Raw genomic sequence first — 61837 nt, 5'->3', positions numbered from 1 at the left:
ACCCACCGGGCTGACGTAAAAAGCACAACCATTGTCTCCCGTTGTCACAACACGAGCGCTGCTTTCCCCCACGCAGTGAATTAGACAGCTGCAAATTTTCTGCGGGTTCATCGTCGTAGACTCTGATTCAACGAGTAGTCCAGCGGCTCACGGCACACCTTTAATTTCCACGGTGGCTTTACGAGAGTATTGCTCACATTCCCTTACTTGGTGCCCGGTACCTCTTAACTGAGCGGTGAGAACTTCACACTTAGACTTAAGGGGTTTGTTCTTGTTCCGCAACTTTTTATTTTTTGCTTTTACAGCGCCGAGTGCAGCTCTGTTTTTGTCAAACTGATCACTAATGTATCTCACACAGTTTAGGAAATCTTCAATTTGTGCCTCAAAGTCCTTCCAACAATTTTTATCTCATCTTCCAGATCCCGTTTTATATCGGCAGTGTTTGTTTTCGGCATCGTCTGGGTCTGGTTAGGCCAGCACCGCAGTGAACGGCTACAATCAGGTAGCTACACCCACAAGAAAGGATAAAAGGCAACATCGACAGAAGCAGCTCACAAAGCAACTACAGAGGCCATTTGCAGGAATTCGTTACTCACCTGCGACACACGAACTGAGCGGGTCAGCTTTGATGAACTGCTGCCATGGCCGCTACTGAAGTGATGGTCCCTTCTTGGTGCGCATTCTTTTAACCGTGCTTGGAATGTCGCTGACCGCCCGGTCCAAAGAACGATCTGTATGACTTGCAGTGGCGCCGCTAAGTGTTGAACAGGAACTGCCGTTTCTTCAACAGTGGAACGCGTTCACGCATTCAGGGTGCAAGCTTCGTAAAATCTGCCTCTCGAGTTTTATAAGCTACGCTCGCCGCAATGCAAGCGTCTGCGGTACGCGCCCCGGAGCAGAACCGAGGTGGTCGCAGTTTCACCGAAGCGACCCTCCAGCAGGACGTCGCTCGCCAAGCCCACGAACAAGACTCCTGCCGACGCGCTAATCATGCTCATTTCGCAGCAACGGGCGGTGACTTCACCCAACAATCCGCGGACAACCCGTTCGGTTTTGTTTGCATGGTTTGCGAGAATCTGGGGTTTCAATCAGATCTACGAAATGCTTAGGCGCATGTACTCCAGCGTTAAATATTGATGCGTCTAACGGTTCCATACCGACATATATAAACGGCGATGTGCATGTTGATATCGACGCACAATAAACGTTCAGCTGCTCCTGTGAAGATACATTTCACTTTCTTGTTTAACCGGTTTTCATGAAAAGGGATTAACCAGAATAATTTTATATCTGACTACCGTTCATTCTTTGTTCTATATCAGTCAATTTCTATGATGTTTCCTATATATTTGTCTACTTTGCCTTCGTACTCTTATACACAACTGAAGATTATCCCCTTAAGAAGGTGGCAAAGGGCTTCCATGCTACGGCCTGCGTGAGGAGTACCTATTCTTCTCGGGTCATGTCCCCCCGCAAACTCTCAATGGGCCCAGTTCAACAGGTGGGACTCTAATTAGACATGAGCTCACGTGTGTCGCCCCCAAATAAACTAATAATTGCTGTTGTTAGGTTTTTACGTCAGCAGAGACACCGCTCTCATGCTTTTGTTGTCGAGCGCATCTTTTCTTTGATTGCATCCATCAGTTTTCTCACCTGTATAATTTCAACCTAGAGTGTCGTTACTGAATAATCAAGTTTGAGGAGCATGTATTGTCATTCTTGATTGCTGCTATGTTGTCCATTATCCACCAAAGCGCAGCAGTTGAAATGAAGTTTTTTTTTAACTTGTTGCATTCCAAACAATTTCAAGAATTCACGTACGTAGAAGGAGCTGTCATGGAAGTGCGAGCACACTAATTCGTCTGTGAACTGAATGGAGCGGTGTCTGCTCTCCCGACAGCTTTCTCGAAGACTCCTGTTTGTGGAAACAATACTTTTACCTAGAAAATGTATGATACAAAAATTGGACGTTTAGCTGCTTTCTTCGCTGCCAATAGAAAATAAAGGCTACCGTAGACGGCGTCACTCTTCTCGGCGTTTTCCCTGCGTTTTCGGGGCCAGCCTTCTCGTCTAGACTTGGCACTTCAGTGTGAAGCGTGTGAAACTGGCTATTCGCGCATACCGCTCGGTGCTAGAAGATACATCTGTGGACACTCCTGGCACCTTCGGGCAGTGGCGCTGAGAAACACACGGACGAGCGCACTCATGGCTACTTGGAGTTGGCGACACCAGTACCAGTGCTCTCCGCGTTTTTTTGTATACTGGTGGTATTATTCTAATTAGGATTGCACAAATGAAGCCTCCTCGCGTTTGTCAGAAAGGAGCACTCCAAATATGACTAATAAATGATGTTTTTCCTCAAATATCTGTTCGGTTGTGTTTTTACTATGATACCATTGCCACCAGATTTATACGTATAAAAGGCGTATCGGATATCAAAGTCTGCTTCAACATACCAGTTTCCTATGGCCGCGCGGCTGAATGAATCGATATACGGAAGGACAGACCGACAGAAAAACACAGAAAGACCAAAAATTTTGCATTCAAGCAGCACCAAGGAACACTATTGTTTACAAAAATCGTCGTGGACAGTTACCGCAAAACTAAACCACATCCCTGTCAAACAAAATCGCTTGCAGGGCACGCGAAAAAAAGGAAGGCTGGCCGTCGACTGCAACACAGGATAAGATTTCCGAAGGCGGAGTTGCGCTGGCCAAATGTTCGGTGTAAATATTCAGAAGGATTGGTTCGAGATAACCGTCAGCAAAGGATTGCATTACGACTGTAGTGACGCTACCGCGAGTCTAACACCTAGAGCCCCAGACAGAGCAACCCGTGCTTCTTTATTCGCTGCGCTCGAACGACTAATCCTCATGATAGTGCGCCGCGTTCCCCTTACCGGTTCCCCGTCTTCTTGCTTTTTAAGATCTTTCCACGGCCCCAAGATGGTGAGGTAGCAAATTTCAAACAGGAACAGTTTTTAAACAGGAAGATTGAACATAAAACTTCCACGCAGCATTTACACTTGGAAAAGTCCCAATTGCAATTGAGGTGCTCTGTCGGCCACGATTACGATCACGGTGTTGTCTATCTCCATCTGCGGTGTTTGACGTATTCCTTGTCTTTCCTTGGAGATGGAGCCAATAGCGCGAGAACCTTGGGGTTATATGCCCACGTATGAGTTTTTTTCCAGCCACGCGACGACTGTCATTTCAGCTCCGCATTACAAGTGCACTTGCGTGTTGTTTGTCGGGCTTGCGTTGCCTTGAGAAGATGCTTATACATCATCTGCTTGTCGATTTCCTTCCTTCGTTCTACCCAAGTTGAGCTTCTTGCTGCTCTCCAGATGTACACTCTTTCCGTTGGCTGAACACCCCTGGGGCGTTCAGCGAACGTATCTTTTATCTTCGTCTCCCCTTTGCTGGGCTCTCTTAGCTGAACTCTCTCGAGCATACCTTTCGGGCCCCTTCTGCAATACTGCGCTCTGGTTCATCGTCGGATTCTTCGGTTTATATTCTTTCGTAGCCGCTCGGATTGATTTTTGTTGCGTGCACGTCTTTCGGTGTCAGTGATGTTCTTTTTTTTCTTTCTTGTCTCCAAGACGATGAATTATAAGTGTGTATCTTCTAGGAAGGTTATTGCGTCGGTGTCCTCTCGCAGGAGCTATCGTTCCTTCCACCCCTTTCTCCATAATTACGTCTTGAAAAGCCTCACGTGTAGTGCGGAATTCATTACAAGTTCTCAGGTGATCCTTAGGCGATTCCGGTTTACGTTATGGACTGGAAAAAGCAGTTCCGCCGCCGCCACACAATGAATGCGACAAAGTCCAAAAGCCTTCGTAAGCCATACAATAGGACCATGAAGCTAGTAAATCTACAAGCCGGAGATCCGCGTGTTTCTTGAATCGTGCAACCTAGAGCGTTGTATTAAGCTTTGAGATCTGCGTTGATCTGGTCTATTTTGCCTGTGACCACCTTTCAGTAAGCATCAGAACCAACCAGTATGCCGATTTCATTCTCTTTCTATGTATTCGGTTGGAAGGCGTCGGCTGTGTTACACCGCCTTTCACGGAGGATATTGATTGTAATGCTCTTGAGTTACGGACTTCCGATTGAGCCTGTCGTAAAGACTTTCAATGCTCCCAACGCCGTTAGGTCTCCTCGAGCTTGTCGGCATGGCGTCCCCTCCACTCGCCTGCAGGGTAATATCTTGTGAGCCTTTGTCCTGCCGAGCGTAACCAGCGCTACCTGTTCTGTACCGAGAATAGTGCAATGAAAGGCTTTAGACAGATCCTGACGAACGAAAGTCCGCTGGCTTCCACTATGTACAAGCACTCGCACAATGAGGCGTCACCGGGTGCCTTCTTCCCAGGCTCTGGCCGTCTGCATTATTACGGGTGTTGCCCTGTAGTGTCCATTTGCAGCCGTCACAGCAGTGGATGCACCTGCTATAACTTACACCTGCTGCGTCGATCTATACGGGCTGTGGTCAGCCGACCGGAGCACATCACACAGCACGGTGAGGTGACGCCCGTACAGCTACTGCAGGTGAGGTTGCACGATGCTCTGCAATAACGAACCACATGATTGCGTCTTCCGCACCGGAAGCAGCAGCGAGCGTTGTGAATTCGCGACATTTTATCGGTCGCCGACAAGTAGACTTGAGAGTCCGCCACATTGTGCCCACGGCTGCACGCAAAGGAAACGCCTGTGTGGCGGAGGACTCAGAATCTGCAGTCAGGGCCAACACCTAAGGAAGGGATATATCAGATTGTCCTGAGGATTTCAAGTCGGCTTTTTGTACAGGTCTATGAGTCATAGTTTATAGAGGCTGCCCTCGCGTCGCTTCCTCGCGAATCTCAATTAGAAACCTTAAGAATCCCAGTAACGTCTCCATCTCACAAGCTTGTCCTTGGCAAATAGCGGATTCCGCCGCTGATACAGTCATCGACCCTTGGCGCAGTACCTTACCCCCTGCCGGTACACCAAGGTTGTGTCTTAGGGAAGGCGTCACAGGGACACACGGTTAAGAACCATGGCACTTCACGCCCCACGCGGTTCCACGTCCCGCAAGGTTAAGAACCATGGGGGGCGTGGAACCGGCGTTGCGGAAGCAATGTCGCTCACGCCATTGTTACTGCTTTTGCAGGTCGTCGGCACTTCGGCACCACGGCAGCATTGCGAGGAAGAAAATGCAGCGACGTTCCTCTCCGACTGCGCATGCCTCAACAGCCCACGGATTATTACCCAAAGGGAAAGAAACGACGACAGCTGGCCGACGTGCAACCCTGCTGACTTTAGTGTATGTGCTGTGACCGGCTACGAACCTTGGGCAACCTACGGATAGGTCGTCGAGCTACAAAAACCCAGCACTGCCAGTGCCTCAGCGGGGCGTGGAACCGGCGTTGCGGAAGCAATGTCGCTCACGCCATTGTTACTGCGTTTGAAGGTTGGTGGCTATGACTCTCCTAGCACTTTTTCTGTCTTTGTTTTGCCGGCACCACCCCCAGCCCTGTTTGACTGTGTGAAAAAGCATTCTAGGCCCGAGCACTGGTTACGCGATTGTTGCAGTTTCCGTCTCCTTCGCCGGATTCCATTTTATCTAATGCTCTTGCTCTTGTCCAGACATGTAGAATTGAACCCAGGCCCTGAAAAAGAATAAATATTTCAGCCGCTTTTGCAGGGACAGAGTGCGATGATGGAAAAGCTCGCTGTCGTAAAGCAAACACAGGACCAGCAGACACAAGCCATTGCCAATTTTAGTAATCGCATCTCGTCGCTTGAATCAAAAATTGCAGGTCTTGAGCAAGTAAAGGAGGCCGTTTCTGAGTGTAAAAAAGATAATGAAACTCAAACACGCAAGCTCCGGACGCTGGGCGCAACGGTTGATGAACTGGAAAACAGAAGCTGACGCTGCAACCTGATTTTTTATGGTGTGAAAGATGCGCAAGCTCTAGAGTCAAGCATCGAGTCTGAGAAACTTGTTTCTGATATCTGCAAGTCCCATTTTGGCATTGATTCTGTAATACTTGAACAAGCTCACAGATTAGGAGAGTTCCAAGATGGGAAGAACCGTCCCTTGATGGCGAAATTTGCACAATATAAAGAGAAGCAGCATGTTTTAATAAACGCAAAGAAGCTAAAGGGGACGAAGATTAGACTACTCAGAAAGCATGAGACGAAAAAACAAATTTCTGTGAGAATTTGTACTATCAGGGAAAAAGGACGGCGACAAATATTTTTAAAAGGCGACGTTCTGTGGCTCAACGACATCAGGTACGTATACGACGAGGATGTGAATCAAGTCGTACAGCAAAAGTGACAGTGTGGAACCAATCGCGTTAAGTTATCGTTCCTGGTTATCAATTGCAGGAGCATTAACAATAAAGTAGAAGACTTCCACGCGTTTGTGCAAATGGTAAAACCAACTGTTATTCTTGACCCAGGGTCGTGGTTAAATGATAGCATTACGGATGCTGAAGTATTTCCGGACGGGTTTACATGCTATCGGAAAGATAGAAACAGGCATGGAGGAGGAGTGTTCATTTTAGTACATAATAGCATTTCGTCCTGGAGACTTAATATTGATGTGGGCGACTGTGAGGCTGTTTGGTGCCAGATTAAACTAATAAATCAAAGGATACTAACAGCATCCAGTTTTTATCGTCCTCCAGACTCGTCTGTACAAGTGTTGGCGCGTCTTGCGAACATGATCGACGTTGCGATGACGGACACTACGATAATAGGCAAAGTCTTCAATTTGCCGCACTTTGACTGGGCTAACCTCAGTGGTTCGACGGGTAGTCTGAAACGGCAAATGAAAAATACAGTAGAAATCTTCGCTTTTCGTCAAATGGTGCTTGCGCCCACGCGTGGAGGCCATACTTTGGATCTCATCTTGACTAACCAACCGGAGCTTGTCGAGACTACTCTAGTTATCCCTGGTTTGAGCGATCCCAGTGCTGTTTTGTGCGAATTGAGCATCTAATATGTGAAAACTACTACTGGTGCTAGCAGACAGATTCACAATTACGAAAAGGCGAATGTAGCCGCCATCAGTGAAGCACTAGATGCGTACTTCGTAGTATTTAAAACCGAAGCAGAATGTAACACAGTAAATGAGATGTGGCTGTTGCTTAAAGAGAAACTGTTAGAACTGCGTCAGCAGTTTGTGCCCTCAGGCGTGGTAACGCCAAGACGAAATAGAAGCAAGCCTTGGTTCTCAAAAACATTGCGAAAGCTATCAAATAAAAGGCAAAAGGCGTATGGTACGTTTAAAAGGGTACCTACAAAGGAAAATCGCATAAAATTGGCAAAAATAACGCAGGAGGCCAAAGTGGCCATTTGCTCTGCGAAAGAGTCCTTTTTCAGGACGATGCAATCGCGAATAATACAAAACCCAAAAGATTTTAGGAAACACGTAAAAAGAAATGGGAAAGACATTGTGTCCATTCCGTCCTTATCTGTAAATGGTATTGCCGTACATGACGATGTAGGAAAGGCACAGTGTCTTAATCAGCACTTCAGCTCTGTTTTCAGTAGCCCGTTATCAACCGGCGGTAAAAATAGGCATGTTCATAATAGTGGTTAAAGTGAAATGGGTGACATCGATATCAGCACGCGTGGTATTGGAAAATTATTAAAAGGATTAAATATTTCCAAATCGGGTGGTTCTGATGGCTTATCCAATAGCTATCTGAAACTTTGCGCGCGATCACTTGCCCCATACTTGAAAATTATCTTCGAAAAATCGCTAGGCGAGTCCTCAATCCGACACGACTGGAAGCTTAACTGTATAGTCCCAATTCCTAAATCGGGTCCTCGAGACAATGTTGAGAATTATCGACCGGTATCTTTGACGTGCGTTGCCTCTAAAATTCTTGAACATATCTCATATAAGAACATTCTACATCACCTAAACGATAACTCCCTGCTTAACCCTGCACAACATGATTTTCGCAAAGGTTTCTCCTGTGTAACTCAACTTACCGGATTCGCTCACAATATAGCTCAAGCTGTAGATAATAAATCAACTGTAGACTGCGTGTTCTTAGACTTTAGGAAAGCTTTCGACACTGTGTCGCATAGTTTTCTTATTGACAAAATGACTACTTATAATATTAATCCGCGGATAGTAAACTGGGTAAGAGCGTATCTTCACTCAAGGAGGCAATTTGTTGTACTAAATGGAGTACAGTCAAACTTGGCGGACGTTACATCATGTGTGCCACAGGGTTCAGTTTTGGCTCCGCTCTTATTCTTAATTTTCATAAATGATATGACCTGCGAAATTAATTCCATAATAAGGCTTTTTGCAGATGACTGCGTGCTGTACAGAGAAATCAAAGCAGATGAAGATTTACATGCCCTTCAATGTCATCTTGACAAAATCAGTCAGTGGTGTTTAAAATGAAACATGACTTTGAATTACGTAAAACAGTTCATAGGAGTTCTACAAGGAAAAGAAGCCTAAATGAAATCTCTTATGTTATGAACAACGAACCGTTATGTCAAGTAACGAAGTAAAAATACTTAGGTGTTTATTTTACGTGCAACCTTACCTGGCAGCTCCAGGTTGACTATGTGGCAGCTCGGGTGGGTAGGGCATTGGGTTTCCTTCGTAGGACTGCAAAAGACTTCCCCTTAGAATCTAAAGACCTGCTCTACAAGGCTAACGTAAGGTCCATCATGGAATATGCATGCACAGTATGGGATCCACGGACAGTCAGCGATAAACAGAAACTGGAAAGGTTACAAAATATAGCTGCGCGCTTTGTTTCCGGCAGATTGGGTGTTGGATTTAGTGCGACCGTAGCGAAAGATCATCTAAACTGGGATTTGTTGGAAACCCGGCGGAAAAAAGTTCGATTGAAACTTTTTCATGCAATTTATCATTGTCAAACAGGCATAGTACGTGAAAACTATCTCTTGCCTCCCCATTATACATCAAAACGTACCGATCACCCTTTTAAGGTAAGGGAACACTTTTGCAAAACTCAATCCTTTTGGTCGTCTTTTTTCCCGCAGACTATTCGCGACTTGAACAACTTTCCCTATGACATTGTATCGGTTATACCAAATGATTCGTTCTTTTCGAAGTTGGTGTAACGCGTTTGGTTGTTTTGAGTGTCTTTCTATTTGCGTTGTATAAACCTAACGATTTTATAGCTGCCTATTTGTGGTGTATATCTGCATTGTACAGATGTTTTGTGCGCGTGCAATGCTGTAAGGCCGGTGTGCGTCGAACTGCAACCCTTTGTTATTTTGTTTTGTTCTTCCCCCCCACGTTAATGCCCCTGGCGCTGTGGGTATCACATAAATAAATAAATAAATAAATAAATAAATAAATAAATAAATAAATAAATAAATAAATAAATAAATAAATAAATAAAAACATTGCTCTCGAGGAAATCCCAGGGCTTCCAGGGCGCTGACGCGGAAATGTACTGTGTCGTATAACTCGTGAAGCCTCTCAATATCCGTTCAGGTATGTTTGTTTGTTTGTTTATTGTTTATTTCGGCAACAAAGGGAGTTGCCCTGGGGCTATGGCAAAAGGCAACATTTAAAGTCGCCTGACTAGGCCTCTAGCCCCAGGCAGCACAACCACACAAACAGCAGTTTGGTACAAAATGAGAATGGCTTAGAAATTGTAATTCATACCTTATACAATTCTATGTTCAACTAAACAACAATATCAGGCTAACCATACACAGTTGGTATTTATTTCTGAAATCTGTAGTCAAAATTTGTAAGCATAAATATGCGTTATAAAATAACTCTTGTTAGATACCAAGAAAAAATAGTTTTTTTACAGAGATTACAACACAAAAGCATTATTACAAAAAAAAACACAAAAAAATACGCACACAATAACAGAGCTACAAAAGAGGAGACGGAAGAACATGACATTATTGCTCGAGTAGAAGCCGTTAAACTTTTTTCCGGAAGGCTAGCAGAGAAGAGCAGCTTTGCATCACATCAAGTAGAGAAGGATACATATTTAAAAGATTTGGTATCTGCCATTGAAGCAGTTGCAAGCCGTATCCTGTCCTAGTCTGAATTTTTTTAAATGCAGTGTGTTTGAGACTATAGTGCGGATCACTAATAGTGTATAATGATAAAAATATTTCTGGGTCTGATTTCAAGTTCAGGAAGGCTGTTTCGGCTAAGCGTTGATTATACATATCCTTAATAGTCAATATGTAGCTATATTTAAAATAGGAAGAAACATGTTGTCGACTTGATAAGTTGTGAATGAATCGTAAACCACGTTTTTGCATTAAATAAAGAACATGAATGTTTGATTTTGACGTAGCGCCCCAAACTAGTAGACAATACTGTAGCCTTGTGTGAACAGCGCAATGGTAAAGTTGTCGTTTTATCTTCTCGGGTAACAACATACGAAGCTTGTTTAGGGCGCCAATTCTTTGGGCTAAACTGCGTTTTACATAATTTACATGATACGTCCACCGAAGGGATTCGTGGAAATACACACCAAGAAACTTACATTCTGAAACTTGTTGTAACACTTCTGATTCGAACGATATGGCATTTAGACGTTGGATTGGTTTATTTATAGCAGAAAAGATAATATACTTAGTTTTTTGTGTATTTAAATGTAGCTGATTTGCACTTAACCACTGCGATAAATTTTGGAGGTAAATATTAGCATCACGTACGAGGACTGTTAGATCTTTTGAGGAGAAAAACACATTTGTGTCGTCAGCGTATAACACCATTTCAGGAGTCTCAGGAATGTTGGCAATATCATTAATATAAAGAAAAAATAGTACCGGTCCTAATATAGATCCTTGTGGGACACCAAAAGCGAGGTATCCAGCATCTGATAATACGTTATTATATACAACAAACTGTACTCTATTTGAGAGATAGCTCTGCAATAGTTTATATACCGTGCCACGTATTCCGTAATATGGGAGCTTTCTGAAAAGAATATCATGCTTGATTGAATCAAAAGCTTTTTTAAAATCAACAAAAATACCAATTGTATAGAGGCGGTTTTCTGTGTTGGAAACAATTTTTTCCTTAATGTTAAGTAAAGCCGATTCTGTTGATTTCCCCTTTTGAAACCCATATTGTTTTGGAGATAACAGTTGATATTTTTTAAGGTGAATAGTTATTCGGGCGTTAATTACTTTTTCAGCAATCCTTGAAAAAAGCGGGAGGATAGATATTGGCCTGTAATTAGAAATGTTGCTAACCGCACCTCCCTTGTATAAGACACTAACTTTGGCGATTTTCATTTTGTCTGGGAACGTGCCAGTTTCCAAGATTAAGTTACATAAATGACAGAGCACATAACAAATTAGATCAGAGACTGCCTTAATAGGGGCCGCTTTGATACCATCCAAACCACAGGCACAATTATTTTTAAGTTCATGTATCAAATCGCAGATTTCCATAGGAGTTGTAGGGCAAAGAAACATTGTTTGCTGCAGACTCGGAGGCATGAACCTTTCGACTTCGTTGTTGGTATTTTCGTTGTAAGCCCCGGAGGTTAAAAAATGACGATTAAATTCATTTGCAAGATCTTTACCTTTGAACGTCTGATCCCTAATTGTTATTTCCGTTGGCAAAGTAGTGGTTGTTTTGCGTAATAAATCCTTTACGGTGCGCCATGTCTTGCTCGGATCGTAAAATATGTCGGAGAATCTGTTCGAATAGTATCGAATACGAGATTGTTTTATTTCACTAGAAAGTTTGTTCCGGAGCGATTTGTATTCTTTTAGTAGTGCTAATTCACGTGAACTTATGAACTTGTTAAACAATTTGTTTCTGGCTTTTATTTTGTGTAGTAGTTCTTTTGTTATCCAAGGTTTTCTGATTTTTCTGCAGCTTCGCAAGACAACTTCTGGAAAGGCGATATTGTACAACTCAATAATTTTGTTTATAAACTTATCATACAGAACATTTGGATCCGTCTCTTTCAAGTACTGCGTCCAATTTGTAGTCGTTACGAGTTGGCGAAACTTCTCCGTATTGCCCCAAGTTACCTTACGTATTATTGTTCTGTCGTTGGTTTTATTCGCAGCATTGTACATTTTTTTCGGAGCAAAACAGAAAAAAGACAAGTGATCACTCAAATCGCTCGTTAAAACACCCGCTCGAATATCATTTCGGTCAAAATTTGTTAAGCAGAGGTCAATTAGGGTCTCACTTGATGGTGTGATACGAGTAGGGATATCGATTACGTTGGAAAAACCATTTACGGACAGCATATCGCAAAATTCTCTATTTAAATCTGAAACTTGCAGAAGATTGACATTGAAGTCCCCAAGAAGAACAGCTGGTGTCTTGGAATTTGATATAAATTCTAATACAGGTTCAAGAAACAGATAAAATTGGCTTAGAGACCCAGAAGGTGGACGATAAATCACACCTACTATAAAGGCACTTGTCTTTATGAAAAGTGATTCAAAGTTTGGATCAACAATACAGTAATCTTGAAGAACGTCATAACAGTATTTATTCTGTAAATAAATGGCGACACCACCACCTTTCTTTTTCGTCCTACATATTGCTTCGCAATGATACCCGTCAATCACTGTTGTATCACTGGTACTCGAAAACCATGTCTCAGTAAAGGCCAAGACGTGAAATTGTTTATCGAAAGAAGATAGCAACAAACTCAATTCCTCCTCTTTATTTCTGAGGCGTTGCGCATTTAAATGAAAAAAAGAAAAATAGTTGGACGGTTTATGAAGACTAGAGCCAAACGCGCGGAAAGAATCTGTGTCATGATAAGCGCAGTACGGGCTTAAGGTAGCCATTGAAGAAAGGAAACACTATCACGATCTTCGGTTTCATGTTAGCGGATTACGCAATCTTAAGAAGATCACTTTCGTCACGAATACGGAGGGCCTTCGCACCCTCGTGCTTCCGAACAAAGATGTGGCCATTTCTTTGCCATGTGAAGGCGTAGTTCATTTCCTCGGCTTTTGTTCGTGCAAGCCACAGAATCGTCTTTAATGCCAGCACTTGGTCTATATTCTCGTTAATGAGCAACGCTAGACGGCCAAAGCGTTAAATAAGGGTACTCACCGTAACGTCGTAGTTCGCTTCGGACAGTCGGATACCATCGATGGCTCGCCTGGCATCGCTGACCATGTGCGTCACAAGGTACTTGAACTTCTTGATTTTTATCAGCTCGACAATGTCGTGAATGGTCACGCTGTAGTGATTCTAAAAGCTTGCCACCTGTGTAGATTCCCCGAAAACGCTGGAAAAGGAAGTTTCGGAAGGCCGACTGTCCCATGCCGTGACGCTGGCGTGATGCTGGAAATTTTTCAGAAGAAACCGTGTCGAAGAGACGGCGTACGAAACCTTACGGTTGTACTCTGCCACTCCCTCAATCTCTTGCTCCAGCGCGTCATCGTCGGTTGTCTCGGCAATCTTCCCGTTGAGCGCCATTATCTCAGTGCTTTGCCCCACGATGTAGTTGAGGGGCAAGCGTAAGGTCGCCGTGTCAGGAAAGGGCTGCTGCCGCTTGTCATTCAGTTGGCTAATAGTTCGCGTGATAGAACTCCTGACACCAAAAGTCTTCCAAAGGCAGTCGATTGTGAAAGACATGTGGGTGATGCTCTGAAAGGCAATTTTCCTGATAGATTGGGAAGGAAGAAGACGGGGAGAATACGAGAAAGCGGATTTGCACCCGCGGAAAGGTGTCAAAGGAAGCGTTTCTATCGCGGTCGTGTCGTTTCTGCTCATCTGCCGCAACTCTCCATTTACTGGCTTGCTGATATATTGTCTCTGTGATCGAAATATTAATTTTAATCATAATAGTGCACCGAGTGCCCATGTCTACTTCCCTGCCTTCTTCCTTTTTAACAACGACAAATTTTCGCAACTGCTGGGCACAACCAAGGTTGTAATACTGTGTAGTTGAAAAGTATATTCATGCAATGCATACAACGTATGAGCGATACCTAACGACTTTAGCTTTACTAAAAGTAGCAGCAATAAAAATTTCAGTCTTGGACATATGCACACATCCTACCGTTAGGCCGACCTTTCTGTGTTTATTTCATTTCAATAAAATTCCTCTCTCTCTATATACGAACCACAAACTTGAAAGCGTCCAAGTCAGCTTCATTTTGCGGAATTGAGAACAATAGGAAAAGTGAGTTGGTGTGGAAACAAAGAATTAACCCGTACAGTTAAAGCTAAGTATTGTTATGTTTATGGCCGGCGTTACTAACCCTGGAAGCGTTTGTACGGCTGGCATGCAACTACAAATCGTCGGGGGTGTGCATAGAGAGTTTAGAGGCCACACGCGTTCAGACGAGAGTGGGGTATGGCAACATCTCATAAATGAATACTAAACTGCCTGTGTAGTGGTCCACAACCGTGCAATCACAGTTGCGTCATCTCGTTTCTTCAAGCGGAATTATTATTATAGCCAAATACAAAACGGGGATATCAAGAGCAGCCAACAGCGAAAAAGGGCCGTTGGGTCACACTCGACTTGGTTCACAATTTTTATACGGTCTCCGTGGACAGCAAAAGTGCATGTTACGGAGAGCAGAACCATGTCTTTGTGTGAATTTTCAATTTTAAAGTATTGCTATCTTTAAAGCACACAAGAATATATTTCTTTGAACGAGATAATTTGTAACCAGGCTTCTAAAACCTCAGCCTAAATTCCATTCACCTGACAGAGTTAATGCTTTTGCAATATCACCTTATCGTCCGTTCTCGCGTGGCAATTTTTTTGTCGCTGCTGGAGACAAAAAGCCAGCCAACAACCTCCGCACAAGAAACTGCGATAGCTTAGGAGAACGTTTTTTAGCGCCTTCTTTATTCCTAATTCAACCAGACTAAGTTCCGTCCTATCTAAGACTATTGCAATGATAATGGTTGTTGTTTCGCCGAAAGGGCGTGCACCAAGCTGGCGGCAGAGTCCGAAAAAATGAAAAACATATGCGATGATTGCAGCGCACTACCAGCGGTTGCCTCGTGGATTGGTAATAATAAATTAAAAGCAGTCACTACGAAACATTCCCAAAATAGTGCGCTCTGCCGGTTCTATTAAAATTTCCAGATTGTGTGGCCGTAAAAGCCGGGAAAACTAGTATATCACGCTGACTCATGGAAAAGCTCCACTGTCCGCGAAGGGCTGTTTGTGGCGCCGCTACGAGGCTGCAGAAGGCATCAAGCGAGCTCTATCAAATCACCTCGGCTCTCTGCATAACCTGAAAGAGGCTATCGACAAGCTGGCTAGTAATAACGCCCCCCTAAAAAGCTTGAGGATAATGTTCGAGAGACACTTGAAAGCAACGAATTCAAGCAGAGTTTGGCAGAGGGCTTGAAGTACCGGAAAAAACATACGTCGTGACCTAAGTGGGCTGCGTTAGGCCTTGAATGATCTACGGGGCCCCATCAAGCGACATCCCTAAACAGCACTCCATGGAAGCACGAGCTGATGAACAACACAGAATCCAGTTAGAAGGGGTTTTACCTCGCGCAAATAAGACCGACCCTCAAATGTCGGCCCGCAGCGTTGGCAGTTGGCCTGCCAGCGCTGCAAGGTTTCACAATTCGTGGTAAACCACGCGAATGGCAGGGCTTTTTGGAGCATTTTAACGCGGGAAGTCAAAATCTCTCGTGCCTTCTCGGCCTAAAAAAAATTGACGCTTTTAATGTCCTATCTGACCACGAAACAAAGCGGACTGTTGACTTGATACGAATCCACAAAACAAATAACCATATGGCCGTGAAGATGCTCATTGACGGGTTTGAGCGTACGGAGCTGCATGTTGGTGCCCACATCGACAGCCTACTCTCAATCACTCCAGTTGGTCGGTGCTCGTGGACAGTGGGTACGCGACGTTTAGAAGCAGTGCTCTGAACCCGTTTTCCTCTGTTCTAAGCACTGCTAAGACAAATGTTAGGCAGCGGCCTATATTAATGTGTTAGGATAGGCCGCCCACGCAGAACACAAAAGCGTAGAAGATTTATTTTTGCAATGTCATTCTAAAATACAGATTTTTTTAAGCTTATATAAAGGGCTTTCAAAAAAGGCGTGTGTAAGGCAGTAACTGGCCACAAACATACAACAAAACACCACAATCATGGCTCGTTTTTGGAGAAACAATAAGCATGTGAGAAACACAAACCACAAATAAGAGAAACACAAACCATCCATGGGGTAGCTGCGATCATAATTACAAACTATAACGGCCAAATACTGGAAGACAAAAATTAAACTAAAACAAAAATCTCTTTTCTAAGACTGACGTTCCCACCAGAGGAGCCATTTTTTACAGCGCAAGTTCAAAGGACGCTAGTTATAAATATGTTGAATTATGTCTTGTTCATTCGCCATTTTTTCATAGCTTCCCTGTAAAATTCTCCATTTTGCATAGACATGAATGGTTGCTTCAGAATTTAAAATTCGATCCGATACGTCTGCTGTATATGCGCTGCTTTAAAATTATAAACAAGAAAATTTCGTTGTTTAGGGTAAAAAAAAACTGCTAGTAAAGAAAAAAACATATTCAAATATCAAAATAGGATTGAACGACAACACCAGATAATTGATCATTCTTATATGCGAACCCTACTTTGGGAGAAAGTCGCTGATGCTAACAAATGGCTAACTATTTGTAGGACGATCAGAGTTGGTACAGAGCGAATGTCAATGTAGAAGTCTTTACCAACAGCAATGGAATCTGTTTCTTTTGTTTGTGATGCGAGCCGCCCAGAGTACAACCTTTGATGAATCCCCTTCATTGGACGTCTTTTCAGGGGAACCGAAAGCTGTGTTGATGATGTAGTCACAGAGTAACTGGCGGTCGACCACAACACCACCATCCAATGCAAGGTAGTCAGTGATCTGCACTTACGGAGGGTAGTATATCAAGAAATGGCACAACGTCATCCTCCTTTTCTGGCGTTGTAGACCCCGAACTTTCCATGTTTCGGGCCACAAAAATTTTGCTATTTTTGAAACAGTCTACCACAGCTTCCCCAGGCGTGCCTAACCTCACGCGCACGCAATGATTATTGACCTCACATGCGGGATGGTGTAGGTATTCAAAAAAATGAAGCGGTGAGTTTGATAATTTGCATTTATATAATGAAGCTCCATGCCCATAGGCCACAGAAATTTTCGGACAGAAACAGTACGAACACCGAAATATCAGAATTTCCGAAATAACGCGGGCCAAATAACAAGATAACAACATTTATAGGTAATGAATCAAGATTCAAGGGTAACAAGATTCCATATCTGTAACAAGATTCAGAGCTTACAACTTAAAAAAGATTTTGATACGCTTGGTCAGAGTTATCAAATCATTATTACGTATATTGCTGTTGTAATAACGTAGCTACTGGGATTTAGCTCATTCGCGAGTGTACATTTTCGACTGGTAGAAAATAAATGAACTCCGTAAATGGTGCCAACAAAAATAATACAGAATATATTCTCTCGAAGCTGAGTACTGTTGGCAATACCGCCGGGCTCTTTTGTTCTGTTGCAGTTTAGGCTTTGCCAAAGAAAGTGCCTTTTTACGGAAACTAATAAATAAAAGGGACTGCCTAGGCTTCTTATCCCCAGGTATTTTATTTCACTGTCTAGCAGGCGTGCCAACACGCTGCGCACAATCCATTCTAAAGAAAACTTTTAAATGCGTTATTCACTATTTTTTATATTGTTGGAAATACAGAAAAAAAGCTAGCATCTTCCTTCCATTTGTCGCGCCTCGTGCAATGTGTTCATTACCTTGTTCACAAGCGATGGAGACTTTCAGTTTGGTTCTTGTGTTGGTCGTTATAACTGCTGCTGCGTAAGTAGGCTCTAATATAAAAAAATATTTTCATGTAGAAGTATAAATATTGCTAAACTTTTGAAATTGGAATTGGTGTTTTTGGCGTTAAGCAACACCTGCTATAAAAATATTTATGGTGAGGTACTTGTTACTTGCCGGAGTAGATTCAAATTTATTTACTTGTTTGTAGTAGTTAGAAAAACACTGGTGAAAGATGGGAAAAGAATTGCAGAAGGTGACTGCTTTGTATAGATGAAAAACAAACACTGAAAGTATAGAAAACAAAGTCAATATACGGCTAAAGCGGTCAGCCAATGTTTTTGGTATAAATCTCCCAGCAAATACTTGCCAATTTGTTTGAATGACGCTTTCTTAAAATAGCAATGGAAACACTTTTAAACTGCAATTCTGCTTCTATCAATAAATAATTCAGGATTTAACCCCGATTTGATTTTTTCTTTTGAGTTTAGAGCTCGTGTAACTTTTTAAAGCTGGTATTGTTCCCACCATTTGTTATAAGAAAAAGGGGGGACAACATTTTTTAATGAACTCAAGAAAGTGATAATTGGCAAATTGTCTCATCACAAGAAAAATAAACATGCTGCTCTAAGTAGCTGCCACAACACTTGACCTCAACATTTATGCACAGACAATTTCTAAACGGCACTACAGCTAAACCAAAAAGCATGACGAAATTTAGAGAATTGCTAACTACTGCGTAGCATACACACGCCGCTTATCTTGTGTGAGTTACTTGCAGCCAATTATGGCTATGGGTTTCGGAACACTGGAATACTTTATTATTTTAGGTTTCCTTTTGTTTGTTTTCACCATTGGTGTATATATATACCATTCTAGGGTTGAAGTGCCTTAATTTTGCTAAATATGTCTTGTTTTAAAAGCAAGAGCTACCGCAGAGTTTGTCTGTTTACGCAGTTTTTGTGGGTTTTTCTAACGGTCTTGTGCTCACTTTTCCTCTTTATTTTTTTGTTTACCAGGAAGATTTATAATATGCATATATTTTTAATTTTGATGGGTCATTTTTATAAAATTATGATATTTTGTTTTTTTTATTTCTTGGTTTTTTGAAAGTCTAAATGGCAAATTATCTCCAGTCATGCTATCATAAGGATTACACGTCTTAATGACGCCATATCTGTATTTCTGTGGCACTGCAAGCAGTCAGACGGGTCGCCATTTTCGCCGTTGTGTAATGAAATTTTAAACATTTTCTAGCGGAATATGTTTTTACTCTTTACTTTTGGGCATACCTGTGTAAGATGAATGAGTTGATTTTAGCAGATAATTTTCGTGAAAAATTGTATTTTTCTATTGTTCCTACTTTAGGTTTTCAAAATTTTTGAGTTTTGTTGTGGAATTTTTGTTTTTGTCCTTGCCTTTAGGGGGACTTTCAAAAGATGCAGATTTCTTACTTTCTCAGATAATTTTGAAGAAATCTTATTTTTCTGCTTTTTAGTGATAAAGTTCCAAAATTTTGTCTGAACAATTATCGCCATTTACGCTATTATAATGATTGCAGGAGTTACTTGCGGCATTTCAACACTTTTGTGGAGAAGCAGGAATTTATATGGCTGGTCCTTTTTGCTATTTTTATTCGTACTTCGAATATTGTTGGCACACTTTTTTGTTTATTCTTGGTTTGGCAGTTGAGGTGTAAAAGATGCATCTTTTCGATTTTGTCTCAACATTTTTCTGAAAATTTTGTTTTTCGTTTTGTCTTCTGGTTTTTCTGAAATTTCTCGACCTATAACACATATTTACGCTAATTTACACTTACAAGTGTTACAATAGCCAAATCTGCATTTTTGTGGAAATGCAGTTTGTTGCACGGTTCGCACTTTTCACCATTTTTTATTTGTAATGAGAACTTTTTTTGCCCACGACTCTTGTTTTTGTTTGGGTGTTAATGGGATATGGGTAAGATTCAACATTTGATTTTGCGACATCCATTTTGTAAATATTTTGTTTCTTGTCTTTTTATTTTTTTTGTTTTTAAAACTTGTGCTCTTGGTTTCTAAAACTTGTGTTTTCAAACTCGACCAAGAATGTTGCTTGAGGCGGTTAGAATGATTAAAATGTTGCTTTCGCGGAATCTGCGTTTTTGTCGAAATTGCGGGACTTATATGGTTAACTATTTCGGTTATTTTTTTATGTGTATATTGAAGGTAATTTTGTACACTTTTTCTAGGGTTAAACCCTACCATCAATTAATGAGTGCAAAGAGTGAAACCAGTGACAAGTGAAATGCATCTAAATACAGCCTTTATTACTTTAGAGATATTCTTTGCCAGGTTGAATCAAAGCATGATGAATGACTGGTGGTTGATTGAGTTGTATTCGTTCAGCACATGACTTGAAACACTTTTTGCGGGAAAAGGAGTGAATCTAAAGCCAGTTGTTAGAAAATCTCACTTTATCGTTGCTGCTGCCGCCGAGTGTGACAACCAGATCGGCGGCGAAAGGTCGCGTGACGCTATTACCTGTCGTTCAGCGAGAATGGGGGGGGGGGGGTAAACCCGCAGAGGTTCTCAGTAGGTACACCGCTGTCTTCCCAGTCCTAGCGTGTTTCGTAGCTCAATTGGTAAGACAACAAGCCCTCGCTCCGTTTCTCTATTCGTTCCAAGTTCGCGTCCTTGGGGTTCCAGTACCTTCTTTTATTTGTTCGCGGAAGCTTCGCGGACATCAGCCGTAGCGACCGAGTCCGTTAGTGGTAGAGGCAAAAAGCTTCACTTTAAAAAGTCGGTCACGGTTCAACATAATGCACATGTGGCAATTTCTCGGCGATATTGTTAAGTTAGCTGATTTTCTGAAAGACATGCTAATGCTCATAAACGTTCAGCTCTGTAAAGTCAGGAACAATTGTTCTCTTAATCACTAGTACTACCCTCGTATTTATGCCTGTAGTACTCCACTCGCACAGAGAAACCGTTTTGCGCCGATACTTAAAGATGACAACTGTAGGCGTTTTGGTTTTAGGCACGACATAAATTCCGGGCCAGTGCACACTTCAACTTCTGCCGCTGCAGGGTTGCACCAGCCCACAAAATTTCAAAAAGGAACTCGTGAGCAGCATACTTAAATGCTATAGCCCCCCTCGCCAAGTTGTGTTCCGGTTTAGAAAACACCCCACAGGTGAATTGTGTGTAAATTGTCAACTCTAAAGATAATAACAGCTATGAAAGCTGCAAAAAGAGCGAGATTTATAGATTTCTCTAAGTGGAAAGCTAAAATTTTGCGTATGGATACAGGATGAGCATACAGAGAGAGGCTATGACTTGGGATAAAATGTGTAACTAGGAGTGGCTAACCACCAACAAAACAAAAACGGACTAGTAAGCCAAGCAAAAACAACATAGACTAAACGAATGAAACGAATGAAACCAACACTTCGTAACTGAAGAACAGGGAAGAATAGTGTGATATCAAAACGAAAACTCTTACCACATTTTCATTTCCAGTGGTTTGATATTTAGGCTAGATTTGGTAGCCTGCGCACCAAGAGTACTTACGAATTATGCGAAAAGCAATGGAGTATCAGAGGTTTAGGCTGGAAATAAAAACAATGCGCAAATTTTCCCGCAATTTCACGGTGTCAATCAAAACCTACATTTACGAAATAATTTCTTTATAACTGATGCTGCAAACGTCGAGGCTGTAGAGGTTGCTAAAGGAAATTTAGAAATTTGAAAGCATTGTGGGTAAGCAAAGAGGCGAGTAGAGTTACTATCTGCTACGAACTTAAACAGGAATTGTTATTTCGGTTCATTCGTGCCTAAAGAACGAAACCACTGCCAATCAATCAATCAATCAATTAGTCTCATAATTTATTATTCAATCAATCAATGAATTGAAACCCAAATAGGAAGCAATAAATGGCGGCTTCAATTACCAGCTGACGAAGCCCTCATGCAATTTAGAAAAATACCTTGAGTCAAGGAACAAAAATATTTGAGAGTGTAAATAGAAACACTACTGAGTAACTGAATACAAGCAGCTTTCCGTAAAAGGAAGCTACTGTAATTTTACTGAAGGGTAGAGCGAAGTGGGAGATTAACAAATACGGTAAACATTGGGAAAATGTTACGCACATTGCATTTGTGTAAATTAAAAAGAGCAACAAACCCGAGATCGAGCCTTGAAGAAAGTGTCTTTATAGTTGAGATAAGGAATGGTGTAATAAATACACCATATTATTATAATAAATTTAGAGCAAGACAGGTTATGCGAAAGCGCTTGAATTTATCACCGAGTTTTATGGTCAGTATTTCCAAATGGGGTTAAAAATATTGAAACACGACGCAAGCAACGTCACCATGGCCAATAAAAAATCTGTTATGTGTTGCTGATGTGATTGCAATGTCGATGGAAAGGCAGCAGAAACAGCAAACTAAAAACTGAGCGAACTAATTTTTACTATTTTTGTAATAATGGGCCACGGTTGTTTTCTGAAGTTTCACATAACAACAGAAAATAGATATGGGAATTATTTATTCTTACATCGTACGTGAACTATTTTATGGGCCGGATTAATTCTTTGCGATTTGTGACACCCGTTCAATTGTGCGGTATAATAAAAATATCTTTAAATCATCAACAGAATAGACAAAAATCGAATTACAATTAAATAGGAACCATAAATACCACATCAGCTAGATCCAGTACCGTTTCTTTTTCTTAGTAGTATGGATTATATCAGAAGAAGTGGGATGGGAATAATTCAATGCAGCAAAAACGTTGAGAATAAGATTCAAACGAGTGAAGTTGTGGGCGCCTAATTGAAATGATTGCTGAATGCACTTGCAGTACTGAAGGTGCAGTTATTAATAAGTTACATTGAGCAATATATTGATTGGGACAAGGCTGGGTAGAGTTATTCAGCCATTAAGTACTTTTTATTTTTATTGGTGTTCTCACTTTATTTATTTTATTATTTCATACTGGCGTCCTAGGGCAGTTTTATAAAAAGCTTCAATAGTTGGATCCTGAACACCATGGTAATAAAGAAAATTAAACTGCTGACAAGAATTCCACACCGGCTGCTCCCCGCAGTGCCAAGAATGTTTTGCAACCTTCCTACTCAGACATGAAGCCACTTGTTCACAGAGGCGTTCAGAAGTGCTGGCTGCTGCATAGGACGCACACATGCACAACAAACTGTGCAAAGTTTAGCCTCAATGAGTCAGATGCGCTAACAAAAACTGAATAATGCTTACTTAACTAAGGAAGGCGCAAGGAATACTGGTGTATTAACAGGTATTTACACAAAATCAGTCCGACTGGAAATAGTCACCAGTCTGGCAAGATGGCCGCAATACGAGCGAGAGACAAATCCTCGTCTTCCTCTTCGTTCTCTGTCAGCGCTAGGCGCATAGCCGGCATGTCGCGGGCACATAGCCCCATGGTCTCTCAGGCGGCAGCCATAAGGTTTCACCACATCATCCTCGGAACAATGTGCAGGGATATCCTTAAAATGAAACGCCATCAAAAGTGTATGAGAAGTGCAGAGAATTACTTCCATATTCCACCGATTGATTCAATGTGTCCCTGTGATGATACCAAGAAACGGTAGTTTTCATACCTCTAGTACTATACAATACTTTTAGGCAGTTATTATTATCCTCTAGCGGCACCACAATGACACGTCAGCGTCTTTGAGCCTACGTAGGTGACATTGCATCTTTAGCGCTCATTGTATACCGTGTGTAACATGAGGGCACAATTAGGCAAACTGGAGTGGCTCTATGCATTTCTCTACTATGTGACAGAGACGTCCATGCTATTATTAGAACTAGGGGTGCAATATTTGGCCCCTAGCAGTTCTACGTATTAACATACCTATATGTACCTCTCACGGCAATCATGCTCACGTCTTATATTGTAGATAATGAGGTTGAAAAATAAGAGGGACGGCACCTGCTTCTCAGAACAGTGGACTACGTTCTGTCTATGCGGCATTCCTAAACTAATTTTTTACATTCCATGTCTAAATTTTTCAAGGAAACGCATGAACTCTTCACACATGATAGCAAAGTTTTAATGTCGTTTCCACTCCTCTACTTCACTCCTCAACGGGTAGCCATACTGTTTAAAACAGCGTGCCCTAAATGTCACTGAAGAAGAAAACGATTAGTAAAAGTACAAAGAACCCCAAGGTCCGGTTTTCTCTAGATAACCACGACTCACGAGAAATATGCTGGAAGCGAAGGATGTGAATATCATCACATTTCTTGGAACAGTGATCTACTCTTTAGTATAAAATTACCAGCTCGCCAAAGTCACCCGTGAGTTTACAGAATGCATCAGGTTGGCTGATACCAAATTGGTAACTGCAACCGTAGGACCATGACCATAAAGATTTTGCACGAATAGGCTGTACGGCGTTCTTGCTGTAACCAGCTCTTGAAATTATTCCAGAAGTGCAAGTGCCCTGGGCATATTCTTTTAAATGCAGAGCATTTCTTTAACTCACAATGTCACCCGTCCGTTGGCGATCGGCATCCGCAGCCAGCCAGCACGTGCGCCCCTCCCCCGCTCCTCCTCGCTCTCAACAGGTGCGGGCGTGCATGCGCGTGCTCCGGCGCTGAAAGAGGCGTTGCAGCAGCAGGTGCTACCTCCTCTCCCTCTACTGCGCGCTAAGGCAGCGGCGAAGCGTCAGTGTCGAGCGGCCGATCCCGAGCGTCGAGAACGAGAGGCCGCCGCCAGTCGTCAGCGTCGAGCTGCGGATCCATCGAATCGAGAGCGAGACACGGCTTCGAAACGTCAGCGGCGAGCGGCGGACCCCGCGTTACGAGAACGAGATGCCGCGGTCGGCCTTGTTGACGTAGTTCATGACGTACGCCGCGCACGCGTAGTGGTCGAGGATAATCTGCAGGTCCATGTTGGAGTCGAGAACCCTTCCGATCCACGGGTTGAACGCGTTCACGCGCTTCTCAGCAGGGGTCCTCGCGTGAAGCACGCACGGACGCGACGCGCCAGCCCGCAGAATCTCCGCGTACTCCTCCCCGGACCTCACGTCGAAGGCGCGAAGGAACTCGTGCAAGCTCGCAAACTCCCCGTGCTGCAGCGCCTCGTGCATTTCGTCGTACTTGGCCTTCAAGCGCCGTCGACGCACCCGTACGACAATAACAACTACAACTACCACCGCCAACTACCACAACCTACGCCACGTGACCACACCCAATTCTCTGCATTTACTCGTGTTCCTCGCGCGGGGGCATGCGACGGAGGTTTTTTTGTTTCAGCCAAGGTAGCATTCAAACGACGTCCGAATCCCGGCGGTGTCTCTTCCAGTTTGCACCGGCAAGACTTCCTTTCAAGATGAGAGAAGCATGCCAACGTCTAAACAACGCCGAAATTGGCGCTTTTTCCTACGAGAAGGGTTGGTCAGGACTGCCGGAGAAAGTGAAAACAAATTCACCATCCACACAGTGCTCCGTGGTGCCTCTATCCATAGACCTTGTTTGAGCACGATAGGCAATCACAGGTGGAACGACGCACTTCAACGGTGGCAGTAACGTTAAGCGACACGATTCTACAAGACCATCGCTTAAGCCCTGCAGCAGCCCCAGTGTGGGTAAAAATCTCCCCTAAAGCCAGAGCAGGCGCCTTGTTGGCTCTCTTCTTTTTGCCGCACCTTTTTACATGTGCGGCCAAGCATATGTAACACCTAACAGCTACTACACGGGTGCTGCGATAGCAAAAAACCAAGGACCCGGAAGATGGAAGTCGCACTATGAAAGCTTTATAAAAATTCCCAGACACGCTTTCGTCAAACGAATTCATGACGTCTTCGTTCATTCATGTGCCCTCATGGGATAATAAAGCAACTGTCACAGAACCACCCAACGGGAGATGAGGCATTGTTATCTTGAAAAAGTTTAAATAATATACTGCTTTCCGAAGACCTCATTTTACGGAAGACTTAAACCAGTTTAAAGCACAAGGAACCTATAATAAGGGGTGTTTTTATAGGCGTTGAAGGGACATTGCGTATTGTCATGGATACTGTGACTACTTTAGACAGCAGCGATTTGGACTGTTTTCGCAGCGGGCTTCAATCAATGAATTATATTTTATTTTTGTAGGAAAAAAAACTGAGGGTGAAAAGAAAAAAGCAGTGTTTGCCACCACTTGACTTGCCTCGTCATCCCATGAGTGTCCGTAGAATGTCTTTACAAGGCCAGTAAGCGCTTCGCGTTTACCGCCACTAAACAAAAACCACGCCTGAATTACGTTGTCAAATGCGAGACCACCTTGATAGGTGGCGAGATCAGTGGACCTAACCGTCTAGTTCTCCGAAGAGCGCAGTATTGTTCGACTGTATCACCCCGGGGCCAGTTGGTGAGTCTGTAGGACGCGAGACATCAGACAACAGCGGGCACTTGTGTGCCTCGCGGAAGCACATTGTTATTAACACGAAGGACCGGGCATGCCGGAAAAGTTGCATCACAAATTACGCGAAAAGAGAGAATGCGCTCGACACAAAGGGTAAAGCGCGAGCAGGGCGTCGCGTGTTTAAATCTAATGCACACCATCCACGTGGAGCTTTTATTCTGGCAAAGTTGCTCCGTGAAGCGCGGCCTGCCTGTGAATATTTTGAGGACAACAACTAAGAAAGGAAATCTAAGATAGGCGAGCAAAGAAAATGTGAAAATTTCATGCAATTTTATGGGGGTGCACGAAAATTATTACCATAAAGTTTATGCATTCATGCAATATCATTTATGCATTGCGTGTGGGCACAGTACACGAAAACATGTTTCTGTTTTATGGATATAAATTGGGCGGTTTGCTACGCAGTAGGTGCGAAGTGGAGTTTGTCTTACCAGCCAATATTTCTGTTTAAAATTGTTGCAAATTCTGTGACATATGGGTACCCGTTAAAACCTCACGTACTCAACATATACATTTTCTTAAAACATGTAAAAGTACCCTGTGTAAATTGAAATGCTTTTATTTCTGCAGGGGCATGAGAGAATTTTCCGGGACTGATACTGCCACTCTCAGATGCGGTGATTTAGTAAGTATTGTGCACTGTGCCTTATCTCTAGAAAATTTCGTTTGGCTTTTTTCAATTGTGCCATCTTTTAATGCGGACGATACAGATCAAAAACAATATTGTGAATTTGAATACTTTGCAATCGGTGTTTTTCGGCACACTACCATATAAAAACGCATTAACTAATTTAAAATAAAATTTCTTGGAAATAGAAAACTTTACAGCCACCCCAGATAACAAAACATTCGTAATTTAGTGAAATTACGTCCACATAAACTAGCGCTTTTTTCTGAGCTTCCGCTACATGCTTCTAAATGCATACGCGTACTTTGAACAGACTAGCCCATTTTAATGCTTTGCCAGCAATGGGCAGTTAGGCCGAAGGCATGCAACCTCAGGGCTGCTAGCTAGTTTACCGAAACAGCGTCAATAAAATTCTATTGCGTTAAGAGTTTTCAAGTGTAATTTGTCTAGGATAAGCATATACCCAAGAAAGAAAATGAAAACTACACCATTTTCCCGTGGGGAACCATGAGGAGGATGGGAAGGGAGGATGCGAGGATGCGACCGACAGTCGCGTTACCTGATCGAACACCTCCTTGTTCTCGTCTTTCTTTATTGCGTGCTCACGCTCCTACCCCGCCTCCCGCCCTCTTCGCCCTCTTTTCTGGTTGAGCTGCAAGGCGCGTGGCGCTTCCCGCCACAGCTTTCCCACGGGAAACTCCACATTCTCCTCTAAAGTTTTCAGTTCGTCGTTTCCGTTGACATTCAGCTTCGCGTGCCTTCATTGTATCAGTAGCTTCTTGACGTAGTTTGAATGAGTGAAGGACATAAGGCGCGTTCGTAGCACATGCTCCCGTCTCAATTTGTAGAGCAGTGGGAAGAGCGCCACGTACCTCCCATTGCAGCAGAGAGTCGTGGCATCGAAACCGGGCGCCGAATAACTACTTCCTTTTATAGTGGACTGCGCTGACGTAAGGCCAAACGCTGACGTGGCTAAAGAGACGCGCATGCGCAGTAGAGTGCGGACGGCGGACAACAAAGACAACACAGCCCAGACAACAAAGGACACAGCCCAGAGCATGACATGCTTCGCATCTAAAATGTTTGATGTGTGTTTGCTAGCTGCATGGTAAATTCGGCAATCTACGAAGGAAATAAAAAGAACTAATAAACACAAAATACCTAAGGCATGTGATTTTGTGAACGTGGATTTCAAAGGGAGTATTCTGCAGACGAAATTTAGGCGACGCAGAACCTAAGTAAAGGCATCATCAGAGTTTATTTTTCCTGAACTATCTTGGGCACATTACTTTTGAAGACACTGAACAGTAGCTTTTTTTCAACCGAGCATTAGCGGTAAATTCGATTTTGCAGCAAAGTGTTCTTACACACTAAAAAAATGCACGAAATCTTAGTCCGCCTGAATTCTGCACTTGGAATATATCATCCTACAAGCTATGTAGTCCGAATAAAAGCGATGTTGCTCGTTTTCTTCTGGCTTTTGCTGGGCTTGAAGCCAAGCCAAGAGCTAATTTCATGAGGAAAGTGACTGTTCTGACGTCTGTTAATACCTACCATTCGGCGTACAGAACGAAGACCTTTAGAACATTGGGAGAAAAAACACTGGTATGTTTGTTTTAAAATGCCTCGGGATACTAAACCACATAAAAATTATATAAGAGTTCGCATTGGTCTCAGTAAAACTATTTATTGATCGCGGTCTGAGCCTATATTATTTCCGGACCTGCATGTGACTTGAGCGTGTTATGACTACCGGAACTCGATTGGAAATATTGCGTCATGAGTGTTAGCCATAGCCCTCAGAGCGCATTTACCATAGATCTAACAGACGACTAGCCATCCAAAATGCTTTAGGTTGGTCTTCTCTTGGGTGAGGGCATATTGCCCAAATTTGACTCGATGCTTTGCTTTAAAAGCCATGGCGTTTCTTGCACTGAGCAAAAATGAGCTGGCCTTCCAGCTCAAAAACTAACCTGTTATGATCCAAGCTGTTTGCAGCAGGTATAGGGAAATGTTGTAACGAATACGTTCCTTTAGTGGGCTGCCCGTCTCACATTAACGATTCAGCGCGCCGCTAACTGGGTGCGCGTGCAGCAACTTTGGCCTATGGCGGTGAAGCTTTCCTTGGCTTGGCGGCAAGGCGCGCCTACCTCCAGCATTTCATGACTAGACGGAGCGCGTCCGCCGCGTGGGCTCTCGCTGCTGGTTATTCACGCCCGCGGAAATTGCAAAACAAACTGTTCTACCAGAGTTCTGTTTAGACTGCAATCTGGAAGCGGGCCACGCCTGTTAAGATCACTGCTTTCCCCCTCTCTGAGGCTCAGAGTACGCCGGTAATCAAGAGATGGAGAGAGAGTGGTCTTGTGTGTCTGTATGTTTTTCAGATCATGGGCGGAATACTGGAAAGAATTGGCGACCTTTTCTGTTTTGTATAAAATCGGCGTTTTCAGTGAATGATGTCAGATTAAACCGGGCTTCTGTTACGAGCGCTTCTCTATACTCAATCATTCTGAGATCTCGGCCGCAAGGGTGCTGTTCCGTTATCGTCGCCGTTTATCTCCGCCACGCACTAACACCCGTTAACTTTAAGCCTGGGTCTTTCTCGTCCACACTGAGGCACCTCTTCTGCTCGCCGCTCGTTCACCACTCTACCACTACATGACGGAGCAGATGGAGCTCGGAACGGGGACTCCTTCTTCAATGTAACTGGAGCCACCTGTGTGGGATCCGACATAAGAGATGTCAGGGCGGCTGACTATGCATAGTTTAGGGCGGTCAGTTTTGAGTGCGGAAATTTTATTTATATATTGATATATTTACAGATACTCCTTTGTCAGTTTCTGAGACAAAGCAGGAGTGATTACAGGTGCGCAGCACAGAAAGCAGAAAAAAAAAACACATTATTACTTAACTCTTTCTCAAAGAGCTCAAACCCGAGTTTCCGCACACATCAATCATATTTATGCCATAACGCAACAGTCCGTCGAAAAAACAAAAACTTACAAAATCAAGATTTGACCTGAATAACACTATTCTGAATCAATGAGACCGTCGGGTACAGCGTTGAACCAAGAAAAAAAAAGGCGCCACAACACTTTTACTTGTGTTAACAGTGAGTTTTGTTCACTGAGTTTTGCCGGGCTTCAGAGGCTACTGATATGGCGTGTATTTTGTCCCGTGGATTATTCGCGCAAAAGGATGTTGGTGCAGTGGAAAGTAGTACCAAAGACAGCCGTGAATTTGAAAGTGTTAAGAGAGCCTCTGTTGTTTGATATTGAACAAGAGTACCGCTTTGGTGTTTCGGATGTGTTCAAACGCTATATTCGCTGGTGGTGCTGGCGATGATGAGCTTCAGATTGCATTCAGGTTAATAATGAACGGGCGACCGTTGAAAGATCAGGGTGCAGAGGTTCAGCGCCAGCAACAACACAGAGAAGGGAAGCTGGAGAGGCAATAAGAGGAACGTGGATGCAAGCATAGAAGAGCGAGACAAGAGACGAGACAGCAAAACGAGAGAGCTGAAGCTAGAAGAAAAAAAACGCGAACAGTAATTCGAGCGAAAGAAACGAGAACTTTAAGTGGGAACAAAGAAGAAATAGTATGAAATCAAAAAGAGAAGCTCCTACTTCAACACTATAAAAAAGAGCCATCATGAAATCGATATGAAGCTACTCGAGGTGGCCGTTGGTCTGCCTAGGCATCAGAGTGATTGCAGCGTGCAGTGAGGGCGCACTGAGCGACCTTCGTTTCGAGTGAGTGACCCAATGACCTACAAGGTAAGAGAACATTCGGTGTTTTTGGTCAATTTTGAGCGTACGCACGAGAAGCGTTGGTTTGCGCTTTTCGCTTGCGCTTTTGCCTGGTCGGGCATCCGCCGTGATGACCCGCTTGCCAAAACAGGTGGCGCAGGACTTCAAACAGGCAAATTCCAGACTGTTGCGCAAGTACAATCTTTCTGCGGAGGCGTTTCGCAGAAGCTCCGTGAGTGCAAGTGAGGTAAGGGCGAGTCATACTAGTAGTTGGTGTATAGGCTGAGGGACAATATGGATGAGTCGCTTTAATAGGCGTAAAGCGTCGGCCGTGCCTGTGAAAGTGATTGAGTGCTTCGCTCTAGAACAGTTTTCCCTCTCACTACCAGAAAACCTGAAGCAGTGGGTGCAAGACCGGTCGGATGTAAACACTCTGGATGGGCAGCGAAGCTAACCGACAGGTTTGTCGCACGACGCGGTGCGCAAGGGGAGCAGGCGCAAGGCGGGCTGAAGCCTGGCAAGTCAGGACCTAACGACGAGGCATCATCGGCAAACAGTAGGGCTAACAAGCTGATGCACTTGTGGCAAAAAACACGCCGGAAAACCAGAAGAGCGGATACGCAAAGGCGGACTTTCAGAAAAAAGGATTTTGAAACACGCAAAGAGTCAGCATGTTCAATGAGTTCTGAGACAGGGCATTTCGCCGTGAATTGCAAAATCTGCAAGCATGCCTTTCATGTGGTACACCATAGCAAAAACGGCAGGCCGCTTCTAGTGCCTACGTAGGCGAACTCTTAGACAACAGACAATACTGCGGGACCCCGCAGGGACGGTAAATCTGGTTGACCCTTTCTACGTTAGCTTGATCCGCTGACAGGACAGAGGGTTAGGGTGAAAGAGGTCGCAACAGCAATATGCAGCGTGCACCTGCCGATTGCTTGAGTTGGCATCGGAGGACCGTCTGGTGAACTGGTCAACCGGGTGGGTGTTCCGACATGACTTCTGTCACAATACCGGCACCTTTCTTCGTACTGGTTAAATGATGATGATGATGGTTGGATGTTAATGGCGCAAGGCCAACTAGGGCAAAGAGCGCCAAAACAGTGGTTAAATATGAGAGGTGAGAACTTAGACACTGAAATCAATAAGCAAGAACAAAAGTAAAATCAATAAAAGACAGTGAGGATGGCTGGTGTAAAGGGCCAGATTTCATGATGCGTGATAGGAAATGAGGTTTAAAAACTTCACGTCGGACAAATACTCAAACACACGTTTCACGGAAACAATGGCATCATCACCTAGGAAAAACGATGGATGTAGGGGAATATGTTGTCTGTAGAGTTCTCTGAAGTGTTTGCGTCGTGTTGTGTGAAGTGCCTTGCATGTTATTAGTATGTGCACTACGGATAGGGCCTCTCCGCACCTGCTGCACTGGGGTCTAGGAGATCCCGTCAGCAGATACGAGTGAGTTGCATGCGTGTGCCCTATCCGTAGCCTACCCAAGGCGACTTCCGAGTGTCTGTTGTGTGAGTCAGATATGTACCGTCCCAAGTGTGGCTTTATTACATGTAGTTTGTTGTCTGTCTGTTCGTCCCAGTGTGTTTGCCATGTTCTTCGCAGGTGTTGTCTTATGTGTGGCTTGAGGTCTGTGTAGGGTACTGTTGCTATGTCCGGTGTATTTGTATGTGCAGCAGCAGCGGCCATCTGATCAGCGGTCTCATTTCCCGCAATCCCAGAGTGGCCAGGAACCCAACACATGATCACCTCGAGATTTAATGCATACGCGGACATAATGGTTTTATAGACTACATTAAGAACATGGTTTTTAGAAGACTTGTTGGATGACAATGCATGTACAACACTCAGTGAATCTGTGAAAATGATAGACTTGGGTATTTCATGTTGCACTATGTGATTTAAAACAAGCAAAACGCCATGAGCTTCTGCCGTAAAAATGCTGGTCTTCGAGTTCAAGGTCTTAGAGACTCTAAAATCTGGTCCGTGCGCCGCACAGGACACAGTAAGGGCAGTTTTTGATGCGTCACTGTAAAACTCTGCACATTCATACTTGAACTGCAGGGACAAGAAGTGCTGCAAAATAGCAGTTTGTGGTACCCTGGTTTTATCAATTTTCACGAAGGACAAGTCACAACACACAGGTTGAAGCTCCCAGGGTGGTAAGACGTCAGTAAAAGAAGATGTGTGAATGTCTAAAAAGGAGATGTCGAAATTTGAAGCTTCCTGTCTCACTCTAAGTGAGAACGGCAAAGGAACAGACGGGCGATTTACAAACAGTGGCGATGTGGATGTATCATTAAAAACACGTTTAAAAGGATGGTCCTTCAAAGACGAAATTTTAAAAGCGTAGAGAAAGTCCACATACGTCCGTTGGTACTCAAGGCACCACTTATTACATTCAACATATAGACTCTGGGCCGGGCTAGTGCGGAACGCACCCGACGCAAGGCGCAGACCCAAGTGCAGTACTGGATCAAGACTTTTTAGCGTTGTTTTCGATGCCGACCCATACACGACACTGCCGTAGTCTAATCGAGACCCGACTAACGCGGTGAAGACCCGGAGAAGCTGTTCTTTGTCTGCACCATAGGATTGGTGGGAGAGGACCTTGAGAATGTTTAGTGTTTTGAGGCATTTATGTTTAAGTGTTTTGACGTGAGGTATGAACGTGAGCTTGTTATCAAATATGACACCTAAAAATTTGTGCTCCCGTTTAACAGGAATAGGTGCACGGTTAAGCGTAATCTCAGGGTCGGCGTTAATCCCGCGCTTGCGGGAAAATACAACACAAGTACTCTTGGCCGGGTTCAGTTTAAACCCGTTAAGGTCCGCCCAGCCAGCTAGTTTCTTAACACCGAGTTGTACTTGACGTTCGCATATTGACAGGTTACAGGATTTAAAAGATATTTGCACATCGTCTACATAGATGGAACAGGAAATGGTCGGCGGCAATGACTTTCGGAGGGAGTTCATCTTAACTATAAACAAGGTGCAGCTTAGAACTCCACCTTGCGGCACACCATTTTCCTGCAAATATACAGTGGAGAGTGCACCACCAACCCTCACTCGAAAGGTTCGTTCGGCCAAATAACTACAAAGAGTGTTCATCATGTTGCCAGAGACACCAAATGACTTAAGGTCCCTGAGGATGCCGTAGCGCCAGGCTGTATCATAAGCTTTTTCAATATCGAAAAATACAGTAAGGCAGAACTGGTTATGGACAAATGCATCTTTTATGTAGGATTCCAGTGCAAGAAGTTGATCATTGGTAGATCGCCCCACCCTGAAGCCTGCCTGGCAGCCCTCGAGAAGACCATTGTACTCCAGAAAGTACACTAGCCTACGGTTTATCATCTTCTCGAGGAGCTTACACAGGCAGCTTGTGAGGGCGATGGGACGATAACTTGCGGGAGAGGAAGGGTCCTTCCCCTCCTTCAGAAAGGCCACAACTATAGCCTCCTTCCAAGACCTTGGAAGCTGCCCCGAAAGCCATATTCTGTTGTAGAGGTGTAGGAGTGTCTCAAGAGTGTCTGTGTGTAGGTGTTGTATCATGGTGTATGTAATGCTGTCTGCCCCTGGAGCTGAGGGCTTACAGGTGGAAAGAGCAACCTTCAGCTCATGAAGTGTGAATTCAGAGTTGTAAGCAGAATTCGACTTGTTCTTGTCTCGTAAGGGCTTCTTTTCTGCATTAGTTTTGTGTTGCATGAAAGTATTAGTGTAGTGTGCTGAGCTGGACACGTGTTGGAAGTGTTGTGCGAGTGTGTTAGCCTGGTCTTCCAGTGTGTCCCCTGTTGTACTAACCAGGGGCAGGCTGTGTGTCTGTTGTCCTTTTAGTTTTCGTATTCGTGTCCAGACTTTGTGAGTGTCGGTGTATGAGTTTATGGAAGTGAGGAAGGCGCGCCAACTCTCCCTTTTTGCCTCACGACGCACTCGCTTCCCCAAAGCCTTTGCCCGTTTAAACGAAATGAGGTTATCTGACGTGGGGTACCGGCGAAGGACACCCCACGCCTTGTTCTGGGCCTCTCGCGCCCGCCTGCAGTCCTCGTTCCACCAGGGCCTCCTTGGGTTGCGGGACGCACTGGAGGCCTGGGGCATGGACTTTTCGGCGGCGTCGACTATGTGCGCCGTGACGAGTTGGGCTGCTTCCTCCACGTGTAGGTGTTTTATGGTTGTGTGGTGTAGTTTAGATGTTTCTGTGAATGTACTCCAGTTTGCTTTTGATTCATTAAACCTTTTATGGGCAGATGGACTGCATGGGCCTTTACCTCTGTATGTTAGGGATGTGGGGAAGTGGTCACTACCATATGGGTCCGTGCCCACGCCCCACTCAAGACATGGAAAGAGAATTGCAGAACCAATAGCCAAGTCGAGATATGAGTACGTATTATGTCCTAAGTTATGGTAGGTAGGCTGTTTTTTGTTGAAAAGGCATGCTCCTGAAGATGTAAGAAATTTCTCTATCAGGCGACCTCGGGCATCCGTTCTGGAGGAGCCCCAAAGAGAGTTGTGCGCATTAAGGTCGCCTGTTAGTATGTATGGTTCGGGCAGCTGGTCGACCAGCGCCTCGAAATCAGAGCTCGAAAGTGCATGATCAGGAGGAATGTAAATGGAGCACACCGTTACCAACCTATTAAATATTATTGTTCGAATTGCTACAGCCTCGAGGACAGTGTTCAGAGTGACAGGGTGGCAGGCTAAGGATTTCCGGGCGACAATTGCCACACCTCCTGAAGAGTGTGTGCAGCCAACCCTGTCCTTTCTGAATACCATGTATCTATTTAAGAAATTTGTCTGTTTGGAATTGAGGTGAGTCTCTTGGAGACACATGAGACTTGGCTGATTGGCATGCAGGATATCATACACATCATCAAGATTTTTAAGGAGGCCTCTGCAGTTCCATTGAATGATGTTTTCTGTTCCCATTATTTAGGTTTAAGAATGAATGGAGTGTGTGTATGTGTTCATGTGTCGTCTTTCGGGGCTGTTACTCTGGGGTTAGGCTTTTTAGGCCTGTCTGTAGGCTTGGAAGTCGGTGGCCGCTCCTTGCGCTGCGTTGCAGGCAGGAACGGCCCGACATCCATCTCGTCGTCGGATGTCCGAGGGGTGCCCGACGGACCGGGCCCCCCGGACTTGGCCCCCCCTCGGGAGCCCTTCGTTTGAGCCGCCACCGCCGAGGGCGTCCGGGGCACCAGAGGTGGCACGGGCGGTGCGGTGACGGTGGGAGCCGGTGCGGGGCCCGTGGTGTCCATCACCTCGGTACCCTCCAACGGACTGGAGGACGGGGAGACAGAGGCGGGAGCGGCACCGGTCCCGACAGAAGTGGTTTGCACCACAACCGCTGCTGCCTCAGCAAGCGGCGTGGTGCCGGGTTGGGCTGCGTGAGGCAACCCAGCGGGGGGCGGGGGCGGGACCAGGTCAGACTCGCTGAACTGGGTCCCTGTGGAAACCAGACGCCGCTCCACCCCCCGGCGAGCCGCGTCTGCGTACCTCCCCAGAGGAAAAGAGGCGAACCTCTTTCGTGCCTCTGGGAAGGTGATGTTCTCCGTGACCTTGATGTTAATTATCTTTTTTTCCATTTGGAATTTTTCACACTTGCGGGAGTACGCTGCATGCGGACCGCCGCAGTTCACACAAGTGAGGGTTTCGGATGGACAGTTGTCAGTCGGATGATCGTGCGCCGCGCATTTCGCACACGTCGTTCGGCCACGGCAAGAGGTTGTACCGTGCCCGAACCGCTGGCACTTAAAACAGCGCCGCGGATTCGGGATGTACGGACGGATGGAGCAACGGATGAAACCTGCATTGATGTGTTGTGGAAGAACTGCGCGGTCGAATGTCAAGATAATGTGCTTGGTGGGAATCTCCTTGTCGTCTCTGCGGATAGTGATGCGTCTCACGGCAGTGACGCCCTGATCCTTCAAGCCGGCAAGGAGATCCGCATCCGTTTCGTTCAGGAGATCTGTTTCGGATATCACACCCTGGGAGCTGTTGAGGCTCCGATGGGGTGTGACCCTGATGTCTAGATCAGCCAGTCTAGTCTGAGCTAGAAGCTTCGTGGACTGCTGCTTGTCATTTGTTTCGATGAGGAGTTCACCAGACCTTTGTTTTTTGCACTTATATGATTTTCCTACTATGGCTTCAAGATACTTGGCGATCAAGAAGACTGACTGAGATGCTAGAGGGTGGGTTGGATTGAGCGATTCCATCACAAGAAATCGAGAGAAATTATCCGGTTCAGGAAATGTCAAAGATGGCAATAAAGGAAAAGATACTTTGGTGCGGCCCCTTTTCAGGGACCGATCACGTTTGGGGGGGGGTTTAGAGAATGCCATACATCATAGTATAGAAGCAGGGGACGGGGGTTCTTTCTTCTCAAACCTTACCCTGATAGCCTGAGAGGTCCCGGAGCTCCCTGCCTGGTAAACAGACAGGGAGCCCATCCGCCGGAGCTTGACCTGGGCTCCGACGGCCACCGTTCATGGTTTCTAACCCTCCACCTATAAACACATCGCCACGGTTGGATCCAGCTTATGTTTGGGGGCTCGGGGTCCGCGGTATCGCCAGTACCGTCACCAAGATTGCTCAAGGTGCCCCGTGCGGGGTACTGGTTAAATCACCTGTTGCGTCGAAAGACATTCGGTTTCAGAGTGCTGCAGAGAGAACAAGCCTGTGAAATCGTTGAGGAAAAGGTTAAAGCGGAAAGTGTCACTATCTGGGAGTTAAACGGAGTGACTAAAAGCGATAACCAAATAACAGTAATGCTCCAGAGAGAAAACAGAACGAGCCGAATGAGCTCCATGATAATATGGCTGCGGTTGTTTCAGCCGGTCCAGCAGTAACCTCAGCGCCTTCTGATTTCCGTGAGGCCCTCGAGCGGCTACCGCTCCCAACGAAAACCGTTGTCGAAACCACGAGATAGGGGCATTTATAATGACGATATTGCTGCAGTGCACGTCGACTCACCCCCACTCGCACGTGATGCTCCCGACGACGGGCCACCTTAGGCTAAGCTAATAGGCTTCCGCTGTCGCGAGTGACGAAGCCGAAGTTGCAATCCCAGTGGCGAGGACCTTGGGCTGAGAACAATAATGCCTTTGAATGTTTGCTTGACGAAGGCTTTGGTAAAAAGAGTATGTACGACAGGAGGGAAAAATAGTTCTACCATACTTGTTGCCAGAGTTCCGTGCGAGCGTGCCGAGTGGCAGCCGCGAATGCTCGCATTGCGTCAATCCTGCGGGGAACTCGTGTCCTCCGAGTGCCATTGCGCGCGCATTGCTCGAGCGCTAGAAATATCAGCCCGCTGCTCCGGGCGATGCACACTTGTCGCAAAGAATGACCCGCGTTCTCTCACACGTGGCACCGAATGCGGCAGACCCTACCTCTAAGATACGGAGCAAGTCACACAGCCTCAGTCGCACCCGGTTAACCATGCCGTCTTGCCGCTCCCCTAGCTCGTCCCCACGTCTTCCTGCAGACCCTTCGAAGGACAGCCCAGCAGTTTACCACAGCTGTCCTCAAGCTGCCCAGCTTAGCCAGCCACTCTCCCACACGACTGAACACACTCGAAAATCACCCACATTGACTACCGAGACCCTTTTGCACCACAAGCCACCTAGCCTCACCACAGTGCTCCAGCCAAAGTACTCATGAATAAAGGTCACATCTCCTTCAAGGCTCCCTCTACTCCTTCACCCAAGGTGCACATATATAGGGCTTCTTTCTCTCAGCTTCAACTCCGGCAACCAAACGCAGTCCTTCTGAAGACTTACTGTTCGCCCCCAGTGAGCTTTTCACCAGAGGACCAGACGACCATTACGCCTCTCTCTGCCATCGTATTGAACAATACGCCCGGAAGTTTGATGCGGCAATATCCCACCTCGAACAGCAGCTTAATAACAAATTTTCCCTCATACAGGAGCAGCAAGTCCTTCTGCAGCAGGGACATCAAGAATAGGCCTGCCACGTTTGCAGTTTTAATAGCAAGCTCAATCGGTGCATTGAACAGCAGAGTAAGCACGTTCCAACTCTTTTCTCCACCTTTATCACTCCACTGTAGTCCACTTACTCCTCCCTCCAGCCCCATCACCTCTCATAAAATAAGCATGGTGGATCATATAGTCATATTTCAATAAAAGAGCCATGGTTCCAAGAACAAGCGCAATGAGTTCCTCTTTTTACTCCAATCACAATTTTACCTACCAGACATGCTCTTTCAAGAGACAGGGCTAAATCCTACGCTACGTGGACATGCAATGTTTCAACAAAGCCTTGCCACGCTGGTCGGCTTGATCTTCACGGCTACCGTTGAACATGACACCGCCAATAGCCTTGCTGTTTCTATTCCCCTTAAGCGCGGTTATGGTAATCAGGACGGCCACAGTCCCCCCCCCCCCCCTTCCACACACAATACTGTACTAAAGCTTGAATAAATGCTGCGACCTTATCGAACCAAAAGTCGTCTTTAGGCTATCCTGGGCGGTGACTTGAGTTTCCGACACCCTGCCTGTGATTATACCAGGAAATGCAAACAGGCCGCGGGGTACGCTGTGCTGCACAAGAAGCTAGGTGCACATGACATAACTACATACAAAAATACACACGAGTAGGCAATACGTAGAACGAAATAGCAACCCTGATCTGAATTTCACTACTCGGGCTATCCTTATATGATGTCAATAAACTTATGAATGCATTGCCACAGGTGTTCTGCCCGAACTCTGACGCAGGTTAATTATCGTTGGAAGACTACGCCCACAACACAAAAAAATGGGGGCAGAGAAGACGAGGACGCCAAAGTGTTACCTTGGCAAGTAGTTTTGGGTGCTTTGATCAAACCTCTAGCTCACGTGTGGTCTGCGCTCCCTCCTGTGTGAGCAAACACAACTTTTTTTGCTCTTCACTCCTGACATTTAGCCACAAGTTTTCTGCACGACCTTCCCTGCTCATTACCCTTGGTTGAACTTTACGGTCATTATCATTGACAGCGTACGCCCCACTACCCGAACAATAGGGTCAATTAGAGAACTAACCTTGCAATCTTACGCCTCACTGTCTCTGCATCTCCAAAAGGAATCAACTGAAAATATTTTCGTATCACCGATTGGCAATAATGTCGACAACAGCGCTGCAACCCCCTTTTCCTTGTCGTAACTACCGGGACACGGCAACTAACGCGTCGTCTTGATAAGCATAACAAGGTTCTTGCAATGAACTAGGTAGAGCCTCACATAGATACCCATCTGTCACACAGTTTGGGTGCGTGTGCTACACTCATAAAGCGGTGGACTCGCAGCAAAAAAGAAAACATTCGATTCGAGTATGATTAAATCTTTTAATAGAGCACATTCATGAATATTCCAACCACTTCCGCAGGAAAGAGTGGAGTGCCATCTGTGCTGGACTTCAGAACACCCTGGGAACAACCGAGACAAGGCTTACCCTCAAAGCTTTAATAAACCCCGACTCTACAATTTTATGTCTACGCAGAAGCGCAATCGCCTCACCAGTCAACCCAAAAATCAAACCATTCTACTGGCCACCACGAAGAAACTGTGTATCCCTTCTGCATTTGAACCTCGGTATCCTTAATATCATAACTTTCCAACCCCGAAATCGATGAGGGCTTCATCTTGACTGAACTTTGCGTGGCCCTCCGCATGTGCAGAGGCAGAAAATCTTTTGCACCCGACTCGGTAACCACCGTCCTACCTCAGAATATGTTAAATGCGGACCAGTACATGCTGGTCCGCATTTCACATTACATGCCATTACCTTCGTTTGGACAGAACAAATACCACTCGATGACTTATGGAAGAAGGGCCACAAGGTATTCATTTCGAATCCCGGAAAAGCTCCAGATCTCCCTAATACCAGTCCCATAGCACTGGCCTCTCACGTACGCAAAGTTAGGGAGTTGGCAAAATCCCGGATCCATTCAAGCCACCCTTCAAGACGCGCTCAGAGTTGGTATTTAAGCAGCTCACACAATCGGTATAGCTTCCCCAGCTAACAAGACTTCATTGCTCATTTTGCAGTCCCTTCATCGGCACCCCATTTTAGTTGTCTTTCATCATAAGGACAACATAACTCACACGCAACAAATTTTGAAAGTACTCGGCCTTCAAAAGCAATTTGATTGCGAGGGAGGTTGGGCCGTACAACTCATTCTCCATCAGGACGGATGTATACTTAACATGATGCGCCGTGTAACTACACGCTCCAGGAGTCTCAAAGAACACGACCTTCTTCATCTCCACAATGTTCTCATTATCTCCCGCATTGATTACCAAGCACCATACGCCGTACTCATGCGCACCTGATAAGGGAAGGTTGACACTCTTATCAGCAAAGCCATATACATGTCTCCATCTTCCTATCACCACTAGCACCACATGACTTGCGTAAGTTGGTGTTCTTCCCGCGGTTTCGGGAAGACATCCACACCAGCCACGAACGCCGACGCCTCTCTGAAACTGCAACAGGCCGTCATATGCTACACACATTAGGATACCCGTCCCATCCCAACACACCTCTATCCACTCCTCTAGACAACAAAAGACTCCGAAATTTTACCGTTACATCTATTACGTGCCGCATCAACAAGGAACGGTATCCCAAGATCTGTCTCATTCGTTCAACATATTACACCAAGAAAAAAAAAACGTGATAGCTACAGCCGCCACGTATTCCCAGATGCGGCATTCGAAATTAACCGCGTCGCCGTCGCCTTCATCACTTCGTGTGGTACTCAGTACCTCATCAGTCAATGCTTCACCGCCTCATAATGAGCCCAACTTCTTGCCATCACCTTTGCCCCTGCTGGCAACACACACCTCGTCCGCAGGACCAATATCTATACCAATTCGAAGTCAGCATGCTTCCACGTGGGTCATGGTCTCGGCTTTCCCTCCGCGCTCTCCCTGATCAACAACGCAATGGGCTTTTTAACGTTCACTTGACCCCTGGTCACGCAGACGTTGCAGAAAAGCAACGCCTTCGTCAGGACTTGTGTCCACGGCCGCCACAGAAGTCCTTGTCTTGCGATTTCGCTGACTACCTTAGCGGGCCTTCTCAGAGTACGTTGCTTGCTTCCTCCTCATCACACCGAGCTTACCCGTCACGAGCAAGTAATCAGTCCGCCAGCTCAACCACGTACACTTCACGCACCCACTCGGCTGCAAATATTCCAACAAACCCCAGCCACCCCTGTCTCACTGTGCCCCGGACTGCCTCATGGTCGTCCACCCAGGACCACATCCTGTTCGTGCGCCCTTACAACCCCACACAGCCACATAATTACACCAGGGAATGGCTGGCTGATCCGGCTAATCTCCAAGAGTAACGGGAACTGGCGGGTCACATCACCATCTCTAGCTGCCTGGACCGGGGCGCCTGACTCATCCCTTGTGGTAGATTTCTAAATCGCCGCGGCGATTCTTTATAATTCGCCGACAGTAATGTTGATTTCACAGGAACCGATAACAAAGTGGTACGTTGGAGCGGCTCTCGAAGACCGCGGGCGCATTCTATTGTGATTGAAACGCTGCGCTTTTATCCACGTGGACGCCTTAGCGTGCCCTTCTACCGGCGCTAATAAAACTTGAAGAATGGCTCTCACTTTTTATATCATCCACAGCATCCCATGACCGATAAACGTTCTCTCTTTATATATCTCACCGGGTGGCAGCAGTCTTTAGAGACGGCGCATACCAAAGCTGTGACTCCAAAAGGGCAAAGCTCCGGACAATGCCGAGAGCTCCAATCGGAGTCGTCAACACGAGAAGACGTCTGTACATACCTCACTTTCTAAATTGCTTTGTTTGTTCTGCAGGAAATTTGGCCCTTTACCGCTCCATTTTATGTCGTGCTCGATATTCCTATTACGTGACAGGTCAATTTGGTCTCAATTTGGTCTCAACAGTCTCAATTTGGTGCGCTTGGCGAACATACTGCTGGGCTATAACACTACCAAGTGTAGTTAGAGAGATGGCTATTTTTTCAAAACCAAAAGTCTGATAGTGCTTCAGTGTAGGTTTGTCTCCGCGGTTTCTTGCAACGCGGTTTTGGTTTTGGTGTTCTTTCGTCGTTTTCTTTACCCGGTGAATCCCTAGCTAAGTGTCTTCAAAAGAATCACATGAGACAGGCAAAATATAAATAGGGTGGTAGTTTGAGAAATTATTACGATTGTCCGTTTTAAATTATACTGCAACTTTAGCAGACTGCATATTGCGCGGAAATACTCCCGTTGAAAATCATACGTTAAAAAAGTGTGCTAGAAATTTCGCTGTTAAATCAATGAAGATATCGTTTCGGTAATACATCCTTTCTTTTGACTTGTCCCTAGTATTCTTGTCCCCCTTTAAACATTTCGGTTGCTGTTTGCGCAGGGCAATATTAGAGATTCAGATGAGCATTCCCATGTGCTGCCTCAGTACTAGCTTCCTATGGCAGCAATGACGTGTTTCCTTAGACGCCTGAACACCGCGGCTGGTAGCAGATGGCAGCAGGCACCGTAAATGCAAAAATGAGCCCAATAGCGCTTTTGCGTTGAGAAAAAGACGTCACGTCTCCGTGCAAAACGCATTTAAGAAAAAAAGGCAGCTTTCCGACTTCGTGGAATCACTCTTAAGCAGGTAGTGAGTTTGTGAAAGAAGCTCTGAATGTATTAGAATGCTAGATCTCTTGTAAAATGAAATGTCAAAGCTACAGGGCTGTAGTGGGTCGAGTAAAGAACATAAAAAATTCGCGTCAGCCTAAGGGCGGGGAGAAATATGCGGTTCACTGAAAAAACACAGCGTTTCTTCGGAGGTTTCCCGTTCAGGAAGTAAACGCGCGCATGCTCACGGCTCTTGTAGTTTCTTGTTTAAATCAGGAGCTACAAAGGAAGCACACGACTGAGTTTTTATTAGCCGTTACAAAAATCGCGGAAACTTGTGCATGCAGCGCAGCAAAAACTCAATCACCATCCGTATTCTAATTAAAATGTTTTATCTCTCTCCTGTAAATGAAAAAAACAATCCCAAAATTCTAACTTTAAATACCGATTAAGTCGAACTTTTAGTCTGAAGTTGCTATGAAGCGGAACAGCCGCTACTTTAGCTTTTGGGGGTTTCAGAAAATAAAAATTTACACGTGTTTTTACTCACCTCTTTCGAGTTGCCTTGCTCCTTGCAAAAGACAAGCTATCGCCGAGGCATTTTAAACTGACCTACTCTGCATACAGTTGATAAAATTGGCTGAAGTACCACTGTAATGTATGATCCTGGGCATGAGCCTGAGCAGAGGCAAGAGTGGTGAAAGATCTCAATCGCGAATGATGTCAGGTGGGGAACACATCACGATAAACATAACGAAGTACCGAAAAGGCCCCAGTTTAACTCTGCCTACGCTACAATACGGGCGTTATTGTGAATGATGTCATGCCACTTAATGTGACTTCGAATGGGAAATATTTTACGATGATTTATCTGTGGCCTTCCTGTTACGCTTATTACGAGCGTATCCGTTCCGGTGCATTGAGAAAGCAATGACGATTTGTCGCGCCGCCATACACCGCGGCATTAATATGCATGGCTAATAGGGTGCCTGGATGCCCCACCCCCATCCACAAAGAAGAGCGTATCGATGTTTGCTGTCGACAAAACGCATGCCGCCGGAGTTGTAACTACACTAGTGGGTGTGATTTCAGATTGGATATGCCTTTTGTTTCTGGGCCGGAGTATATGTTGGCGTTTCTTCCTTACAGTTTTTGCCTTCTCCAAGCACTGAATGTCGCACATTGCATTGCTGTGGTGCCACGCGCTGAAAATATGGCCTGAAAAATGCTGTTCTGAACCGACGACTAGCCTGGTTTAGAACAGTTCCTGTGGAATATTTCACTACGGGTACGGCTGGAAGGTTGCCGAGAAATACTGTTTTGGCTGAGTGTCGCTTCGGTCAAATTTCAGAGTTGTGTTTCGGCTTTTTTTAATTGCGAACGTTTGTTCTGCATCATAAAACGGTGGAGGCCAGTGTGTGTAAATGTACGTAAACGGGAAGCTTTCACTCAGAAAGTCCAAAAGGCTCTGGTGATACGGCCCAAAGAGCCAGCGTCTGTAGTCGGGCGGCCGGCCTGGGTTGAGTCCCATACTATGTAGTACTTGGTGTCGGGAATGTTGGAGGCCATGGCAAGTCCACAGAAGATGGTGAATGTCTGCGTTCGATGCCGACGTGGGGCAAAATGGACATGTCCGGCCAAACGGAGCCCGTCGATACGGGGGCCAGGTGAAGGTGACAGGCACCGACGCGAATCCTTCGTAGCGCAACCTCCTCACAGCGGGTTAGCCTACCAGGAAGGTTTGATCCACACGGTGGAATAAGGGCGTGTGTGGAGCGCCGAAGGTCTTCTTTGTCAGTGGCCAACTTTGACATTGCGTCGACTGCAAATAAGGGCAGTGGATGCGTCTTGGGAGGTATACGAGTCGCCGCATTCGCCTGTTGCTGTCCAGAGGTCGACGTTCACTGGGCCCAAGCAATCTTCACTCTGAAACTAAGGGTCGCAGCCTTCGCGTGGATGGTTTGGGATATTGGCACTTGATGGAGTACCTTCCGAAAGTCTCGGACTGTTTGCATTGAATTTGTAAAGATGTTGACAGGTTGTGATTGGTCTGGCCTCAGCAGCTCTGTAGCCGTCAAGGCGTGGAAAATCGCTTTGAGCTGAGCAAGTGTTGACGGGGGCCTCTGAGGGGAGTAGTAATGGCAGGTTTGACAAAATTGCAAGGCTGGGTTTAAGACGGCTGCGGTAATAAGGCTTCCTGAAATACTGGTGTCGACGTAAAGCGTATCTTGGACAGCACTGGATGAGCGTTGCGGCGCCACACGGCTTGACCAACCCATAGGCTTGCCATCAGTAATTATTATTCGGGTCGTTTCAATTTCGTTTCGGTTCTACTCCGAGTGATTGTCATCGCACTTTATTGTAGGTTCCTTTTGTCGTAACCTATTGCCGTTGCTCATGCTGGATGCACTAGTCGACGTCTTGTAACTTAGGAAGTACAGTTGACCTCAGCTTTTAACTTCCAATGTGTACTGGAAGTCTCCTGCTTCTAGTCTATTATAGCTCTACTTACATGAGTTTGTAGCACACACCAACACTAACGGTAGATGTCACAACGCTTCGTAAGAACCGTTTGCGCCTACTTGAAATCGTTGTTCTGCAGTTTGGAGCCTACGAAAAAGCTACGTTCGCACAAACCTGCTCTCAGTCGTGGTGAGGTATTAGTGAAGGCTTTACAGCCTCGAACGTAGGATTCTTTCCTACGGTGAAGCAGTTTTGGGCTATTGCGTTGCCTTCAGTATTTACGGGGTTGCAATATTTAGCTCAGAAAGCCATTTCTGAAGGGGGGTTGGCCATTGTCAGCCGCACAATTTTGTGCGGGGCTGATAAGCCGTTTTCATCAAGCGTACGCGGGAAGACGTAATCACCGCATACTAGAACTCCGTCGGTGTTAGCAAATACAGGTCACCCGTGGAAGACAGAATTAGGGCAGCAAAAACTGTGTCCTTGGAAATAGGCTGCGTACCTGTAGGACCACTGAAAACGCTACAGTCACAGATACGAAGCCGAACACTTATGATTCAAATAATTTCATTGCTTGGGCAATGAAGTTCGTTTTCTTTACTTAGTTTCTGACAATCCGCCCTGCTGACACTCTCTCCAGATGGCGAACGATTTGACACCCTCACACCAAACAACTCTCCCACACCGGAACTAATTTAGTCACCTAACTACAGGAACTAACCATAATTCACACGACACGTTCTCGACATAATGGAAGTGAAAACATACAGGGAGAAAAAGATAAATGGGTAGAATTTCAAAATATACGCATCTCAATTGTACGCATTTTAATTTTTTTATAATGCCTTTGAAGCTCCCGCGGCCCGGTCACAACAGCAATCTTTGTCTGCCAAACGCTAGAAGGGGCCACCAGCCAAAGCCCCGTCCCCGCAAACACAATGAAACAATACAGATTTTGTTCCTTTAAAGTCACTTACACCCTACAGCTGCATGCTCTCGCTAGCTTATCATAACCCACCCAACCGTACACATTGCCATGAAGGCAGTTTATTATGTGTATCGTTTAAATGCAGAGCATTTCTTTAACTCACGATGTCACCCGGTGTTGGCGTGCCTCGGCGTCCGCAACAGCTGTTCCAGGTGCGCCCTCTCCCCCACTCCTCTCCCGCATCACGCTACCCTCCTCGCTCTCAACAACAGGTCCGCAACCCTCCCCCTAAATTATATAAAAAAATAATACTCACCGGCGCCTGGTTTCGATCCCACGACCCTGCGGCCGGAACGCAACGTACATGGTGCTCTACCCACTGCGCCACAAAGCCGACACAGAATGGAAGGCTACGAACGCGCCTTATATCCTTGACTCATTGAAACTACGTCAAGAAGCTGCTGATACAACGCATTCACTAACTGTGGGCGAAACGCGAGGTACATGGTGCTCTTCCCACTGCGCCACAAAAACCGACACAGAATGAAAGGGTACCAACGCGCCTTATATCCTTGGCTCATTCAAACTACGTGAAGAAGCTGCTGATACAACGCATTCACTACCACCAACTCCCCAAACACTAGACGTTAACGCAATACACCCACCCCCTATACGACGCATTTACTCGAGTCCCCCTCGCGGGGAGATGGGCCCTTTTTTATTTTAAATATTTGCTGTAGTATATGTTGCTATATAAGTTAAATTGCGTTTTTATGTTTTCCAGACTAAATGTATATATATATATATATATATATATATATATATATATATATATATATATATAGGTATGTATATATATTTTTTTAAGATAAGGAAAACAATTGACAAGCGGGTGCGCCATGATCTACATGTGCGTACGCTCAAAATATACCTAAAGGCTGGGATCGCCCCCCGGGGCCTTCTTCTATCATTAACACCATCGATGCATACGTTTAACAAACGTGAAACACAAAATGGGAACGAAACTCTTAAATCCGCATCACTTCAGCTAACTAAAATCGTAGTGGATCATTGTGATAATACACTCGCGTCTCTGAGGGCGGAGGAGCTTCGTGCTAGGAATAATATTGTCCTTTCTGCGCTGGAGGCCAGCGAACTGGAACTGTTCGAGAAAAAGAAGACAGATGAAATAATGAGAATCAAAATTAAAAAATTGTCAAGGGATAAAGTTCCATACTCAAACGAGTTTTCTGTTCCATACCCAAACGAGTTTTCTCAAATCAATTCAGCTCCGCACCACACAGACATTGGAAATTCCAAAATTACACCCCCAATTCTACCCTGCAAGTCGAAAGAAATGTCAAAAACTCAAAAGAACATAGATGAAAACATAATTAAACTCTCCGGGGTACAGCTTACTATTCATGAGCGGTCGTTAATATCGCGCGGGTTGACATTTTGCCCAAGTACTGGCCGATACAATGAGTTTAGCTTGCTGAAAGATCTGGACAATTTTTCACAAAATTTACGCCTAGAAGAATATTTTTTCGATAAGCTGGACAAGGAGCGCACTGCCCCAACCTCCGTCAATGTAGGGCGGCAGTGGATACCGAAATCAGAGCGGGAAAAACACTTGGACTCGTACATTGAGGCCGTTCAAAGAGACGTCCTGCGGGCTTATAACGCTCGCAAACCAGGGGCCCAGAACCTTTCTAAAGAGGAGCGCGAGGCACTTAAGGCACTGGGTGATCGAACAGACATTGTCATAAAACCGGCCGATAAAGGTGGAGGTATTGTAATACTTAGTAAACCAGACTACATTCAAGAAGGCCACCGTCAGTTAAATAACAAATTTTTCTACCAAAAACTTGACGCGGATCCAACTGTTGAACATCAGGAAATAATAACAACAACACTAAATAATCTTGTCAAAATTGGGGAAATAGAGCCACGCCTCTGTAAAGCACTTACAGCAGCACAAGCAACGCCAGGAAGGTTTTACATGCTGCCTAAAGTTCATAAAGAAGGGAACCCTGGTAGGCCAATAATTTCGGGAAGAGGCACTCTCCCCGAACCAATATCAAGCTACATAGACTCCCTGATTAAGCAAATACCCGCTACCCATTCGTCGTATCTTCGTGATACTAACCACTTCCTACGGGAAATCGACAACATAAAAATTCCTGATGGCGCCTTCCTTGTAACTCTAGATGTAACTTCTCTGTACACAAATATACCTCACCGAGATGGGATTGAAGCCCTGGTTGAATCCTATAGCATACATCGGCACCATGAGTCGCCAAGCCCACAAGTCATTGAAACTTCGACCAAGCTAGTGCAGGAATTAAATAGCTTTGAATTCCACAATCAGTATTACCTACAAATAAACGGCACTGCGATGGGTACTCGAATGGCACCCAACTACGCTAATATATTCATGAACGATCTCGAAACAAAATTTCAATCAACACGTGAAATTAAGCCATTTTTTTACAAACGCTTTCTGGACGATGTATTCCTTATTTGGACCGGTACGGAGGATGACTTAATCGACTTCATCGAGTGTTTCAACAAGGCCCATCCAAGCATCGCATTCACTTATACCTATTCAACCACGGAAATCAATTTCCTTGACGTGCATATAAATACAGACAAAGGAGAACTGATCACTACCGTGTACAAAAAACCTACCGATAGGCAGCAGTATCTGCACTTCGACAGTTGTCATCCGCGCCACTGCAAAACGAGTATCCCATACTCGCAGGCCCACCGATTTAGGAGAATTTGTTCCCGCACCGAGGACTTCGAGGCAAACGCAGAAAACTTGCGCAATGTACTCGCGAAGCAACAATACCCACCACCCATAGTCAACGACGCTATTTGCAAAGCGGTCAACCTTGATCGCCAAGAGTTGCTGCACCATGAAAAGGAACTAAACCAGAAGGGGAGAGGCAACCTAGTTTTGACGTTCGGGGGCAACTCCCCAAACATAAAGAAAATCTTGAAAAAGCACTTCAACATGCTACAACAGAGTGAACGGCTTTCGAAAATCTTCCCCACCTCTCCTCGGGTCGTATACAGGCGCCCCGAAAATATTAAAGATTACCTTGTACACGCCAAAACTGAGAGGGCACCCAAGGGTGGGGGTCGACCATGCGGAAAGGCACGGTGCCGCGTATGTAAACACATGCCGACAACCACGGTGGCAGAAAGCACCAACTCAAATTTCAAGCATCTAATTCACGCGACACTCGACTGCGACTCTTCTAATGTGGTGTACCTTCTGGAGTGCGGTGTTTGTGGCATCCAATACATTGGCCAGACGGACACGGCATTCCGCATGCGCTTCAACAACCATCGCGCACATGTTCGTTCACTACCGGATCTACCCTTATCACGACATATTAACTCCGAAAACCACCCGTTCGACTCCATCAGGGTCACACTTTTACAAAGTGGATTTTCTACTACAAGAGAACGCGAACAACGTGAATCTTACATTATTTACAAATTCAACACCGTAAAGGCAGGAATGAATGTTAGCCCGGGCATTATGTCGTCTATACATGCTGTTGATAATCTGGCTGCAGAATAATCCCCTATCTAAATTGTAAGTTTCTGTGTTGTTTAAACAAGTAATCAAGCTATTCTTATTTTATTTATTCCCTTCCTGGGGTGTCCTCGCAGGCGACATATGCCACAAACAACATCGAGGCGCCCGCCGCCGTTTACTCCAACAAAGGACCCGCGCGACTCCCGCGTGCGGTTAGGGGATTAGTTAAGCCCCTTCTCCCTGGTTCATGGTCAGGGACGACCCTGTCGGCTGCCCGGGCAGGGCAGAAGAATAGAGCTAAGAATGATGAATGGCGCTCGCTTGTCCTGCCGGTAGGCAGAATCGTGCATGCTTTGAGCCACAGTGCGGAGATCGTACCTACACTCTTAACGAGCCTGCCTGTTTGTTTTGTAGGGTTGGCGTCACTGAGATATGTGTGCGGCTGCGACCGCTTCCTGTAAACTCTTCCCGTATGGTCACTGACCATTAGAATTCTGTGCCTCCCAGTGATGGTGTGAGAGCGTCCCTGTTACTGCTTTGCGCTTTCGTTTCTTAAGCAGAGCGGCCCCCCTCTGAAGCGGGCGCTACCTGTCACTCGTTCTACAAGCTGACGAACGATGGAGGACATGTTTTTTGAAAGAGTTGTGTACTCCTCTCTCTTTTCTGCATGTTTAGGTTTGTTTGTGTTTTGCGTTTTTTTCTTGTCTTTTTTTTCTCTCTCTCTTTTTTGCAAACCTTCACCTCACCTCGCCGAGAGCGTGTTTGTTGCTACCTCTCTCCCCAAATCCCCCCTCTCTCTTTTTTCGGCGTCGTTGGACGACGAGCTTATAAATACGTGCACAGTAATACGAAATGTTGTCTTGAGATCTTGAGAAAGATCGGCATCCGATCGAAACGTCGACCAATAAACAGTTTTGTTAAAAGCTATACCCATTTTTTACTATATATATATATATATATATATATATATATATAAATATGTATAGCGATGATTAAGTTCCGAGATTCGGTTTCAAAAATACACGAGAGGGAAGACACACGTATGAAAACGATGATTGAACTAACGTTTCGACCGGGGTCCGGTCTTCGTCGGAGTAAACTTCGGTAATTGAGCGCGCTGAATATATGGGCACGAAATGACAAAGGCTGACGAAAAGTCTTGCCACTTTGCAGATACAAATCAACAATAATAAAATAACAAGAGCACACGCGGTGTTTGTACACGTGTGTATTAACATGAAGTTTTCAAATACAGAACTTGTACGGAATATAACGGATCAGGGAGGATGAACAACTACCCTTTAGAAAGAAAATGTTGACTATCGGCGATTACAGCTAAGCACCTAATACGCAAACACATCAGGAGCAGTATTTAGATATAAAAAAAAAAGATGTCATCGTTTCTGGAAACAATTCATATCGCTTCCGTACGCGTAATCAAACAAATGAATCGGTGAAGCCGCATTGAAAATGGTGGCTCTGCTTCGACGGTTGCAATGGGGATAATGCAATGACGCCAGCATATCAGGGCAAGAGGCACGTTAACGTTTCTACACTTTCATTGATACCGCGTTTGACTGTGTTAAATTTATGAATTAAAAAAGACTCACGCACGTCCCTTTCGTGATGCTAACGGAAACCTGATTCCAGTATAGTAGCCCTACTTTTTTCGAAAGAGTGACCGGGAATATATACATGCTTAGACAAGGGAAGCCCAGGAGAGGAACGTGCGTGCGCCCGGTGGTTATTAAAACGGAGCCTGAAAGACGTCTCGGTTTGGCCGATATACTGGAGTGCGCAGACTGACCACTCTAGGAGATATACTACATTCAACGTATCGCAGGTAAAATCGCATTTATTTTTTAAGGAAACGTCAGAACCTGTGCTGTTTACCGTTAGTGACGTGGTCATATGGGCGCACACTTTGCAACGAGGTTTTGGCAAGGAGAACATCCATGCGAAGATGGCGATGCGATCGTGGAAGAGGTCAGCATATCCCGTAGGTTTTTTGAACGGCGACAGACAACGCCCGGTGGCTCTTTAAAAATGCTCCTACGTCGCTGACTTTGCATAAGGATAATATGATGCTTCTTTAAAATGCCTGTGAATTTCGGCGCAGACACAGAGTGGGTGAGAACGAGATTGGGTTGTGAATCAGCCGTTGTGTTATTCTGCGGTTCGAGAAGCGGTTTGCGGTCCAGGGAATCCGCGCGCTTCAGAGCATCGTCAATCAATTTTAGGGTAGTTTTGCTTTATTAGAGAACCTACGGTACATGCTGACCTCTCCCACGATCGCACCGCCATCTTCGCATGGATGTTCTCCTTGCCAAAAAGCTCGTTTCAAAGTGTGCGCCCATATGACCACGTCACTAACGGTAAACATCACAGCTTCTGACGTTTCCTTAAAAATTAAATGCGATTTTACCTGCGATACGTTGAATGTAGTATATCTCCTAGAGTGATCAGTCTGCGCACTCCAGTATATCGGCCAAACCGAGACATCTTTCAGGCTCCGTTTTAATAACCACCGGGCGCACGCACGTTCCTCTCTTGGGCTTCCCTTGTCTAAGCATGTAAATATTCCCGGTCCCTCTTTCGAAAAAATTAGGGCTACTATACTGGAATCAGGTTTCCATTAGCATCACGAAAGGGAAGTGCGTGAGTCTTTTTATTTCATAAATTCAACACAGTCAAACGCGGTATCAATGAAAGTGTAGGAATGTTAACGTGCCTCTTGCCCTGATATGCTGGCGTCATTGCATTATCCCTATTAGAACCGTAGAAGCACAGCCACCATTTTCAATGCGGCTTTACCGATTCATTTGTTTGATTACGCGAACGGAAGCGATATGAAATGTTTCCAGAAACGATGACATCTTTTCTTTTTTATATATACATACTGCTCCTGATGTGTTTGCGTATTAAGTGCTAAGCCGTAATCCCCGAACGTTATCATTTTCTTTCTAAAGGGTAGTTGTTGATCCTCCCTGATCCGTTCCGATATCCTGTACAAGTTCTGTATTTGAAAACTTCATGTTAATTCACACGTGTACAAACACCACGTGTGCTCTTCTTATTTTATTATTGTTGATTTGTATCTTTAAAGTGGCAAGACTATTCGTCAGCCTTTATCATTTCGTGCATATATATTCAGCGCGCTCAATTACCGAAGTTTACTCTGATGAAGTCCGGAGCCCGGTCGAAACAACAGTTCAATCATCGTTTTCATACGGGTGTCTCCCCTCTCGTGTATATTGATTGATTGTGGGGTTTAACGCGCCGACGCAACGCAGGCGATGAGGCGCACCGTAGTGGAGGGCTCCGGATTAATTTTTACCAACTGGGGATCTTTAACGTGCGCCGAAATCTCGTACACATGGGCGTTTTTGCTTTTCGCCTCCATCAGAAAAGCGGCCACCGAGGCCGGGAATCGAACCCGCGACCTCGTGCTCAGCAGCGCAACGCCTTAGCCACTGAGTCTCTCGTGTATATATATATATATATATATATATATATATATATATATATATACCAGAACAGAGAGATACGGGACGAGGGACTCGGTAAAGATACATATCAAGGTTGCAGTCGTCATTGCCAGTGCTATTCGGCTTTTTTCGAAATATTTAATAGGGCCGAATGACGTGTGCTTGTCACGTTTCTTTGATTCATTGATAAATAAGCGAAAATATAAGTCGAGAAAAAATCCGCCGTTTTCCGGGAGCGGGACTCGAACCCACATCTCCGCATAACCGGTGCGGTGCGTTCGCCATTACGCTATCCCCACAGCGGCTTCTCTCTCGACTTTAAAGCGGGGGTTTACATTTACAAGAGCTCTGAGGCTTGTCAACTAGCGCCGCCCCTCGACTACCGCGGGAGACGTAGAACGTCTTCTTTCCCAGCGGCCGCAACGTTGAACGTGGTCGGAGGTCGGGGTTAGCAATGGGCATATCCGAACTGCTGGAGCCAGTGCCTCGTAATGCATGTAGCAGAACAGAGAGATACGGGACGAGGGACTCGGTAAAGATACATATCAAGGTTGCAGTCGTCATTGCCAGTGCTATTCGGCTTTTTTCGAAATATTTAATAGGGCCGAATGACGTGTGCTTGTCACATTTCTTTGATTCATTGATAAATAAGCGAAAATATAAGTCGAGAAAAAATCCGCCGTTTTCCGGGAGCGGGACTCGAACCCACATCTCCGCATAACCGGTGTGGTGCGTTCGCCATTACGCTATCCCCACAGCGGCGTCTCTCTCGACTTTAAAGCGGGGGTTTATATTTACAAGAGCTCTGAGGCTGGTCAACTAGCGCCGCCTAGTTGACCAGCCTCAGAGCTCTTGTAAATATAAACCCCCGCTTTAAAGTCGAGAGAGAAGCCGCTGTGGGGATAGCGTAATGGCGAACGCACCACACCGGTTATGCGGAGATGTGGGTTCGAGTCCCGCTCCCGGAAAACGGCGGATTTTTTCTCGACTTATATTTTCGCTTATTTATCAATGAATCAAAGAAACGTGACAAGCACACGTCATTCGGCCCTATTAAATATTTCGAAAAAAGCCGAATAGCACTGGCAATGACGACTGCAACCTTGATATATATATATATGAATATAAATATATATATATATATATATATATATATATATATATATATATATTTACATATATACCGAATAAGAGTTGGCAGTCAAGAAAACCTCGGAAAGAAAAGGGGGGAATTCGGTAGGTCATCGAATCAGGTGAAGAATTGTAGGAGTCAGTTTCTTTGTGATTCAAAAAATTCTTCATCTGTTTCTATGACCTACCGCATTCCCCCCTTTGCTTTCCGAGGTTTTCTTGACTGCCAACTCTTGTTCGGTCTCGGTCTTATTTCACCGAGCCACTAATTTCCCCGTTCTGATTCACTACATATTATATATATATATATATATATATATATATACAAAAATGAGTGTTGGCAGTCAAGAAAAGAAAATTTTGCAACGCTGACGAGTCACCGCATAATTTAACTGCTGCGGCAGGAGATGTCTCGCAAGAGCCGCGACGTGGTTTACATCCCGACGTGCTTCCCCGAGGAACGCGTTCGCGTGCGCAAAATGCGCGACGAGGTCGCTCGGCTGCCCGCTGCTTCGACCGACATCTGGAAACCCAACATGATTCAGAAGTACGAGCATTAACGTAACCCAACCGCATACGCACGCTTACGACATCTACCTCGCGAGGGGCACGGTGAAAGGCAGAGCATTTTTAGGGGGCGCACGACGAGCGCGCCAAGCCCCGCACATACCCGATTTTATCTGGTTCGAAAGAAATTGACAACGAGAGCGCACGCCGAGAACCGCCCAATCACGGCACGACCGCGCCACGACCACGTCACGACTACGTCACGATCACGCCACAACTGTTGTTGCTCTGGCGCCAAACTACGACGCATGCGCGCACCACCTGTTGGGGAATGCGATGCGAGCACGCAGAGAACACGAGAGGAGCAGCGGAGAGCAGGCGAGGAGGAGTGGGGGAGAGGGCGCACCTGGAACGGCTGTTGCGGACGCCGAGGCACGCCAACGCCGGGTGACATCGTGAGTTAAAGAAATGCTCGGCATTTAAAACCTGGGAAAGCAAAGGGGAGGTTGTGGTAGGTCTTTGAAACAAGTAAAGAATTTGGAAAGAAAGATAGAACGCGGAGAAAAAATCCCCGCCAGGTGGCATCCGAACCCACGATCTCCAGAATACCGGTCTGGTGCGATAACCACTACGCTACCGGCGGGCGATTTTGCCCCCGCTTTCTGGGGTATTTATGACAATGTAATTCTTTCCTGTGCTTGGGGGTGGGAGCGAGCGCCACTCTGACTTCTCGGGGTGAAGGGGGCCTTCTTTTTTAATCGCCGTGCCGTGACTCGAGTGTCTACGACATGTCGAGAGTGGTCGACAAGCGTTGCACCCTCTTAAGCTCCGTATGGTACCAAGACTGCCAGAACAGAGGCCCTCGCTATGCATGTAGCGAATCAGAATAGGAAATGAGGGGCTCGAGAAATAACACAGAAATAAGGGTTGGCAGTCAAGAAAACCTCGGAAAGCAAAGGGGAAGTTGTGGTAGGTCATTTAAACAAATAAAGAATTTGGAAAGAAAGAAAGAAAGCGGAGAAAAAATCCCCGCCAGGTGGGATCCGAACGGTCGTGGGTTTGGATCCCACCTGGCGGGGATTTTGTCTCCGCTTTCTTTCTTTCTTTCCAAATTTTTGTATCGGTTTCAATGACCTACCACAACCTGCCCTTTGCTTACCGAGGTTTTCTTGACTGCCAACCCTTATTTCTGTGTTATTTCTGCGAGCCCATCATTTCCTATTCTGATTCGCTATATATATATATATATATATATATATATATATATTATACGTCAAGCTGGTCAATACAAACTTTCAAGGTCATTTATGTGTTGCTTGTCTTGCCCCATTTGCAGTGTGAAGTGCGGAGCCCAAAGCAAACGTGCCCTAGAAACTGCCGGTGCCAGGCCTGCAACACAGGAATATATGGTTTCTGCGGCTATGTGCGGAGTGGCGATGAACTTTGAGAGAGTATTTGTGGCTGTTGGAAAGCATCAGAGGTTGTTTGTTATTACAAAGTAGAAGTAGAAGAAATAAATTAAGAGAAAAGTATTAGTTAAATTGGGCCATGTGGATATAAGGTAAAGGTGACACCTAGCTCTTTGTGGTGGAAGTATATACCATAAAGTCAAACGTCAGGAAGCCTAAATTCCGCATATGCAGTAGCATAGTTATGGAACAAACGTTTTATTGTGAAATTCATGCGCATTGTGTGCATGTTGCCGAACTCAGTTTTACCATACACTAGGGCATGTTATTGGGTTCAGTTGAGTATATTTGAGGCGAATTGAAAAGTTCACATTGCATGTTCAGGTAATGTTTGGGACTAGTAAGAAGCGAATAAACAGTTTTTCAACGTGCAACACACTAAATCATTTCTGTGCAGTCCCTTGCCACTGCATCAAATGCTGATGTACCATAACTTCGTAGTTTGGGCTTTTTCTAGAATGGCGACAAATATTCTCCTCTCTCCCATGTGGGTTTCCACGAGATCACGTTGTACCCCGATGCCATAAATCCGCGTGGCCGCAGTGCCCTGAATCAGCGTACGTTCATATGTTATTTTAAGAATCACAAGAATTAGTGATGTGCTGTGTTTAGACAACATGCTGCTGTTACATCGTACTTTTACTTCTCTTCTCATTGTAATTGGTCTGCTTGACCCACAGTGTATCAAAACAGAAAGGTTTTGCTCTCACAACAATGCTAACATATCATGAGTGAGCAGGAAAAATGGATCGACATAAAACCTTTTGTTTTTTTCTTTTTCGAATTTCTTGCAGTTTTGACGTGTCGAGTCTTTATATGATGTGTGGGCGAATGTTTCATGGCTTTACCAATAAGAATTTTAGCTTTGCGACTCTCATCCTCATTCACTTCGTGGAGATGACGGGTTTTTTTTTTCTTGCCTGCGTTTCATTAAAAATAAATGGTGAGTCTCACTGACGCAAGATAATTTCTTGAATGTGAAGCCCCGGTATGTTTTTGTTTGTAAGTAGTTTTGAGCTACTCTACTGCGGGGCACAAAATTACTTGAAGGAACAAGCGCTACAGAGCGCCTGAAGTTTCCCACGCAAAACACCTGAAGCAGAAAGCTTGCATCTACAGTCCTCATGTTCCTGCAAACGCGTTTGTGCACAAGCGCGGTTGTACTCTTTCCACACATACGAAGTTCCGATACATATCCCTGCATTCCGCGGTTCTCTTGTCTCGAGGGTTAGAAAACCACGACACGTAGGTGCAAACTATTCCAGATGTTTCATTTGTTCCGAATAAAACTTGTTCACACGGCGAATATACCGTCAAACTTAGGACACAAGAATTGGTTTAACTTCGCTTCTCGTTGTCATATGTCTTGGTATCTCCATTTCCCGAGGACTGAAACGCCTCAGTTTTTTGTGTAGACATGAAGCCCTAGCGCACCACCTAACAGGCGCTGACTTGTTATACGCCTTCAAAGGTTCAAGACTAAATAGCCTTCCTTTTTTCCGTTTTCAATGCTACATGCACAACCTATATCTTTTAAATCTTTCATCATTTTCCATTATTTTCTCACACGGAGGTGCCGACGAAGCGTCCGAAGGTACGGGTAAAAAACATTTGTACCAACTTTTTACCACTACGCAAGCTCCACATTGTTCCATGCTACCGGTCGTTTGCAAGAGTTCAGAAAAATCAACTACAGAGATATGCAATTCTTCAGCACTTCGTTTTTACGGAATTACCATTACTGTACAGATAGTTACAATGAAGCCTGAAAAACGCCTGTAATGTGCATGTTTTAATCTTTAAAGCAAATAGAAATATTAACCTATACAGCGGTATTTTTATGGCGGAGGCGTAAGAAATGTTTCTCGTGACAAGTCATAGTGTAAGTCAACGCATAATCAAGTCTGTGAATTATACGGATTCTGAGTGTGGTGCATGAATTTACATCGGCAGAGTCACCACGAATCAACGTCATGAATCTCTTATTCAATACGACAATGTTCGCATATGCGTGGAATCTCAAACTGAATGTGTATTGGGTGCTATGTGACTCTTGGGTCATGGGAATGAGACCGCAGATCAACTGGCCGCGCCTGTAGCAGTTATATAACGGTGGACATAAAAACCGTACTCTACACCGACCTCATGTGAGACATCAGAAAAAACCTTCGTAAAACATGTCAAGCAGATTAAATTAACATAAGAATCAACGAGGTTTTGTAAAACCCTGTTTGGGAGGTTACGTAACTGACTTACAAAACAAACACAGGGAAGTTACAGTAGCAAGGTCACGGAAGGGCCACCCACACGTAATATTTTTCGGCGTTTTTTTGTTTCGCATTCCCGCTGTCTGATGTGCCAGGTGTTGATTGGCTTCGTTGCTACCGCGGTAAGCTACGCCAGGATGGCTGCGCTGCTTGCGTTCGAGCGGCGCCCAGGGATAACGCCAATTCTCCTGGAGCACGGCGGTTATCTTCACAAGTATTCCTAATTCACCTTCACGACCAACAGACGGCCAACTATAGTGGAACGCTCGAGGATCCGGTTCAAGAATGCCTTCCTTGCGGAAGTTAACCGAACACGACACCACTGGTCGGCGACTCTGGCTAGTTTCGGTTTCAAAATTGGGGCGATCCTCGCGGCAGGGTGCTGTGGCGTGGCCGTTCCCTTTCCTTCAGCGTTTCTTTCTTTCCACACCGTCAACGCTTCCGCGCCTCCTCACGCATGCGCAACAGCTCACCGGCGCCAATATATTTTTTCTTTCCCTCGGCGCGCACGGCGGGTCAGATCGGTGCATGCGTAAACGAGCCGGCGTGCGAAGGGTTGCGCCGGTTGCCTAAACTCCTCCACTGGCTGAAAGTTTCGCTGTATTATAAAATATACTCAAATGTATTGTAAAGATGTGGCCGCGGGGGAAGGATCGTCACCAGTCCTCCGCAGCTCTGTAGTGCAGCAACAGAGGGCGAAAGAGTTCGGCCAAGTATCTCTTCTTCTCCAAAGATGAGAGGTAAGCAAATTAGCTTTGTACAAGTTAAAGTAATTTCCAAAAAACCCGACCGATGGCACTCTTCTGTTTTCAAAATACTTCGCGCATGTAACGTGAAGTTAATGAGACACGTCAGTCGTCTTGGAGTGGAAACTGATGTGCAAATATATCCCCGCCTTGAAGGTACACAAAGTATTAATAGAAGTAAACGCGCGTTCGTCGTGCACACTCTTGCTCTTAAGGGGAATTTCAGGCGGCATTGCCGTTTTATGATTGCCTTAGCAACTGCTTGAACATAGATTCAGGATTCTTATCAGTGTATTTTTATTGTTATTTCGTGCAGTGGGTTTGAGTCTTGGTTGTGGTCCCAAGTCGAGCAAGGTTTGAGACTTCATTGGATGTTTCCTCTGGTGACTCTTCTCAACCCCTCCAAAGTCATCACGCTGCACCTGCTCACAAAGAAGGCACCCTCAACTGTACGCGCTTCTTTTCAGTGACTGCGTACGTATATGGCAATTGTTGGCGTGGCGGTGGTGTGCCCTAACGAATTCTTCCTCCCACATTTTGCTCCAAAAACAGATATTTGCGTCAAAACTGCTGCCAAGCGTTGCTTCAGTGCTCCGAAAAATCTGGCGTAACACCACGGCGTTCAATGCCAGTCGATTTGTACAGGGAGCAGTGTATGGCCGAGCCGAAATACATGCGTTGTCTGCAGCCGCCATTGCAAGCGTTTCGCTCATTAAAAATAAAAAAAAACAAAGTAGCATTGCAGGCTTTGCTCTTCAATCTAACCTGCGCGCCCACGCCTTGTCATCTCATCGCGAGTGGCTGTGCTGTTCCATCGTCATGCATCGTCATGCCGTATAGGACAGGATGAGATAAGAGGCGCGGCCAAGACACGAGCTAGAGAGTAGCTTGTGACAACCTAGCCGATATCTTCAAGTAATTAGCACCGTACATTCGGCTTACAATACAGGAACGCTTTTTTTGTGATCGTCTTCTCCTCTCCCCCACCCGGTAATGAGACTGTTCACGGGCCATCAAAAGAAAAGACAATGCGTTCGATTTGTGTTGGGATTGTGTTCTGTGCTATACGACGTGGTTGCGAATTATTTTTGTACGCAGATTTAATCCAGCAATGAGTGGTCAATAGTGTGGTTATTGTGTTGCAACAGTTTTTTTCTCGCTGCATTTTGTTGGTGTGAACATGATTTCTCGGCAGTGCATGCAGGTTAATGGCTGCGTAACGCTTTCTTTCAGAGTTTTCTTTAACTGGCCCAAAATGCAGGCCTTGAAGCATACCTGTGCGTGCTTTCTTTTAATTTATAGGTTACTGATTACTGTGTCTCTGAACTGAAACGAATTTCTTGAATGTCTAACAATATTTCTGTCTCGAGGCGAGCCCAAAAAAAAGTAAACATTGAGTGCACCTGTCAAGTTCTTTTCTTCTCCCGCCGAGGTGTGCGCGAAAACAAATGTGTATAGTGACTAAAACTTTCGAAGTTCTTCTTGCGTAATCAATTATTGTGTACCTAAATGTGTATGTCGCACGTTTTTTTCCCAATTCTGCAAAGTGGTATGCCTAAATTTGCATGTCATAATTTTTCTTACAGTCCAATATATGAGTGTAGTGCATGTTTTTTCGTGACTTCGATTCAACGATGTCCTCATACGAATTTTGAATAAAACAAAACTGAAAAGAATGTTTGTGTAACGCTCAAATTAATATCGCCACAAAGAGAACAATTCTACACCACAAAACGCACTATTACATACATGTTTTCTTCGTTCAAATATTAAACGCGTTACTGCACACACATACCAAACGACGGGCGGCGGCCATTCCGAGGCATCGCCGCCGCTCGTCCAACTTTCGCGCCTGGTGCCATTGCCGAGCGGCCCATGAGCAGCGGCCGGCACGAAAGCTGTGCTAGCGTCGGTTCCGCGGCCGGCGCCCGGCGGCCCGGCCCGGCTGCCGCGGCAGTCCGCGCCGTCAACAACCTCGTCTCCCCCTCTCCACTCGTTGCCATGACAATAAATGCAACGTTTTTCAGACGCCACGTACCACTAGGCGAGGATTTGGCGCTGTTAGCGCGAATTACGCGGGACCATGGT

The 61837-nt window shown here is 45.2% G+C and overlaps 1 long non-coding RNA gene across 1 annotated transcript; it reads left to right on the top strand.

Moving 5' to 3' along the window:
- Positions 1–17645: 17645 nt before the first annotated feature.
- Positions 17646–56799, top strand: LOC144165075 (uncharacterized). The gene is made up of 3 exons (XR_013321336.1): positions 17646–17810; positions 26778–26832; positions 56604–56799. It is a non-coding gene; the product is annotated as an uncharacterized LOC144165075 (long non-coding RNA).
- The last annotated feature ends 5038 nt before the right edge of the window (positions 56800–61837 follow it).

Source organism: Haemaphysalis longicornis, unplaced genomic scaffold (assembly GCF_048455015.1).
Source record: "Haemaphysalis longicornis isolate Haplotype H1 unplaced genomic scaffold, Haemaphysalis longicornis Haplotype H1 scaffold_14, whole genome shotgun sequence".
Taxonomy (NCBI): domain Eukaryota; kingdom Metazoa; phylum Arthropoda; class Arachnida; order Ixodida; family Ixodidae; genus Haemaphysalis; species Haemaphysalis longicornis.
The sequence above is the reverse complement of the archived record's forward strand: the minus strand, read 5'-3'. Positions and strand labels throughout refer to the sequence as shown.